A 58,564-nucleotide genomic window follows, 5' to 3' on the forward strand; every position below is an offset into this window, starting at 1 on the left:
TACACCATGCAACCAACATTTTAAAAACCAAGAGCTTTGGTGAGCTGTGGATAATTTTATGTAGCATTAGTAGACATTTAATTCCTTCATAGCAGTAAAGTGCAGGAGTCAAAGGATTCTGTCTCCATGTAATTAACAACCTATGCTAAAAAAATCCTGCCCTGCTCATTAGGAATGTCACCTTCACTCTTCATTTCAGACTTTTCCTGGGGATTCAACTCAAACTTCAAGTTTCCCTGGCTAAATTACTCTTTAGTAGCAGTAGGCTGGCAGATTGGTAAAAAAAAAACAAACAAAAAACAAAAAACAAAACAACATGCAGCACTTCCATCACAAAATAAAAAGATGGAAGGGATGCAATCCCACCTCTGGTTGTGATGGGTTAAAAATGGTTTCCATACTTGTTGAAAGCATTTTTTTCTTCCTCTGGTTCTGCTCCGTAGTTTATCCTATCCCAAAGTAATCAAGCATTTTGCTGCCACTGCCAATCACAGCTGCCTGCTGCTGACAAGAGGAGCTTGCTGCTAGAGCTGGAGCACCACAGGATGCTCCAGGCAATGCCCCTGCTGGGATGCAGCAGAGCTCAGTCCAGACTGGAGCTGTTTTATGCTCCTGTCACTCAGTCCAGGGCTCCTACAGTTCACCAGGACCGGGCTGACCTTGCCAGACCTGAACAGGGAACAGGGATGCTCTCAGCCATTATCAGCCTTCCATCCAGGAGGGCTGTGCCCACTTCTCTATTCCAGCACCCACACTGGCTGGACATTCCCATCTGGGATCCAGCATCTGCACACGTGGCTTTGGAGCACAGGAAAAGGAGTGTTACCCACTGCCATTCAGGACACAGGCACATGTTCCAGTCCCCCTCTGCCATCAGTTCCTTTGATGTGAGTGTGTCTGTTGTGGCAGGGATGGCCAGGACCGTGGCCTCAGGGGCTGTTTTCCTACCTGTGAGGCTGGGATCAGTCTGCAGACACAGTTACAACCTGGGCAGGCAACAACATAGGGCTCAGGCATGCAATGAATGCACTGTGAGACACTGAATGAGTGCCTGGGAAATAGCAGGTGAGGGTTCTGAAAGGTGGTGGGGAAAGGGCACGGCAGGAGCACAATCTGCAATGCAGAAGAGAGCACTGCATCACCTCTCGTGTGAGGTGGCAGATTAATCAGGAGTCACTGAGTGCATTTGTAACCTGCCTGGCAACCCAGCAGCGCTTCTCAACCCTACCCAGCTCTCTCTCCACACCTGAAAAACCAGCATAACTTTACATGTCACTCGTTAGAAACAGGTCCTGCTCTGGGAGGAGAAAATACTGGAGTAAGGACGTGGTGAGGGGCAGGCAGCAGAGCCCCTCCTGGGTGTGTCTGTAGGGAATGAGGACTGGCATCTGGGGAGGTCTCTGCTCCTGTACCTCTGCCTGCAATGAGGGGGATATTTCAGGGAAGGAGGTAAGTTTTCCTGTTTGCCTTGCTCAATTCCTTCATTTCTTCCTTTCTTCTATCATTGCTGACACCTAAAGTTTCCTCCTGAAGCCCAGATATCAGCAGGTAGACAGGCACCTCAGTCCTGCCCTTTCAAGCTCTCTGAAAATTCCAACAGGTTTGCATCCATACAGTTTTTCCTCAATTTTTCATGAAAGAAACAGCAGGTGAGGGTTTTTTTTTTTGGATCTACATATCCAGCTTAGATGGCAGAGAAGATAGAAAATGTAGAGACTGCCAGCTTCTCCCTCCAGATCCCTTTGAGAGGCTTTGGGAGGTGTCAGATGCACACAGCCTGGCTCCCCTTCTCACTGGATTTCAGGACAGCAAAGCTGTGAGTGGAAATAGATGTTGAAAAACAGTACTTTCCTACCTGTTCGGATGAGGCCTTCCTGTTCTGCTTTTGTCACACTTACCCAGATAATCCCTACAAATGCTTTTCAGCTATTTTTACTTATTTTCTGGCCAAGCAGCACTTTCTAGAGATGCAAACAAAACATGCAATTCATTCTTCCCACCTCAGCTCCACTGCAACTACTCCTGTTGCCCTGGGTTTGTTTATTTGGGAGATGTTCCCTTTTCTTTCATGAAGCAAGCTTTTCATGCTGGATAATTTTGTGCTTGCCCTCAGCCTCTCAAGTCCTTTGAATGAACCAAGCTGTCCATGAGATGGTGCCACACGCAGAGTTAAAACCCTACTTTGCTTACCAGAGACAGCAGACAGGGAACAGTCTTCCTAGGCACTGCATTTAATAGGGCATATTTATTATGTCTATTATTATTATAATCTGGACTTCTTCAGCTTTGGGTACATGAATAATACAGCATCAAAAAAGAAGGTTTTAAAAAGGTGCTTTTATATATAGATAGATAAAGATAGCTCGCTCTGATTCATCTGCTAAAAATTGCTGCTGCTCCTTGTTTGTTTGTTTTGTTCAAGCAGAAATCGCTGGGCAAGATGAATGCCAGGAATGGGAATACAGGATAAGCCTAAATTTCACAACTTCTTGTCATGCTGGAAGGTTGCTGTCAAAACTTTGGTGCAGGTCTGGAATTCGCTTAGAAATGAAGTCGCAGCTCCGGGGTGTAGTGCAGCAGCCGAGCACAGCCAGGCAGGGAGGCAGGGAAGAGCATCTGGCCCATGCAGGGATGAATGAAGGTCAGCTTGCCTCCTCAGGGGAAGGCTGCAGGGACTGGAGCAGGAGCTGTGCAGCCCCCACGAGCCAGCATCTGGATAGGAATGTCCCCCTGCACAGCTAAAATTTGAGTGGTTTGAAGGAGTCCTGTGATGAGTGTTTTACCTTGTGCCATATGAGGGTGTAAATTGTTGTGCTTGTTCTTCTGGACAGGTGCAGAGGTTTCTCTGGTGGGGATCAGGGTTTGGAGTCTGCAGCCAGCACAGAAAAGAGGCACAAAAAGCCCTTCAGGCTGTAAAAATGACCCTTGGGCAGACAAATGTCTCACTCAGAAGTACAGATGGAGGTATTGCTGCTGCAGCTGCACCTCCTGACCACATTTTCAGCCAACTTCTGCATAGCTCTGAGCCAGGGAGAGACACAAAGCCTTCCCAAGACACGGCACAGCGCACAGCAATAAACTCCAGCTCTGCTCTCCACCCCTACAGCTCTGTTTGCACCTGACAGGTGTTGCCACATCCTCAGCCTGTGGCCTCCTGGTCCCTCCTCACATGTCACAACGGAGGACATGCAGCCAGCAGTGGAGCTGGGAGCAGCATCAGATCTCCAGATCTGGGCTTCACCTTCTGGTCCCAGTCACAGAGAGGAGTCCAGACTGTCTGCTCTGGGCATTGCTGGTGATGTGTCAGAGTGGTTTTTTCAGCTCTGCATGGTCACAACCATTATCAAAGTCACGTCCCAGAAGTCAGTTGGATCCTGCCTTGGTGGAAATAAAACACCAGTGCTTTGACTGTAGCTTCACAAGAGGATAAGCCATAAAATAAAAATACTAAGGAAATAGCTGTAACAAACACTTGACATCCATCATGAGGGACAAGATCTGTCTTAACCCACTAAAACATTATTTGTTCTTTTTCCCAGGGGCCAAAACACCACTCTTCTGCATGAGATATATGTGTCATTAGATATGTGTGTATCCCTAAATTTAATTTGTCCAATTGCATTAGGACAAGCAGCTAATTCCGAAATTCATTTTGTTTCCATAATCAACCTCTCTGCCAAATGGCATTTGGGTGGAATTGTGGAGATTGTGATTTTTATTTAAAGTGATTTATTGAAATCATTAGCAATGTTCCCTAAGTGGAATCCATGGCGATCCTTTTAATCTTCCCCCCATCACAGTAAAATGCAAACATTTTTTTTTTAATAATAGAGAGATTGAAATATCAGGTTATTAAAATCCACACTTGTGTATCTCTCCATGCTCTCTCCCTCTGTAACGGGCAGGAAACCATAACTGTGGAAATAAAGGCTCCCTTTCAGACCGGAGATGCAGAGAGTGTATAATGAACAGTTAAGCATCTATTTAGTCACTTGGAATTGATAAGGGTGTTAATGAAAATGAAAGGAGCCAACTTTATTTCCGCTGCAGAGAAATACAAATGGTGGGGGAGTATTTTTTTTGGTATTGCCCTAAGCCCCTTTAATGGAGTCAGTGCCTGCAGCAGAACTCAGAGCTTCCCCGAGTGCTTTTCCAGCCTCTTCCCACAAGTACTCGATGGAAGTCTAGGAAACTGAGGGGGCTTGCCCTGTGTCCCACTGGAGCAAGGTCTGAGCTGTTGTCACCAACTGTCCCCAGGCACACAGAGAGCTGCGCTGTTGCCCTCAGCTCTGATTATCTCCCCAGGTACACACACCTTTGCAAACCGTTTGCCTCCAGTCACTCATCTCCATCCCCTCCTGGGAATAAAGGGGTACAACACGGTGGGAGCCTGCCCGGGACAGTCACAGCTGAAGCCAGGCACAGGGGTGGGTCAGCTGGACCAGATGCTCTCCTGTTCCCTCTGGTTGATGCACTGGTGCCATGGCAACTGCTAGCACCAAACTGCTGTGCTGAAAGGACAGATCTGGAGCAGCTTCGGTCCCCAATGACCAGTGGCCATGTCCTGGGGGTTGTTCTTTCCTCCTAAGAACCCCAGGCTTCTAGGGGGTTAGGCTAGGATGTGCCTCTGAGCAGAGCAAAGCCAGACTGCACTGTACCACTCCTGCACAGAGCCCAGAATTCACTTCACATTGAAAAGTTCTTATAAAAAAAAAATTGTTGCCATATTTTCCATCTTGGAAGGATAAAATCTGGTGCGGAAGGACTGAGAATCTGACAGAGGAGCCATTTGCCCTTAGCCCCTGACTCCTGCCCTGGCCCTGAAAGCACCTCTGCTGCTTCATGCTCTGGAGCCAGAGTAGCAGCTCCAGCTCTGGACATCAAGCTGCTGGGGCAGGGGGACATCAGGACCTATCCCATTGCAGGACATGTATCCATGTAGCTGCCCAGATATTCTTCTGTAACCAGTCACAGCTCTGTCACTTTTGAGAAGAAATTTTAGGATGTTGTTCAATGGTCCTGGGCACCAGAATTGACTGTGACATGGTCCATGCACATTCCAGGGAGGGCAGAAAAGCTTTTTCCTCCACATTTCCTTTGCTCCTGGGCTGGTACAATCTGTCCATCACCAACCCAAGCCCTGGTGATATTATTGTACCGGAGATGTTGTCATTTTATTCTACACTCTTCCAACTCCCAGGCAGCTGGCAGGATTGCTGCTGGCTGGTAACACACACACACACAAAGTTAATCTTTTATCTTTTGCTGTTATTTCTCAAAAGCTCCATTTGGCTGCTTTCAGGCTTATTGTGGTGATTTTCTTGCCCCCGTGACAGCTGTTTCTTACATGGGGAAGCAGCACCAAAAAAAAAAAAAAGGGGGGGGGGGGGGGGCTGTGATTTATTTTCACCTCCAAATATAGAAAGACAATTTCCCCCTCTCTAAGATTTCCTCTTCCTCCTCTTTAAATATGTCCCACTGCCTTTAAACCAAGTCAGCAACTCAGTGACTGCAGAGATCCCACCACTAAGGCGGATGAGATGTATTTGTAGGGAACATGAACCAGTTTAAGACCATTATCAAGGTGACCAAGGAGGCTGCCTCTTACCAGTTGGCACAGACAGCTTAGCAGGGAGGGGAGACGGTGAGGAAGCTCGGCCTCAAACCCTCCGTGCTTTCTGCAAACCAGCCATCCCTCCGATGCCCAAACTTTGCAGGGCGGCGGCTGCCGGGGAGGGAGCGGGGCTGTGGGGGGCATCACTCCTGCGGGATGCTGGCGGTGGGAGCGATGATGTCCTCCCCGCTCCCGGCAGCGCCCGCGATGTGATTCCTCCCTGCCGGCGGCTCCGCTCCCAGACAAAGGCTGAGCTCAGCGCCCGCGGGCGGCTGGACCTGGGCTACCCACGCGAGCGCTCCGGCTGCTCCCCACCTTCCCCTGCACCTCCCCGGCAGCATCCAGCAGACGGATCAAAGCTCATCTTTTGTCATCGAAAGGATTAACTCCCCGGGGAGCAGCGGCGGAGGCTGAGCCTACGCTCCCAGCACGCATCGCCTGCTTCCCCGCACGCTCAGGAGTTTTGGAGCCAAGCTCCCGGCAGCTAATCCCCCTCGCTGCCGGAGCCGGGGAGGCTGGGAAGAGCCGGCAGGTGAAGGGACAGGAGGGAAGAGAGCGGGGAGGAGTGTCACACGCGCACGCACAGGCGGGCAGCCCGCGCACGGCATCGGGCAGCGGCAGCGGATCGGCGGCTGCGTGCGGGCAGCTCCGCAGGGACCCGGCCCGGAATGAAACGAGCCGGAGCACCGGGCGAGAGGATCTGTTCGCTTGGAAAAGTCTTTAAGGTAAAACCCGAGACCGACCGCTTCTGGACTGAGCTGGGGAGCGGGTGCTGAGCTCTCTGCCGGCATGCTCGTTGTCTCTGACTTGGTTTTGTTTTTAAAGGAATCGATCGGGAGATGCCGGTAGGAGAAGTTGCTGAAAGCCAGGCTGGAATGGCCAGGAGCTGCGCGCCGCCGGCCCCGTCGCACACCGGAGCAGCTGAACTTTGTGGGGTCTGAGCATCTGCGTGCTCTGCGAACGCTCTGGCAGCGCTGACGGGAGAGCCGGCACCGCACCGCACACCTCGAGCCTGACCGAGCCCGGGGCAGAGCCAAGGGGGGATTTCTGTCTCTCCAAGGACCATCGCCTCTGAAAAAAAAATAAAAAATAAAAAGCTGGAGAAGGGCAATTTATCTTTCTTTTCCAGATGACTGAAAATATCGACAGGATCCCGTCTCTCCGGTTTTCATCGGTGAGTAGCATAAGGGACAGGCGGCTGAGGAACAAAAATGATATCGGTCAAAATCATTCCGACACCTACTTTTTCCTAAGGAACTTCATGCCTGTAAGGGTTTTCTGCGGGCATTTCCAGGAGTGAGACGAGGTACCACAGATGCATCCCCACCGGATCATGTAAGAATTTGCAAATGAGAAACGCACCCCATCCAGACCTTCTCTGCCCGCTTTGCAGTACATGGTTTGGTGTAAGCACAGCAATTCTCACCTCTTTCTCTCCCTTTTAAGTCTCTTGAGCTTGGAGACCTCTTTCCTCATTGCAATTATGATTATTTGCAACATCAGTGCCATCAAAGATTGGAGCACTTTCCTTTCCCAAATCCTCCCCAGCGTTAACAAGACTCTGAACTTGGTACAGCAAGTGGAAGCCACCACCAGCTCGGTGGTAAGTGTCCTCCAGGACCCCGAACAGGACAATTACCTGTCCAACAGCCAGTCCATGAACTCCAGCAACTTCACAGCTGGCCTGGACCACTTGTTCCAGTACTCATACTCGGACAATGACCAGCTCTACAAGGAGTACAAACCCCCTCCTCGAGACGCCATTCCTCTGCCCAAGGCTGTCCTCTACCTCCTCATGGCAGCCCTGGTGGTGGTGGCAGTGGCATACGCCATCGTCGGGCATCTCATCAAGGACCTCATTTACGACTTTGTAGGTGAGTGTGGGCTTCATCCGTTGTGTGCTTTGTGGCCAAAAAGAGCCTGGTGCCAAGGCTGGACGTGCTGCCTTGCATGTCTCCTTTGATTTGGGTGGGTTTTAGACCAAGCTTTGACCCTTTCACATTTTCAAGAGTGTTGGTTTATTTAATGTGCTGGGTTCTCCAAATTGAGTTCTGTGTTGACCGTCTTCCCCGAGAAAATCCTTAGGTTTAGCCCCCTTCCTCAAGGAGCAGATCTTGTGCCTGTGTGCGTGTGCATAAATGTGTGTGTGTGAGTCTGGGTTGCCAAATGACTGTAAAATCTCTTGGCCAGTTCCAACTGAGCTTGGATTAGAGGTCTCCAATACGAAAAGTTTCATGGCAACAGATATCTGAGCATAGGATAACAACCCACTAGTGCATAGTGAAAGAAAATCTGCCATATGAGCTTAACCCCTTATTAGACACCAGTGAGTCTACAAACTCCTAGGAAACCCAGCTCAGCAGTCTGGTTGCCTTAGAACAGCCATCACAGCCCCTGCAACAAATCCACGCAATGACAGCCCAAAGAGGGAACATTTTCATGAGATTTGCCCTCCTCCTCTTTTCATCCTGTTGCTGATCAATGCTGTCCCTCGCCATTGGGGCTGAAAGCACAAACACTGCTGGCTGCTGTAGTCAGGCAGAGGTGCTTGGCTGCTTGTGACAAGCCTTCAATGATACTCTTGCTCTTTGCCCCATAATTTGTAAGGCTGGTCATGCTGGGGAGTGCAAATGTGCCCAATTCCTATCTGAATCCCTGGTACTTTTGGCACCTACATCCTGACAGCCATCGTGTACTTTTGAGGGTCAGGGCATTGCTTCAGCATGCTGGTTACAGTTTTCCAGCTTGGATAGGGATCCAGAAGGGATCTCCAGAGGGATTTAAGCTCCTGGCTCCTGCAGATGCGCACAATCCCCAAAAGCTCTGGGAACAATGCCCTGCACAGGGAAACAAGGCTGAAATCCCTTTGCACAGCCTTGCTCTGAGCCTGACCCTCAATCAGGGTTGAAGCCCTGCAGGCTCCATCTCTGCAGGGACAGGGACATCACACTCATCTGGAACAAAATCCACGTGTTCATTCATGATTCCGCTTTATCTCCCTGCTCCTGGGACACAGGAGACACACAGCAGCCAAAACTCCAACCAGTGCCTGTGGGTTGGCAGCACCCCTGCCTTGCTGAGGGGAGGGCAAGCCAAGCCCTTTGGGCACAGGGTCATGACCAGGCAAGGGCCAGCAGATCCAGGACCCAGGGATTTGGAGGGCAGTTATTTGGGACAAGGAAGGTCAAACCTCCTGGCAGGGAGCAGTACTTGGGGTCTCACACGAGGCTGAGCCTAGGAAACAGCAAGGAGCTGCTGCTGAAGAGTTTTTCTTCACTCCAGACGGAAGGAAATGGATATATAGTCTTAAAGTGTTAAATTTAACACTTAATCAGCAGCTTGCTGGGGCTGTAACGTCACCTGCCTCTGCCACTCGCCTGATTTAGTGCTGCCTTCCCCACTAAGGTAGGCAGTGGGGACAGCACCTAAAAATATACCCACTCCTGCCCCGAGAAGGTCAAAGGACCAGGTCAGGCCAGGTTAGAAACTCCCCCGAGGCAGGGGCCAGTCCAGTCCCAGTGTCCCCAGACAGACACCCCTGCCCCCATTGCTGTGGCCCCTGCTGCAGGAGAGCACAGATGTGGGTGCGCAAACCACCCTTGGGTGGGTACTGCGAAGCAGGGCAATATCCACAGAAATGCCCTGTCCCTCCAGGCACAAAGGGGGGCTGCAGCTGCAGTCAGGGTGCACCTGGGCCCCAGGTGTGCTGCTTCCAACTCGGCACCAATGTTCCCTGGTGACCTTTAACTTGAGCCTCTGCGTGGGATGGGGTCAGCCCAGGGTGCCCCTTCTCTGGCAAAGCCCTTTGCAAAGGGACTGCCACTGCCTTTCACAGCACTACGGCCATCCCAGGGGCTGGACAAGCACAGGGACAGCACTGGGCTCTGCCCGCTTCCTGCCCCTTTGGAAGAAGCCTTTTCCTAGTTTAACACCCCTTGCTGAGGGCAAAGCATCCTCCCTGCCCCGGGGTGAGGTAATATCTCTCCAAGTTAGGGTCAGAAATCCATATGTGAGCTTCTTCCCTCTCCAGGCAGAGAGGAGAAGGCATTTCCCAAACTCCAGCAGTGCTGAAGGCTGCCTCCAGCTCATCCTAGTTAGCACTCCAGGCCCATCTTCCCACAGTTTTTACACTTAAAATGAGCCAGTCCTCGGAGGAGAGAGGATGAGACCATGTTTGTTAACTCTGCCAAGGAACAGCCTTTAAAGAGAAGGGGTTTAATTTGAATGAGTTTGCATAAAATTACTCTAGGGACTGGACAGAGAGAGCAAGGGACAGTAAATAAGAATCTGCTCTATTAGCTGCCTTAACACAATGCCTGGATTTATATACTCGGCAGCAGCTCCAGCCTCTGCTATCAGCGTTTCTGCACTAATCATGTTCAGAAATACACAGGGAGAGATGGAAATAAGATGCCAAAGGGCTGGAGCCTGTTTCAGGGAGATTAAAGTGGGAATAGTTAATCGCTGCTTTAAACAGTCACTTGGAGGCAGCGGGGATGATTATGACTCCTCAATAACAGCTTGTTGGACATGGCTTGGGAAAGTCAAAGCATCAGCCAGGCCCCTGCTCTCACAGGAGCAACGAGAAGCAGGTGCTGGGCTCAGTTTCGGATGGTGAAGGGGTTCTCGGGATGCTGCCAAGGTTTTCTCCCTGTGAAATCTGAGGGGGTATTTGAGATACCGACACCTCTCTTGCAGATGCTTCTTAAAAAATCAATTAGAGCTTGCCCAGGCATCCCCAGGGGGATGTGAACACTGCCGTGATGCCCAGCAGGCTGGGGAGGAGTGGAAAATGGGAGGCTGCATAGGAGACGGAGGAAATATGCCTTGTTGGAGAGTAGGAAGGCAGAGCACCTGGATACGGATAAGAGGGCTCTGAAAGAGCCCCTCTTCAGCTCTTCCTGGAGAGACCTGGCCAAGAAGAGCCCCAAACCCCTTCATTTCTCTCCAGTCCCTCCTGCTTGCTCTGAGCTGACCAAATCTCACGTTTGGCTTTCCCAAAACTCATCAGATGTCCCTGCTTGGGGTTGGACACGAGCCCCCCGAGGAGGGAGGGAGGGAGGCTCCTGCGTGAGCCCAGCTCAGACCCCACCAGCAGTTCAGGCAAATTGGGTCGAAGCGTTTGGAAAGCTGCTTAACTCTGAAGCGCTGGAGAGCTGCCAGAGCCGGCGCTGCGGCGAGGAGCGGGCTTGGCAAATGACAAGGCTGTCACCAACGTAGAGGCGCCTAATTACTGCAATCCTGGGAATCAGCCCGCCCGCCCTCCCTCCTCCGTGCCCAGCAGCTCGCTGAATATCGCTCCTGTTTAAAATTAAAAAAAAAAAAAAAAAAAAAAAAAAAAAGAGGAAAAGGGGGAAAAAATAAAAAGTTTGACTGGAAACAAAGCTGTCGCCATGGAGACCGCACGCGTGTGGTCGCCGGGAAAGGGGAAAGCATCTCGCTCCTGCACGGGAACCACACGGGAAGGCTCTGCTGCTCTGCGTGGGAGCAATGCCTTGCGGGGAGACCTTGCCTGCTGCCACCCGGTTCAGCCAAGGTCTCCTCCGGGCTGCTGATCTCCACAGGAGACCTTGGAGGAAACTTTTCCCTCGGGAATGGGCCCAAGGCAGATGCCCAGCTGGGCCGAGGCAGGGCAGGTTCATTGGCACTGCCAGGACTGCGCTGGTCGATGGCTTTGGGACTGCTCAAAACCCTACGCCATCCTTGGAGCAGGGTCTTTCTTTTCTTTGCCCTTTTGACCCACCAGCCATATTTTTGTTTTTCAGCCTTATCTCCAACCACCACATTTCAGGCTTCTTTAGGAAACGGTCTCCTTGAACAAAGAAACTGTGCGTGAACGTGGCATTGCTGAAAATAGCTGCTGGGTGATCCTGCAGGGACACGGGATCCACTTTTAATTGCTCCACACAGAACCACAGGGCTCGGAGGATAATTCAGCCCACGGCAGGGATTGCAGACAGCATCTTAGGTCCATCAGAGAGGACTTATACCTCTTTTTTTCAAGCTCTGTTTTGAGGATAATTCCTTTGCCTCCCAAAGTAGTGGGAAGAAATCACGTCAGGTTCCCTTCTGCTTTTCTATCTTGGTTCTAACCCACCTCTCACAGTGATCCCCTGCCTGTTTCCCGTCTGGTGCATGGGGGTGCATCAGGAGTTCCTGAGCTGCTGTTTAGGGAAGCAGTGGCTGCTGTAGAATAATTCACCACTCCCCCTCGCAGGCTGGGGCTGTTGGCTGGACAATGAGCCACAGTGGTCTGACCCTGCAAAAAGGGCCAACGCCAGGACAGCTGCATTTGAGGCCAAACCCTTGGAGCTCAGAGCTGGAGGAGAGGAATGGCTTCCAGCACACACTGACAGGCATTGACCAAGGCCTCAGGGATGCACCATCCCACAGCAGCCTTCCCATTCCTGCCACCATGTGGTCCAGGGATGGGCTGTGTCAGGTCCAGGGGCGAGGGCTGTGTTTGTCTGCTGCCCTGCAAGCACTGGTCTCCCTTGAGCTGAGACCGAGCAGGGCTCCTCACACTCTGGTCACCTTCTCTCTGCCTCTGGAAGATATGGATGGCAAATATCCACCCCCAGGACCATGCCTGCCTCCCACCTACCACGCCTGAGTCACCACCTCTCAGAGACCCGTTCTCTGGAGCTGCAATGCTGCCTGATGGATGGGACTGGGATCAAATGCAGGCGTGGTCCAGGGTTGCTCTGGTGCATGCAGAGAAGCTGTTTTTAAGAAAATTTCATAATTAATTGATTGCCTTTTCCATGTCACCCCTTTTCCCACGAGATGCTTCATGCTGGTGACAGCTCTGCAGAGGAGCAGTGTCCTTACCTGTCCATCAGCAAAGCAGAGTGCTCATGCTGTTTGGGGTCCAGGACAATTTTGACTCAGCCAGCACAGCAAAGCTGAGAAATTTCTGCAAAACAGGGAAGGAAGAACAAACCCCAACATCAAATTCATTTAGAAAAAAAGTGAATCTGAGGGGAAAAGGGGAGTTTCTAACAAATTACTGTTGTCAGGGGCAGACACAGATTTTCCATCAGAACAAACTGGGAGTTATCTGTTGATTTTGCTAATGAATAGGTAGAATCTGGCCAGCAAAAGAGACAGCTACAATGTCCAGCTGTGACTGCTGCACCATGTCAAAGACATGAGGGATACCCTTGAACTCGTGTCCATGGGGAATGCTCCGGCCAGAGCTGGCCCTGCCTTGCCGCAGAGCACAATGTGATTGCTGGGTCAGGACTTGTTCCAAAGAAAGAGGTGCTTCTGCTCCTGCTGATGGGAAAAGAGCTTTTTTAGCAGCTGCTTTCACACCCAGCTCCATTTAAAGCAAAACTAGAGCACGAGTTTGATTGTTCATCGAACATGTCGCCCCTTCCTTTCCTGTTTCCATCTCTACAGGGACTGTGAATGTCTCACTCACCAGGCTGCATTTAAATTTCAGCCCTTTCTCCCACCCCCTTCTGCTCTTCTGCCTGGGATGTCTCTTTTTCAGCAGCTGAAATGCCTCATAGTCATCCTACCCTGCCACCAATGAATGCAGGGGACCGGGCCACCCCCTCGGGGTGACACTGGGCACACAGCAACCCTGTGCCCCTCTGCACCCAGACACCAGGAGGCTGCTCCCTGCTGCCTGCACTGTCAGGGGTTTCTGGGCAGGGACCAGCCCTCATGCTGCTGGTACAAGAAGGGCACGCTGTGACATCTGGGCAACCCCAGGGTTTTTGTGTCCCCAAAAATACAGCATATCCCAGGGGTCCTGCTTCCAGGGGTGCTGTCAAAGACTGGGACAGAGCCAGGGAGGTGCAGGGGCATTTTGTGCCACATCATTCTGCTACTTGGGGATAACAATAATAACAGAGATGCTATTCCACAGCTCCTGATTTGCCCAGTCTGCTCTATCTCCTCTCTCCAGCTGCTTTGGATCAATCTCTCCATATCAATCTTGCCCCACCTCAGCACTTCCCACCTCTCCACTGGCCCTGCAGACCCCAGCAGGCACACTGAGCCTTGGCAGCACCTGACCAGCAGGAAGAGGTGTCTCTGGGTTAGATGCTGCTCCCCAGCCTGGCTAAGAAACTCACTTTGTTCCTCTCTTTTATCCAAGACATTCACATACACACCCATGAGCATGCCCTGGATTTTGCAGCATGTGTTACAAGCTCCTTCCAGTGGCTGGGTAGGGACAGGCAATGCTTATTCTTATCTCCAAAGTGTGACTGTCCTGGGTGTGGATGTGCCATTGCCCCAGGAGCACACTGTGTGATCCCTTCTCACCCCAGCTCTGCCTGTAGCTGTCCCAGATCCATTAGGTGTCGTTAGGTTCAGCCTAACTTTGCTCACCTTCTGGCTGGAGATTGTGTGAACCCATACGTGCACTTAGATCCAAAAGAGGATTTTGTTTTCCTCTGTGTGTCTATTTTTCGTGGTTCATGCATCCCCCCTGCCACCTGTAAGGGATGGAGAGACAAATACCTGACATGGTGCTGAGGGCTGCAGGTTCCTTTGGCCGGTCACCACCATCCCTGGGCTCCCAGCCCTTGGCCACCCCCCTTTATTGTAAAGGCAGGGCCACTGACAGGGGGGAGAGAATATGCACCTGACTCCATCTTATTAGAAGGTCAATTAATTACTTTATTATATTATATTAATTTATATTACATTAGATTTAAACTGAATTTGCTAAGCACTTAACTGCACAGCATTTTGTGACTGTCAGCTGACAGTCCTGACACACACACACATGGATTTAATTGGTTAATGAATTAAAATACTCATGCTAGAATTTAATTATTAATTTCTTTTAGGTAAACAATTTTTTACAATGCATTTCACTTGTCAACAACACAGGAGCAGTAAATGAGATAAGAAGTGTTTGTTCTTTCTCTGAGGTTTAGAGAATGATGTGAATTTCAGAAATATCTTTGGGAAGTTGTGCCTTATTTTTCTCTGTGAAGAGAAATGCAGCTACACTCCTTACCTGATTACACCCCTGTGCAGGGTTCATTAGCCAAGGCTTCCAGCCTGTGTTGGCCCATGACGTGAGGTTGTGCCTCCCATCCCCTGCAAAGTTCCTTCCGCATCAGGGCGAGGTTTAATCCCATTGACGCCAAAGATGTGCAGGTCTCCTCTCTCTTCTCCCTCATCCCTCCCCAGACATGCCACGGGTGACCCCGGGAGACCTTGGCTCCTCACCCTCAAGCTGAGAGGAGCGAGAAGGAGAAGCTGGGGAGGATGGAGCCTGGCTGGGACGGAGCTGGCGGTGCCTGGAAGGGGACATGAGGGCGCTGACATTTTTATGGTTGTTTCTCCAGGGTCCTGCTGGCAGGAGATCCTCTGCCAGCTCCACGGGGCCTCGCTCCCCTCTTCCACACATGGCAACACGCTGAAGTTACAGGCCATAAATGGCCACAAATAACATGTAATTGTGTAATTACTTCACTCCTTACTTACACAGTCAAATCATAAAGGCATCGCAGTAAATACCCTCTAATGACAGCCTAATTACATCTTCCTGCAGATTACTGGGTAATTAGATCCAGCAGGCTCCAGAAATAATTCCCAGGGAAGCAGTGGTTCGGATTAGCACGCACAATCCAGCCTGCTCTCACCCAGGAGCTGGACTGTGGCAGCCCCGCACAGCCACCTTCCTCGGGCAGCCACATCCCCTTTGGTGACAACGCACTGTGACACTTCTCCCGCGCAAATGGATTTTGTTGGTGCCCTTGGTGCTCTCCCAACACACCCATCCCCTGCATTTCTCTGCCTTTACCACAGTGCCTCATCCAGCTCTTGCTTCTTCTTCTGCCCACAAATGTCACCAGGGGTTCATCATCTGGCCACCAGATGCCACTTACCCCTGCTCACCGGCATGCAACGCTCTTTGCTTCTCGCTGCACATAGCAATCCTTATCCAGTGGCTCCCGGGATATTTGAGGACCCATCACCCCTTTTTCTACAGATTATTCCCCTTCCTCCCTGCTGCTCCGCTGGAGTTTTACGGCTGACGTCAAGGAAAGCAAGCTGAGAACTTTAATAGTATTTGTAGGAGGCAATCTTGTTACTGCCTTCGGCTTCTCCTCACGGCAGGCAAGCAGCTGTGTGGGGGCTGCAGGAGCCTGCAAGGTCTCGGGGGCAGGAGGCTCTGTCTGGGATGGACCAGATCACAAAGCAGGTGGTGGAGTGTTTGGCCTTTAGTCTAAACCCAGTAAAGCCAAGCAAAATCAAAGCTATAAAGGAAAAAAGCCCTAAATGAGCCTTCTGGGCTTGGCTGATTTTCCTTGGGGAAGGGTTGTGAAGGAGCCCAGCCTCAGGTGGGTTATGCAAGTGAAAGCTAAATGTCCTGGCTGGGACTCAGGGTACACACAGGGCTCCCCAAAAACCTTTGGACCACTTCTTTGCTGAGTTTCCCAATCCCTCTTGCCAGCACTGTGGTGGCTGAGGGAGCTGTGGTTGTTCTTCTCCTGCCTTTCCTGTTGGACAGCCAGCAAACCCTGCTAGCACAGTGATGAAGGTGAAGAAAATAGGAAAACCAAGGAAAAACTGTCACTCTCTGGACATGTTGCCTGTGCCCAGGGTGGTGGAGCTCTACCCTCCTTGGAGACAGCCCCCCTCCTCCAGCCAGCCCATGCTGGCAGTGGGGCACAACCCCCTCCACTCCCTGTCCAATTCCCCTGGCAGGGTGGTCACCTACCCTGGCTCCAGAGCATGAGCATCATCCTGAAAGTCATGTTCTGCTCTCTTGGGGATGCTGTGGCCAAATGGCTTCAGGCTGGGGAAAAAATTCAAATATTGCATTGCAAAAACAACAAAATGTTTGGCTTTTCTTAAAAGAAAAAAAAAAATAGAGAAGCTTTGTGTCTCTCAAAAAAAGCCCAAAATTTGACTTACAGTGCACACACTGAGCACAGGGAGGCCCACAAGTCATTCCTGTCTCTCTGCTCACACCTGAAGAAATGTCTGGCCACCACTGGTGAACTGAGAAATGAGATCTTCCATTCACTTCACACCTGGCATCCCACCCTGACATTTGCCATTATTCAATCCTAGTTTTGCTGCAAAACTTTCTTCCACAGCCCATGAGAAAGAGATCATCTCACTGGGATGGCATTTCTGTGCCCCTGCTCCTCGAGGAAGCCTGTGTCCTCTACTGAAGAGTCATAACTGGAATGTCCTGTGGGGACAGAAAAGACCCCACACCACAAAGGAGATAAATTGTATTCTGTGAGGTCCAGTGGCAAATAAGCAGAGTTCCCCAGGAGCAACAAAACCAGGCTGGTCCTTTTGTCTGCCTCCTGGTAGCCACCTCTGCTTTATTTTGGTAGCAGAGCTAAAGCAGAGGAGTGCTGGTGCTCCACTGCCCACAGCCACAATTTCTTGGGGCTGCTCTCCCCTCGCCTGGGTTTACCCACCTTTGGTATCCTCATTGCTGGTGCCTCCCATCTCAGTGGACTATGGCCTCTCACTGCCCAAAGAGCCAAATGTTTTAAAAGATAGCTGTTTGGGAAGCAGCAACGCCTGCTTTCCCTCAGCTGCCATCCCTTGTGCTGCAGGGGCTGTTTCAGTCACACCGGCATCCAGCAGTGACTCTGTATTTTGGAGGGGCATCAGTCACCCCCAGGGTCGTGGCAGTGCCTGGATCAGCTCAGAGCCAGGTCCTGGTGCTCTGGTGACCAGCAAGAAGCACAGCCCCAAAACTGCCATGGAGGGTTTGAGGCCCTGGCATGGCTGTAATATACTCTCAAGGCAGAAAAGCCATGTCCCAGCCAAGTCTCCAGCCCCATTTGGATGACACATAGTTATTTAATCACTTACGCTGTCTGACAGCAAAATCCCACTTTAGGAAATAGATTGCTAGAGACCCCAGATGCACACTTCACTTTGGAGGCACTTCACTCTCATTTTTGGGATTAACAGGGTGATTTTATCTGCCTAAGCCGGGAGGGCTTCCAGAAACCAGCAGCCTGAAAACCAGCCCAGAGCTGGGAAGAGCAGAGATCCCAGCACCAGGGGAGTGGAGGGAGCTGAAGGGGCAGGGGTGGGCAAGGGACACTCCTGGAGGGGGAAGCACCAGAGCTAGAGGTAGGGTGTAGCTGGAGAGAGAAATTTTCAAGCCATTTCAGAGCCTTCAGGTCTGGGCAAACAGCTGGAGGTAACCAGGGGCTTGTTTTTGTGCTTTTCCCTCCTCCAGAGTGGATCTTTGGCCCCAACCCGGATGACAACAGCAACAAGAGCGACATCAACTGCATCAGCAACAGCGTCAACGAGATGAGCGAGATGCCCGAGGCGCCGCGGCACCGGGAGAGGCAGTCCCAGGATGTGGTCATCGCCATCAGCGAGACTTGCCACTTGCCACAGCAGACGTGACCGGTGCCACGTCCGAGCCAGGCGGGATGGAGCAGCGGGATGGAGAGGAGGGATGGAGCAGAAGGATGGAGCAGTGAAACAGCGCAGCAGCCGCCTCGCAGGGCCGGCCAGGGAGAGGAAGGGACGGGCAGAGCCGGCACCGTGGAGCAAAGCCCTTCTCCCCCTGGTTTTACCAGCCTCTAAGGACCTTGTGGGGGTGGGTGGCATCACCCCTTCTCCCAGGCTTGTCAGCCCTGTCCTGACGTCCGCCCTTGGGTTTGTGACCCCCTCTTTGTTCCCTGTGAATAGCAAAAAAGAAAAGGCAAATGCAAAATACACCCACCAGACAAAGCTTGCAAGAGAAATGAGCTGCAGAGAGGCCGGGCGGTCCTTTGGCGTGTGGCTGTCCAGTGGCATGGGAATGGGGTGGGGAGAAGGGCAAGGGAGACAAGGAGGCTGCAGAGAAATGTGGCTGTCTGCATTTCTGGGGACAGGCCCAGGGCACAGCAGGGAGCTGGGAGCTGCAGAAAGGTCAGTAGGGGCCAAATCCCCCAGTACATTGGTGATCTGCCTGGGCCATCACTCCTGCCCGTAGTTTTGCAGCTCCAGCTCGCAGCCCTTTTCAGCAGGTGTGTCCTGTGGCTCTGGGACAGCAGGGTGACAGCCCAAGCTTCCCAGGGAGCCTTATTCCTCTAGGCCTGTAGCAAGCCAGGGCCATCACATTCCCTCCACTGCATCTATGCTTGAACCCAGCATCCCCTGACAGGGAGCAGCCCTGTTGGGACCAGGTACAATCCCTTTTTCTGAGGAATGTTGCTGGAGAGGAGGACAGGGACCCATCTGCATGAAATCCAAACTCTTCATGGGGGAAAATAGCCCTTGTATGTCTGCATCCTTCAGACTCATCCCAGTGTGACCTCCTCCTACATCACCCCCAGACTTCCTGCCGCCCCAAGGGGTGCTGGCTCTGTACTGGGGTCAGCCCCACGTGCATTGATGGAGCAGGGACACCTCCCTCTTCTCCCTGGGCACCTTCCTCTTCCCAGCCAGAGCACCGCCAACCAAAGCTGCCCTTCTCTGTGCCCAAAGACATCACTTCCCTTTTGTAACTCCAGGCAGATCCCTGCTCCTCGCTGTTTAAGGGGCTCAGGGAAAGCCAGCAACAGCAAATGTGTGGGGCAAGCTACAAAACCATGTGGGAAAAGGAGCATCCCGATGGCTTCATGGCTGTTTTAAGATCAGCTCTTTAAAACCTCAATGCAGGTTTTAAACCAGATCCATAATTTCTTTGTGTAGCAGAGTGGAGGCACTGGGACCAAGTTCATTCCTCGTGCCTCTCCTTTATGAAGATCCCTTTACTCTCCACATCTTCCCTGAACTTAAAAGAAAGGTTATGCTGATGTGACACTGAGCCAGTCCTGAGAAAAGGCCGTGGTCCAGACTTGTGCCTCTGCAGTCAGGGAGACAAGTCCTGCCTTTCCCCAGCCTGCAGTACCCAGCACACCACAAATAGCAGGGCCAGAACAGCATTTTCCCCCTCTGAAAGTGGTTCAGGAAAATGGATGTGGTTTCAAACTCCTGCTCCAAGGGCTTTAATGAGAGCCAATACCAGCAGTCTCACACTGGGGCTTTGTGGGCTTTTCAGCAAGCAAGGGCGAGGGCAGTACCTCGGACCTCCCCCCGTAATTAACCATTTCCAATCAGACAGGGATCTGCCACCATCATTTTTCTCCGTTTTTTTTGAATCCTGGGTTTGTAGCATGGCTGCTCTGGGTTTGAATCCTGGGTTTGAAGCCTGGCACCTGCCAGGCTTCCCCTGCGCTGCTGGGGCTGCGAGGGGAGCTGGACAGGGATGGAGAGCTGGACATGCTGGGGCATGATCCCCTGTGACTGTCAACCCCTGGGGACAGCCCCTTGCAGCAGCAGAGCTGGCTGTGCGCTGGGGAAACCGGGAAGCTCCAGAAGTACAGGGAGGGGCTGGTTCGCTTGCTCCCCTGCTCTCTCAGCATCAGCAGGCTGGACATCGGGGTCACCCAGGTGCCTCTGGCCACCGCCCGGAGGGACAGTGACACACTGTCTCACTGTGGCGCCGCTCAGCATGGGGACATGCCACTCCCTGGGCACAACCGGTGCCCCCCGGCTGCAGCATCAGCCCAGGGACTCCTCTGCACTGCAGCCCCATCGCCCATCAGCTGCTGGGAACAAGGTGCAGGCTTCCCTCAGCATGGAGGCAGCCCTCTCCATTCCAGCCGGGCTCCCGCTCCCTTCCTGAGACCTTTGGGGTCCCACAAGGCGGGGTTTGACCCCAGGAGATGCTCCTGCGCCAAGCAGCGACTCGCAGCCAGGGCTGGCGCGGCTGTCGCCCGCCCGAGGCCACTGTCCCCGAGCAGGAGCAGAAGGAAGGAGCCCAGCTCCCTCCTGTGGCCGCCGGAGCCGGGGCCCGCCCGGGGAGGGCTGGAGAGGGCAGCCTGAGCCCCTCCGCTCAGCCTCTCTGAAATCCCTCATTTGCAGGGGTTCCAGGGGGATCCTGGGGCTGTGTCCACCTCCAGGACTGACCAAGCGCTGGGTGATGTCGCGGCAGCGTCTGCAGTGAGGGGAAACACCAGCCGCGTCCCTGAGCTGCGGGGTCACACCTGGGCCACACCAGGAGCCAGGGCTGGCACCAGAGCTCGGCAGGACCCCGGGGCTGCTTTTGGAACTGACCCCACTGGAACCTGCCACGAACGGGGGAATGCCACAGAGGACAGCTGTTCCCCACACCACCTTCCTCACATCCCCCCATCCCTGCATCACTGCCACCGTCTGGCACCTGCCTTCCCCCTGCTTTGTCCCCAAACATGTCACCAGACCCACACTACAGCTGAGCTCTGAGGCTGACTGTGAGCCTGTCAGAGTCCCAGGACCACGGAGCCTTTTTGCCTCCAGACGCTGGAAGGGAGACAGAGCATGGCTTTGGGCTGCAGCAACCCCCGTCCCTCCAATAGTTCAGTGTACTTCTGTCCAGACATGCACCCATGCAGCTGACTGCATTTTGGAGGACATCAGCAGTACCCTCAGAGTACCTTTGAAGAGGGGTGGCAGGACAGGACCAGGCAGATGAGTGAGGAGTGTTCTCCACGATTTTTTGGGGGGCATGCAAATGGTACAGCATCCTCGTGTGCTCCTCTCACCCACCAGGACCCCCTCTCCAGGCTCAGCTGTCCTCCTCAGCCCTCTCCTTGCCCCCCACAACCTCTGAGCAGGGGACAAGTTTCTGGTGATCCAACAGCAGGGACTCAGGAAGAGCATGGAGGGGCTTCTTTGCCCAGGGGAGGATTTTTGGGGATGCTGAGGAGGAGGGGGTCTCACGAGTGTGCCAGGCTATTCTGGCTGCTCCCATCCCTGCACCTCTTTAGTGCAGGAGGCTGCTCTTTAATTCCCTCCTTCCTCCCCTAAGCGCCTTAGGGAGCAGAGAGGAGAGATGCTGGTGCTTTTTATAGCAGCCATAATCTCTGCTGCTGCTCACACTGCCTGCACCTCCTGCCCCAAGACACAGGGCTGAGCCTCCAAAACGGGGGCTGCTGCCCAAAAACTACCTCAAAACCCTTTGGCTGCCAGCATTGCCCCTCTCCCAGGGCACGGACCCCAGCTGGAGTGGGTTCTGCACTCAAGACCCCTTTTCAGGAGGGGTGGGACAGCCACAGGTGCTGCACTCTGACAAGGAGGGACAGGCAGACACATGCAGAGACACATGGTAGAGCACCAGAACAACTGCCTGGTCTCCTTGCTCTCCTCCAAGACTCGTGGAACAGGAACCAACCCCACAGCACAGCCACAAGTCCTCAGGCACAAGAGGAGACTGGGGGTTTCTTTCCTTTCTATCTCCCCCAACTTTCCAAAAGGGAAGCTGAGGCAGGGAGGGAGCAGGGTTAACCCTAACCCTGGCCCTTCAGCCCAGGAGCAGAGTCCTTCACAGGGCAGCTGATGAGCTTTAAAGGTAGATGAAGCCTTTCCTTGGATGTGGAACCCCCAGGATGTGAGCTTCAGCATTTTGTCAGGATCATTTTGGTGTTGGGCTGCCTGGTTTCCCTCACCCAGCCTGTGCCTGTCAAGCCACAGATGGTATTTGAGCCATCCAGGGCATGAAGGGACTGAGGAAAAGGGATTTGAAGTGGGGCAGTGGAAGGTTTGGTGTGGGGCAGGAGCAGGCTCTGGGAGAGGCATATTTCACCTCCTCTCCCTGTCCTGGTGGTCAGTGCTATCCTTCTACCCAGCCCCAGTCCCTGTGACCACCCCAGGACCACAGCCACTGAGGGAGAGCAGGAGAACTACAGCTGCTTTGTTCCCATTGCCATTTCTCTCTCCAGCAGCTCCGCTTTTACTTCTCTCCAGCCAAAAGTCCCCCTGACTTTGCAGCATGCCAGGAGGAACCCCACACAGCTCTTGACCTTTCACTGTTTCTGTTCTACTGCCCAGGCTTGGGCAGATGAAATTTTCTGTCCACCCACCCCAGCTCGGAGGGGCTCAGGAGAGGGCAGCCTGGCAAATCCTGTCTGAAACCACTTTGTCCTGCTGGAGGTCTGGCCCCTGTCTCCCACAGTTTCTTTGCAACACATTTGCTGTAATTTTCCCTTTAAACACCCCACAAGGGAAAAAAAAAAAAAAAAAACAAAAAACAACTCGAGGGGGGGCAGGGGGTGGGCATGGTTCTTCTAGGTCAGGCTGAGCTAAGACAGGGAAAGGAGATTAATTTCTCAGCAGAGCAATTCGGATTTTTCTGCTGCTCCCTGCTGGGCTGGGGACCAAGGCAGAGCTGGTGGCAGGAGCACACTCATCCCCTGGGCACACATGTGCTTTGGTTGTCACCCCTGGGGTGGCACTGAGCAGGACGTCCCCAGATCCATGTCCTCCGTAGGAGGTGTAGTGGGATTCTCACCCAGCAATGGGTGATGGAAGTGGGAAGAAGATGGCATATCAGGGATGCTGATGGGCCAGGGGTGTGCCCAGCACCCAGCGAGGAGGAAGGGGACAGCTGTGCCTCCAGCTGGGCTGGAACAGGCAGGGAATGAAGTCCTGAGCCTGTCCTTGTCACCCACCCATGCCCACACACCCACGAGGCCCTGAGCAGTCACACTTGTTTTTCACTCCTAATGAGTGCTGGGAAGTTCTAAAGCCAGCGGATTATTCTCCAAAGCAAAGGCCTGGCCTGCTGCCAGCCCCTGGCCGGGAACAAACAGCCTGGGGAGGCATTTCCCAAAGGCTCAGCTCGTTCCTGGTTCACACTCTGACTTTGTACCCCGTTCAGCAGCCTCACGCTCACTGAGCTGCAGACACCAGGAATTTCAGGAGGGGGTTCCCAAAGGTGGAGAGGAGGCAGGAGGTTACCAGGAGACCCCACTTGGTCTCTGAGCTTTCCTGGGCAGAGCATCCCCTGTCCAGTGTGGCTTCTCCAGGGGGTTGTAGAGGTTCAGCAGAAGACAGGCACAGGGAGGAGGATGTCTCTTGTTCTCCTCTTTGCACAAAACCTGTAGAAGGTTCTTTGGAGACCTGTGAACCTGGGGCAGTGGGAAGGAAAAGCTGGAAGCTAGCTGGAAACTCAGGACACAAGAATCCTACACTGGGCTGATTTAACCCAGCACTGGGGGTTCCTGGGCACTGTGGGGTGCTGCCTGGAGGAGAGCTGGCTGATGGGGCCAGCCTGGGTACCATGCCCCAAAGGAGCGGACTGAATTCAATTGTCCTAAAATGGAGGCAGCTTTGGCATCATGGAGCTCTTCCTGGGGATCTGAGGATCACCACTTTGCTGCAACCAGCACCAACACTTCAGCCTTGCCTGGGACACCATCAGAACATCCCCACTGCCAAAACAGGGCAGGCTGAGAGCAGGGCTTGGGGGCTACACTTAGCCTTTACTGTCCCATTTGTTGCCTCTCCTGCCCCACACTGTCTGCAATGGGTCAGGCAGCAGAAAACCAGAGCTCTGCTCACAGCGCTGCTCCCCAGAAAGGGTTACAGATAACCACCCCAGGAGGGTGGGGGCACTGTGTTCCAGCCCCACAGGCTGTGCTTGCACCCACACACCCCCTGCACCCACCCCCAGGGTCACCCCTCAGTGATGCTCCCCGTGCCAGCGAGCCCACAGGGTGGTGCAGGGCCACAGAGCCACCAGACCAAAGGCCACCGAGTCCAGCCACCTCCCTTCCGACCATGGGGACCATGCTCTCGTTCCCCTGAGAAAAGGATATTTTCATGCTTCCTCCCCACAGGAACTAACAGAAATCGTTTAAATGGCTGCATTGCTCTGGGGACAGGCCCTTTCGGAGCTGAGCCGCACGCAGGCAAGGGAAAGCCCAGGGGACATTTTAATAACAAGCAAGGAGAGCTATTGAAGTGTTTTACTGCCTCGTTAAGGCACTCTAATCTCTGTGTATATCTGGAAAAAAAAAATTGGCTGGCTGGTGTTTTTGTTGTAACAGAGGTGGGTGTTTTCTGGCACGGCTGGGATCCCGCCTGCTTTATCTGCTTGTTTTCTTACCTGATACCGGCACTGAACAGCCCAAGAGCAGCTCAAGGGCAGCAGCAGGCAGGGTCATGGCCAGGCAGGCCAGGAGGAAGGCTGTGGATCCGTGCTGTGCGCTGTTTCCCTGCCGTAGGTGCTCTGCACCCCATTGCTGCACCCACCTTTCAGCCAGATGCAGGTCCCCGCTGGCTCTGCACCTGCCTGGGATCCCTCATCCAGAGACAGAGCAGGGAGACAACCACGAGGTCCCATCCACCCCTCCAGCTCCAAGGGCTGGGATTTGAGGGATACACAGATTGTGTGACTATTGGGGTAAGCCAGGCTGAAGAGTCCATGGCCAGGGAAGCCCCAGCAAAAGCTCTTCTGCAGCAATACAGGGTTATCCAGCTGCCGAGGTCTGGGTCTGTAAGAACAGGCTGGGCATTTTATGTCTAAGGTATTCTTCATGATTCTATCTTTTACCTCAGCCCAGCAGAAACTGGGGAAATCCTGCTGAGTCCTGCTGGCTCCAGCCTCCAGTTCCCCACTTGCAAATGCTCACAGTGTCAAGGCCGTGAGCAGGAAGGGATGCTGAGCCTGGGATGGCAGGGCTGCATAAGCCAATTGCATTTGCTTTGGAAAAGCTGATGTTTGCATGAGCACTGGCTCTAGGGGTTTTAAATGGATCCACCCAGGAGCAAATCCCAACAGTCTGATATCAGAGCTGTGCTGGAGAAGTCTCTGCTCTACACCCAGATCCACGCTGCACCTCCTGGGTGGAGGAAGCCATGGGAGCCAAAGCTGCCACCGCAGAACACAGGAAGCAAAGACTCCAGCACAGCTAACAGGGCTGGCAAACACCCAAAATGTTCTTCCTTGGAAATACGGGCAGGAAGGGTGAAGGTGCTGTTTGACACACAGTCCAGCCAAGATCAATACAGTCACCCTTGCTCCCAGCAGATGTGCCCTGGTACCCGGCTGCTTCAGGAAAAGTGACTTTTAGCACTGATGTGAGAAGGGACAAATGCCCAGACACTTGGACCGTGCCTGTTTCAGGGCTGGGGCTAAACCTGCCCTTCTGCAGGGCTGCCAGAGGCTCCAAGGCGTTCCACCCCACAGCCTCTCCCCTTTCCCTAGAAACACTGGTGAGCTCAGCAAAGCACTGACAGCGTGGCCTGGGAGAAACACAAACATTTATTAAGCCAGCTATGTTCTGCTGAGAATTATTTTAACAGTGCCAAAGGACTTACCCTGTCTCCCCCAGGGACCCTCAGCTAATTCATTGCATGCAAGGTTAGCAGGAAAGCAGGGGACAGCCAGCCTTGGGGACACGGTGGCTCAGTGGCAGCAGGGAGCCACAAGCTACTCACAGGCAATGGCAAGGCAAGCACAGCTGCTCCAGGGCAGGCAGATGGATGCTTGTTGCATAAGGGAACCCACTCCCAGTTTGCTGGGATTCACCCAAGTCCTCAGCAGGTACCATCTCTGAGAATTTTGGGTATTGTCCTGCTCTCCACATCCATCCAGGGAGGTTCTGAGGATCTGCAGGGGAAGGGATGGTGCTTGGGGCTCTCAGAACAGAGGGTAATTTCCACTGAAGGTGCTGCTTCAGAGACACCAATCCGAACCTGTTGTGCACCCAACCACCTTCCTAACCACAGCCAGCTCACATCTCTCATCTGGAAAGTCACAGCCAGTCACCTCCCTCTCTCTTAGCTTCCCACTGACACACCGAGACAATGTTCTCACTCCTGCCATCCCAGCACAGACAGATCCAAGCTGTGACCCACGCAGGCAAGGGAACAACAGCACGAGGGTGAGAGCAAAGCTGTCACAGCACTTGGCTGGGGACAGACGTACCCATGGGTTCTGAAGTCAGGACACTCCAGGCTTATCCACAAATGTGGAAGAGCTTGGGTCCTTGAATCAGGATGCTCAGGTCCTTTCCTGCATCATCTGGTGAAGGGAGAAGCTCCTGCCCCAGCTCTCACACAGCTCCAGCTGCAAGCCATGCTCTACAAGCCAGCGAGGGGTGTGCTGGGAGGCGTGCTGGGGACGGCAAAAGGCACAGGCAGAAGCCAAGGCTAAGAAGACAGAGATGTCTCCAGGGCAGAGTCACTGCAAATCCACCCCAACACAGCAGCCTCATGTTTCTGGTTGGTGGTAGAAGGCAGAGACCTGGCACCATTCATCCCACAGACAGAGAAACCCAGCCTTCCCCACCATCACACCGTGTCAGGGGAGAGCAGGAGCCCCTCTGAGTCTGAGCCCTGCAGGCTCTGCCAGGCTGCCCATATGCTGCCACATCCTGGGGATTCGGCAGGACTGCTCCCAAGGTGGAAGACAGTCCAACAAACTGGGAGAACTGGATTTCCATTTCTCACCCAGTGTTTTGTCATTCTCATGTCATCACACTGGGAAGTCTGCACTATCATCCTTCCTCTGCAGAGCATGGACAGAGGCTCCCCAGCCCCACCTCAGCTTGGCTTCACAGAGGCCTCTAAACCAGGCAGGGCTTCACCTGCAGGGAAGGGTTTTTAGCACCCACCACGTGCTGGGGCCAAACCCCAGGTCTGCTCTGCCCTGGATGGACATTGGCCTTGAAGACAATGATGGAAATGAGCAGATCCAACAGGGATGCCCTGCTGATGGTCCTGCCCCACACTGAGCATGCTGGTGCCACCAAGCTGTGGCTGCATGGCAGTGTCTCCTGTCCTCTCAGAGTAGTCATTTTGGGGGAAGGGTCCCCAGTTTTTGCACAAACAAAGCGGAAGATTAGAGAGAGAGATCCCAGGAACACCACTGTTCCAGGTTTCCCCACCACCACCACCACCAAGGACAACAGAGGGGCATCCAGCCACCTGCAAGCAACACCCTAGAGCAAAGGATTAAATCTACCAGGATCTGCTTCATCCCTCCTCTCCCAGGAAAGTGCTGCAGGGCAGGCACCCAGTCCCTTATGGCTGCATCACCAAATGCTGTTTGGGCCGTCAGAGGAACAGTGCAACCCACCAAGCCAGCCTGGCCCCCCTTTCCAGCCACCCCAACTCTCCCAAGCACAGAGAAGTGAAGCAGAGTGGGCAGCTGGGAGAGCTGGACCGGGAAGGCAAAGCCACGGGCTATAAGAATGTCACATCATCCTGTGACTGGAGCCAGCGCCAGTGGGCATCGTACTCCAGGTGCAGTTTGCTGTTGAGTTTGCAGTTCTCAAGGTCAGCCTCAGGTTTCCAAGCCTTCCCATCTGGATTTCCCTTCCCCAGCCTCTCCCTGGCCCCTGGTGGTGATTTGGTGTCTCTGTCTGGTTCCAGAGAGGGGGACTGCTGGCCCAAATACCCATTGGCCACCTGGGGCTCCTTAGCAAACCGGTGATCCTGGGGCAACCCAGGTGGGGAGAGGTCCACGTGGGGCCACTCGTGCTCCTCTGTGTCCTTCTCTTGCTTTGCGTGACCCCTCTCGAGGTCGATCCGGACCCAATCCTGCTCTGCCCTGGCCAGGGCTCTGCCCGACGTGGACGCGGCGGCGGTTTCAGCAGCGTTGTGGGAGTACTCATCCATGTCGTCGGCCAAGGTGTCCAGGTAGCTGCCGACGGAGATGCTGTCCAGCCTGTCGTTGGGGTCCTGCAGGCTGTCCCAGCTGCCCCGCCGCGAGGCCTCCTGGCTCTCCACCAGGCTGTACTGGCTGCTGGCCAGGCTGCTGCAGCGGCTGGTCAGGGTGCTCCGCTCCTCCAGCAGCCACTTGACCGCCTCGATGCCCTCGTTCACCACCACCAGCTGCTGCAGGATCTTCACGTCCACCGCTCGCAGGTAAGCCTGAGGGGGAGACACAGAGCACAGGGGGGCTGAGGTGACCCAGGGGCCTCATGTCCCAGCCCGACAGCTGTCACTGTGGTGGCCACAGGTCTCCTAAGCTGCTTGATGAAAAGCATGATATGGGAGAACATCCTGCAGGGAACCATCCCAGGGGGCCTGTCCAAAACCTGGGGACATGGCCATCAGCGACCAACAACTTATGGCTCCCACCAGCCACCAACCCCCTCAGGGAGATAAATCCAGGGCACTTGTGTTGCTATCTTCTATGGGAACAAGGAGTAAGTAAGGAACTGGAGGTATTGGATGCAGATCTGATCCCAGAGCATCCTCCAAGACCTGTGAGGCTGCTGTCAGGGCAACAGGATCAGGCATTGCTCAGTGCAAGTACCTGGCTGGACCACCAGCACTTCCCCAGGCTGGTCCCTTCATGCCTTTACAGACCTTGGTTCTAGGTCTGAACCAAGCCTGGTGACAATATCACATGGCAGGATCTGGACACCCAAATCACTCCCAAAATGGGAGGACAGGGAAGACAGGCATTGCTGATCACACCACTCGCCTCACTGACTCCTGCCCCTCCGAGCCTGGGGAAGCTCTTTGCAAACCTCAGTTGCTGCAGAAACATCTGTTTTCCTAATGGAAAGCCCCGTGTGCCAAGACATTCCTGTCTGTATGATACTGGCCGCCAAAAGCCACTGGATTTCCCCTACACAGGACGCAAATATTTTGCCAGGAAAGGAAATAAGGCCACGATGGGGGAAAAGGGAGAAATCCCACTGCAGGGCACGTACAGGCAGCCTGCAGGCTGCAGATGCCCACAGACTCCTTCACAAACACATCCTGTGCCCAGCATCAGCAAGCTGGGACAGAAATCCATGCGCTCCCCAGGGATCATCTTTAAGCACAGCGCTCGATCCTCAGCATCCGGTGCCCTGGGAGTCATTTGCCCGCCCACGGGTGACCCCACAGTCTCCTGAGACCCCTGTCTCCGGTCCCACAGCCAGAGCAGCCATAGAAGCATCCGAGGAAGGAGCCTGGGAAAACTCCAGCCAGGATTTCAGCACGTGACATCTCTCACTTCAGACGAAAGAAAAAAAAGGGTCAAAGATCTGTAAAGACCCAACACCAGCCCTCCCACCCCCTCCTCATCCAGCTCCTCAGGCTGGATTTAAATAAAAAATAGCAGGGATGTGCCCGGATTGGGGCAGGAGCCAGCTTCCAAGTACAGAAATTTCCTTTCTAGGCAAGTTATTTAAAAAACTGCCTACAATGGACTTTTCTGCACGCACTGCTAAAGCATCTGGCCTTGGCAGGGAGACGACGGAGGAGGAGGAGAGCTGGAAACCCCTGGTGGGGGGTTCCCCATTTTTCTCTGCCTCATGCAGAACTGCAGCTGTCAGAGATGCCCGGGGAGCCAACCCAAAAGCAGAGGGTGGGATAACACTCCCTGCTTTCCATACTGCTTGCTGGAAGGAGTTAGCCATCAATTTGCTGCTAGTTCACGCCAGCCTGACCTCCCCATAGCACTCCAAGAAACCCCCTCTCCAGCAAGGCATGGTTATTGTGGGAGGAGACCCAGCACAGGCTGCTCTCTGTACTCCTCCAGATGCACTGAAGTTCACTGCACGACCTCACACCAAGGACAGCTGTACAGGGGACTGTCACAGTCCTCCTCACGCTCTCCATGGGCAGACACAGCCCTGCTCCCCTCCCCAGCACACAAAAAACCTCAGGCACCTTCTCCTTTCAAGACATCTAGCCCTAAGGATAAATCTTCCTCCTCAGATCAGGAGGCGAGAGTGGGAATTTGCTAAATTCTCCTCCCACCGCCCACTCCCAGGCCAGCTTATCCTCTGAGCATTGGGTTTGCTGGTTTCCTGCTGCTCGGGGCGGGGGCGGGGGGGAATTCTGGTCCCTGTTCATTGGGATGGGGCGATGAGGACAGCCCTGTACTGGGTTTTGGCACCTGGGTTCCAACCCTAAGCCGCCGATGTGGGTGTGAAGTGTCCCCACTTCCTCACCGGCCAGCAAGAAGAGCCAGGGCAGGGCAAGGAAATGCCTTTGCGAGCCAAGGTGAATAATGCCCGGCCCAAGCCAGGCATTGCCGGCCATGGGCTGAGGCTGACTGCACCCGGGCAGGGCAGACACCGCACTGCCCCAGAGACCTTTCTCCCCCGGTCAAGGTGCAGCCTCCGGTGCGGAGAGAGGATGAAAGCAGAGGGAGGATGAAAGCTCTTGCCCCGATGGGAATATTGAATCAGCCAAAGCGGAGGGCTCAGGCTGGGTGGTGCTCCAGCCCCCCGGGGGCACGCAGGGATGCGGGCGTATTTAGCCGGTTTCCCTACGGAAACAATGCTCATTCCCACCCGCTCGGCATGTTCATGCGTGGGAGAGTCCCTTCCCCCAGCTGCACTTGAACCCATTGCCCAACCTCGCCACGTTTCCCGGAGGCGCAGGCATCGCCGCTCTTTGCTCCCTCCACGAAAGAGGGAGGCGAGGACGCTGCCATCGGCACTCCCCCGCTCCCCGGGAAAGGCTGCGGCGCAACCCTTTACGAGGCACCCGAGCAGCCCCCGCAGGAGCCGAAGCCCGGGAAAGCTCCCGGCGATGCCTGTGCCTTGTCACCCCGGGGTTCACACCCGGGGGAGACGAGATCCGCCACCATGCCCTTGGCGAAGTCCCTGCCCTAAATTCTGACCCCGGACACCGCGATCCCCGACGGAGCCGGCGTCTGGGGCTGCGATGGGGGCAGGACGGAGGTGGCCGAGGGGACCCCGGGGGGTGGATGCTGCGTGGGCCGGGGACAGAGAGCGGCCGGGGAAGGGGTACGAGCTGGGGGCTGTTAACGCGAGGAGCAAGGGGGGTTCCCCAAAATGCAGGCAGAGCGCGGCCACCATTCGGGACGGTCACCGGGGGCGGCAAGCGGCTGCCCGAGGCGGCCGCGGTGACGGCAGGTCGGGACGGTCAGTTACCGGGGGGGCGGCCGGCAGCGCTCCCGGCCCCGCGGCACTCACCAGCTCGAGGCGGAGCGTCCGGAGGCGTTCGGCGAGCGGCTGCTGGGCACCGCGGGCCGGCGCGGGCGTCGCGGGCGGCGCGGGCGGCGCGGGGGCGGTGTCGGCCCGCAGCCCCCGCAGCAGCACGGCGGGCGGGCGCCGTCCCACCTTGCCCGCCAGGTCCCGCAGGTCCGCGGGCAGCGCCTCCCCGCCACCCTCCATGCGGGTGGGGCAGCGGCGGCCGCGCTGTCACCGCGGCCCGCGCCCGGCCCCGCCCCCGCCGCGGCCCCGCCCCCGGCCCCGCCCCCGCCGCCACCTGCCCGCGCACCAGCGAGGTCCGCCGGGGCGCGCGGAGCGGCGGCGGGGCGGGGCCGGGGGCGGGGCCAGCGCCGGCCGCGCCCCCGCGGTGTCGCTGCGGCGCCGGAAGCGGCGCGGAGGGAGCTCGGGGCGGCGGCGGCACCGCCGAGCCGGGACCGGCCCTGCCCAGCCCAGCCCCGCCTCAGCCTCCCCGTGAGTAGCGCGGCCGGCACACGCCCTCCGGCCCTCCCCGGCCTCCCCGCGGTCCCCAAGCGCCTGGGTCTTCCTCTCCCCGCCGCCGCTCCTTGCCGCCCTCAGACAGCCGGCTCTCCCGCCCCGCCCGGAGCGCCTGCGTGCCCTTCGCCACCTCCGCCCCCCGAGTGCCCCTGAGCGCCGCTCTCCCCGCCCTGCCTGGCCGTGCCGGGCGCGCTGTGCTCCAGGCGGGTCCGTGGCCCTGCCGGGGCTCCACATCCCGCCCAGGCCCAGCGGCTTGCTCCCCGCAGGGCGCCCGGCCTCCCGCTGGCACTGCTCCCATGCCCAGGGGTGCTGGAAGCTCCAGCGGGACGCTGGGCCGGTGTTGCTCCCCGTGCCCGGCTGGCTGCGCCCCGATAGCGGGCATGGTGGTGGGGAGGGTGTCTCTCCACCAGGGACCCCTGGCACATATGGCCACTGAGGCCCATTCCATAACAACTGATGGATATATTGTCTGCTTGTGACTTTGGGCTGCTTCTCTTTCCCAGAGCGTGGGAGTGGGCCCATGGCACTGCAGCAGCCTCGCTGAGGGTTTGGCCTGGAGCAGAGGCAGCCACTGGCCGATGAGTTCGGGGGCTTCCCCTCACCCTGTAGCAAAGCCTGGCCTCCTGCATTGCTCCCTGCAGGAGCTCTGGCAGGCAGGGAGGCTCCAAAGGGCTTTTGCTCAGTGTGCTCCACAGCCACTGCTTGTGCCAGGCTCTGTCTTTGCTGGGGAGGGGGTTTGAAGGCAGCTCTCTCATCCCGGCAGGGAGCCCCGATGGACATGAGAGGAGAGCAGCACACATCCTGACCCCTGTCCCACACGGCTGCCCCCGTGCCGGCCCCCGGGACTATGGACGAGTGGAAGCCCAACCCCCCTGTGAAGCCCCACAAGAAGCGGAGCTGGTACCTTGCCTGGAAGTACAAGCTGACGAACCAGCGCGCGCTGCGGAAGCTGTGCCAGGTGAGTCACCCGCGGCCCTGCAGTAGATTAGCAAGGATAATCTACAGGATTTACAAGTTTATGGAGCAGCTGCATGGGTGGAAGTGCGTCTGCTGGCAGTCTGGGTGACCTGACGTGCTGAGGAAGCACAACTTGTTCCCCAAGAAGCTGCCTCCCAAGTGCCTGTGTGTGGAAGGGTCTGCCATGTGTAGCAGCTCCTTTCAGCTGCCAGCAGACCTGTTGAGACCTGGCTGTGGGAGGAGATACAATTATCCAGGAGGCCTTGGGAAGCCTTCAGCTAGAAACCTGGCTCTGGAGCCATGCTGATTGCTGCAGGGCTCAGCCTTTAGCTGTTAGATTTGCAAACCAAGCCTGGTATAAGGCACAACAGGTGGACAGAGAAAATAGGGCTTGGTAATAGGATCTCATGCCCCAGAGGCAGCTGGTGTCTGGGAAAGCCTCAGGCTTGGTTGCTTGTGCTGTAAAACAGCTAATCCTTGGTGGAGACGGTGTCCTGGTGGGAGTCTGGGGCTGTAAGGACAGGAAGGTTTAGCCCCATGGCAGCAAAACACAGAAAAGGGGCCTTTCCTGAGACGAGCTCATGAGATCTGGCAGTTGGTTGCTGTGGGAGGGAGCAGGGGAGGGTTTTACATGTACCTGGGAGGACAAAGGCTCATGAGGACTCCCTGGGCAAGAAGACTTGTATCAGTTCTGTGTCTGATAGGGCGTTGAAGGCTTGGGAATGGGTCTGATCATTCAGGCAGGCATTACTCACCATGCTGGGACAACAGGCTAGAGTCTGCACACATCTCTGTACTTTGTGGCACTGCTTAAAACACAGATTAACATTTGGCTTAAAATAGGTAGACCAGAGCTGCAGGTATAGAGTAGCCCAGTCTACGGCAGCCAAGCATTCATTAGTTAGCTTTGACCAAGCCAGCTCTGCTAGACCTGGCTGCTGGTCTTGCTTAATTCTTATTCCTTATTGCCTTATTCACTCTGGTCACCAGGGCTGTTCCCTCATGTTGATCAGGGCAGAAGGTCTGGGCAGGTTGGTGGGGTGGCCTTGCTGCCTGTCCATGAGCCCACGGCTCTGTTCATGCTTAATTAAAAGCTTTCTGTGCACAGATCCCAAAAGGTGCTCACAGTCCTGAGTCAACAGCAAATTAACAAGCCAGAATGCCACAGTGACATTTGTACCATCGTGTTCTCTTATTGCTGGTTTTCCATTTTCCTCAGTTACTCCTTGGACCTGCTTGGCAAGGCTAGCAGCAACACAGAGCTTTGAGGCAGTAGCTGGACAGATAGGGCATAAATCCTTCTAGTGCCTCTCGCCAAGGGCAGGCCAGTGTGTGATTCCAGCCCCATTAATGACCTCAGAGAATCGAGGATCTGTTCCACAGCCCCTGGACCTTCCCATGCCCTCTGTGTCAGCATCCGCAAGGGTTGCAATTGAAGTTTGCTGCAGACTGTAAGGCTGCAGGCTGGTCTCTGCAGCCTGTGGTACAGTGCAGTTTCCTGAAATCAGACCTCAGCTTCTTCTCTTTGTTTGATTCAGCTGCACAGCGTCTCTTCTCCTCTGAACACCCTGAGTGCATCCTCTGGTTCCAGAGGGACGGACGAGAGTAGTGATGCTGCAGCAGAGGCAGAAGTTAAGGTTATCCTGGGAGCTGTAACTCTGAATTACCAAACTCTTTGCCTGCAGGGACCCTCAACCTTGATGCAATAATTCAGCAGGAATCTGCTCACAGATCTGGAAGCAGGGATACATTGGAAGTGGGTTAATTCTCACATATCAAGGAGTCAGTGCTCTCCAGCTGATGAATGCATTTCATCATGGAACTCGGTCACCTGTATTTCTTTCTCTTTGCTTTCCTCAGAAAAAATCAGGGGAAATGTCAGATGCTTGTGATCCCGTGCAGGATCTCTTTGGGATGCCCTGCAGCCCCTGTCAAGGTGGCCTGGTTTTCGGGTTGTTACTTAGAAATTTCTAACACAAAACATCTTGCATTGCAGACAGGTGCTGTCCTCTTCCTGCTTGTGACCGTAATTGTGAACATCAAGCTGATCTTGGACACCAGGAGAGCTGCTTATGAGGAGGAAGAGGAGTCTGCACAGGACTATGGTGAGGGGCAGCATCCTGTTGTGCTTTGAAAGCAAGAAAACTGGAGGGTTTCTTTAAGTCAGGCTAACTTGTGACCAGCTACATCACAGGGGAAAAACAGGTCTGTGCATGTGAGTTTAACAAAAACTAATTGAAAATGCTACTCCCTTCCCTGTCTGTCTACTGAAGGCTTTAGCACATTTGGCTGCAGAGATCTCTGCGGGGTCAGAGCTGTTGTCATTTGGTATTTCCCCTTACCTACCATCACTGTAAATTCCCACCCATGACTCCTTGGGCTGGCGTGCCTGCTGGGCACACCCTTCTGGATGGGTTAGCACACAGCAGGGACAACCTAGAGGTGCCTTGGCTGGTTGAAACCGGGAATTTCTCTGCTGTAGATGACGAGATGCTGAACGTGGAGGTCCCCAGGCACCCTGTCAACAACAAGAAGGTCCTGGATGTGGAGGTGTACTCCAGCCGGTCGAAGGTCTACGTGGCCGTGGATGGGACGACGGTGAGTGACAGGTGCTGGCTGTCCTGTGAGCAGAGGGTGGGCAGAGCTGAACGGGTGAAACCACAAACAACAGTGGTCACAGCACTTCAGGGACTGGCAAGAAGTTCTGCTTCCAGGACTTCTGCTCTGGCACCCATCACCTGCCATCAGCAAAGCCAAAGAGATTTGCCTGTTTGAGGGCTCTGCTGTGCAGATTGGGCAGGGAATAAGAAGAGGTCTTGGCGTATGATTCTCATCATTTATCCATTTGCAGGTCCTGGAAGATGAGGCTCGGGAGCAGGGAAGAGGGATCCATGTCATCGTCTTAAATCAGGCCACGGTAAAACATCCCTGTGTCTTTCTAAGCTGGGCAGTTTGTCCTTGCTCTTGAACTGTTGAGTGCCTGAGGCCAGGGGCAGCCAGGAGGGAAGGCCCTGAGTGCTTTTTGTCTGCAGTTTGCAGAGCATGGCACGGTCATCCAGAAAGTCCCTGCTTGCTGCCTGCTGTCCTTGGGGAGCGGGCAGGAGAGGAGTTGTGAGGCTGGGTGATGCTTCCCATGGACCTCCGTGCAGGAAGGCCTGAGGGCTGAGCTTGCCTGGGGACTAACTCCCTGGCATACCGGAAAAGCCACTCCCTGTGTTGCTCAGGGAGTGAGGCTTCCAGGGCAGATTTCCATTATTCTGTGTGTCCATACCATGTAGTATTTAAGATCCATCTGACATATGAATACCAACAGGGACACGTGATGGCCAAGAGGGTCTTTGACACCTATTCCCCTCACGAAGATGAAGCCATGGTACTTTTCCTCAACATGGTTGCACGGGGCCGGATCCTAATCTTCACCATTAAGGTATGTGTGACCCTAATAGAAAAAAAAAAGTCTTCTTGAGTCAGGATGTCCTGAAGCTCATCCGGGCAGTAGCCTTCTAAATGTCATCAGGCATTCCCAGGACTAAATGTCACATCCCCATGGAGCTGTGACTCCCTGTCTGGATCACCTCCCTTGTCCTCTTGCTCTCCCTTCTTGCTGCAGGTACTGCTGTGCCCAGCAAAGCAAGAGAGCAAAAAGCAGATGTGTCAGAGCCCACAGCAATAGGCAAGGGGTTAGGTGGAGAATGAATCTGAGGAACTATAAAGATGTGGTGGGATCCTTCTGGCTCCCAGTTCCAGGCTTTACAGAGGCCCTGTGGACTGTGGTAGGTCCGGGCTGCTGTGCAAGCAGCACTGTGCTGCTTCAAGGTTTTTGTGTTTAGCTGTGTGAAGTGTTGCTTAACACATGGCCCTGCTTGAGAACAATTTGGTCTCAAGGAAACAGGAGTTCATGATTCCTCTGACCTGCCTGTGGGCCATTATGAAGCCACCAACAGCTTTAGTGGCACCGAGATCCTGAAGGTTTCTGGCTCAGCTGGTTCAAGAGTGAGAGTGGGCCCTGTACTCCTTTGGTATTGATGGGAGACTTCCCTGTCAGGATCCAGACCTCAGCTGCAGGGTTGTGTTTTGTTCCAGGATGAAGGCTCCTTTCACCTCAAGGAGACAGCCAAGAATGTCCTGAAGAGCCTGGGGAGCCAAGTTGCACCTTTCCTGAGCTGGAGAGACATGTGGACATTTGTGGGGAAGAAGGGAGGTGAGTCTTGCACAGGGCTGGGAGAGGCTTTGTGGCTCCTTTCTTTGGGAGAAGCCAGGTGAAGAGAAACCCAGCCCATCCCCAAGAGGCTGTATGAGCAGGGAACGAGTCCCAGAGAGTGGCAGCTCCATTCCTAGGGGTGAGGAGGGTATACCTGGGGGTATGGAGGCAGAACATGTTCCTTCAGCAGTTTGCCAGAGGCCAGTGGGAGAAGGTGCCAAGCTGTCCCCCAGGCTGACAGCCCCTTGTCATGCCGTGACAAAAAGGGGCATGGGCCCCTTCCAGGCAGTCCTGACCCTGTGTTCCTGCTCCAGGAGAAGTGTATGGGGAGAAGCACGCCAAGTCACCTGCCCTCTCAACGTGGGGTGATCCCGTTCTGCTGAAGACAGAAGTTCACTTGACATCTGTGGAAGGTAAGTACAGTCTGCTCTGTGGTGTGTCTGGGAGACATCTCCCTGTCGCCTGGTTTTAAGTCAAAGCCATTTAAGGCTTTTTGAGATGATAATGGTAACTTTTAAAATGGGCTTAGCTCCCTTTCTTCCTACTTCCATGGCAATTCCAGGCATGGTTGTTGAGAAAGGTGAGAAAGGAGAAGAGGAAACCCAGCCAGTTGTCGCCTCTCCTAACCAAACCTGGTCTGGTCAGTTTTCTGACTGTTGGCCTTGAACGACCTGCTGCTGCTCAGAGAGGCCAGAGATGAGGTTGGGCTCTGAATGGCTCCTGGGGTTGTATCTGGCATCCAAAGTGTTGCTTGTTCACTGCCAAGGACTGGCTTGCTGGCTGAGCCCAGGGAGAGCCATGTGTGTGGTTTCCCAGCCTGGAGCACCCAGGGTGAGCGTGTGAGGGTGACAGGTGTGTTTTTCCTCCTTGGTGCCTCCAGATGCCGAGTGCCATTGGCCCGACACGGAGCTGAACCGGCGCCGCAAGCGGTTCTGCAGCAAGGTGGAAGGATACGGCAGCGTCTGCAGCTGCAAGGACCCCACTCCCATCGAGTTCAACCCTGATCCCGTGAGTGCAGGGGCACGTGGTCAGGAAGGCTCCAGGAGGGAGGGCTGGGCTGGACCAGGTGTGTTTTGCAGCTGATGCAGAGCACTGTCCTTAAGCACTAGCTGAGTGATGCAAACTGCCCCTGGGCAAGCCCTTAGCCCCAGCAAAGGTGGGGTGAATACCTGGGGGCAGGTCATGCTGGGGCAGGGAAATTCCTTTGCTCTGAGTTGCCAGGAATAGTTACCCTGTTCTAGGGATATCAGTGTAAGCAGCAGAGCCTGAAGATCTACAGACAGAGCAGCTGTTGTGACTTTTGGGCTGTCTTTGGCATGGTGCTGGAGGGTTCAGACATAGGTCTCTGAGTGGATGCAAACTGGGATTTTGGATTTGGGTCAGAGGTCAGGTGAAGAAGGGAAGTTGGTAGGGTTTTCAGCTGTGCTGAGGGCATCCTGGTTGGTTGGCGTGACCCTGAGCTAAGAGGCAGGAGTGTGCAGCTCTGCTGTCTAAACAATGGGTCCCTCCCCCTTGGAACCTGCTCTCAGTGGCATAGAATCATTTTGGTTTGCATGGCCTCTCCCACCCCCACTCACACACATTGTTCTCTTCCAGCTCAAAGACAATAAAGTCTTTGATGTGCCAGTAGCTGTCATTGCAGGGAACCGCCCCAACTACCTGTACAGGTAAGCACTCCCAGAGGGCACAGCTCCTCTGCTCCATGCCACAAGACCAGGCATGGCCTCGGCCCGTCCCTTTCTCCTGCTGGCAGGATCCAGCCTCCTCCTGGGGTTGCATGAGCACCAAGGGCAGACCTTGGGGGAGGGGTAGGGAAGGCATAGGTAGGTCCTGTTCTCTAATGGTGCACACTTTGCCCCATCCCAAGAGATCCACACCCCTGTGCTGAAGGGCTGTGCCCACTGGGGCTGTGCTGTGCTCAGGCCCCTCCATCTCTCCACAGGATGCTGCGTTCCTTGCTGTCAGCTCAGGGTGTCAATCCACAGATGATCACAGTCTTCATCGATGGCTACTACGAGGTGAGAGCATTGCCAGAGATCCCTGAGGTCAGCTCTGTGCTCCCCCAGCCCAGTGCTGGCCCAGTCCTTGGAGGGTGGCAAGCTGAGAGCCTTGTCATCTTCCTCCTGCTGTGTGTCATGCTGCTCCTCACCTGCTCCTACACAAAGTCAGCCAAAGCTAGCCAAGCCATGGGTGTGGATAAAGCTGCCTTGGCCTTTCCCAAAGCCCAGGACTGACATCCCCATGTCAGGAGGGAGTTGCTGTGCAGGAATGGCATGTGGTGGTCATGCTGAGCTCTCCCCGTCCCCTTTTTTCACTTGATGAGCATTGCCAGCCCCTTGAGCAGGCTCTGGGTGTAACACCACCTGTCCAGCTGCTTCACATGGAGAGGAACAAACCAGTCCAGCTGTGCCTGTCCAGCTCCGTTCTCAGTAAGAGATGAAGAGACACAAAACAGTGTTTTCCCAAGGCTCAAAGCTTGAGGTTCATGAAAGCTGGGGCCAGGTGGAGGAGAACTGGCCCTTTATAGGCAAAGGCCTTCCTCTCACTCAACCCTGTGTAGCCCTGGAGAGTCCCACTCAAAGCCATGTCTCTCTGGCAGTGGAATGTACTCTGGGGCAGGCACGTGGGATCTTAGTAGATCTCAGAAGCTTGCTAGGCCTCACCTCTGCAGCATCCAGTGAGGCACTGCCTGGCTGCCCTGGGATGGAGGTAGTTGTTCCCTTGCAGGTTTCCCACCACTGCCACGTTGTGGGGCTGGGAGTTGTTTATGCAGGCTCTTGCTGCACCACATGAGAGCCGTTAAAGATAGCAGCATCCATTGCCATGGCAACTGGAGCAGCATCCCTTAGCTACGAGGGGGCAGCCTGGATGCTCGAGCTGCCATGGTGGATACCTGGGAAAGAGGGAAGGGTTGGTACAATGGGAGCTTCTTCTCTCTTTTGTGGCCAGGAGCTGGGATGCACAGTAAGGGGATGGAGAAGGCCTTGGTGGCTCCTTCTTGGGGCAGAGATACGTCAGCCCAAATTTGGATTACTTCTGACCCCAGTCCTTGGTCAGAAAGGTCCTTTTCTTGGCAACTGTGAGAGAAAGTTGGGTTGATTGTGGTCTTGCCATTAAGCAGCTGTTAGGAGGTCCTGGCTATACCTGTTTGCTTTCTGCACTGTCAGTGGGGGGACTGGAATTGGGACCTCCCAGATACTCTTGGATACACCTTTGGGTCTGCAAAAAGGGCTAACAAAGTCATGGTGATACTGAAGGGCCACAAGGGTTTGGCAAGTTCTGTGTGCAGGGTCTGTATTGACCCTCACTAATCTCCAAGAAGACAGCCACAGCCACAGGCAGGGAATGTTCCTGTTGTCCTGGGGAGCTGACACTGGCAGGGGAGGGGACAATGACCCACACATTTGACGAGCTTTGTACTTTTCCTTTGCAGGAACCAATGGATGTTGTGGAGCTGTTTGGCCTCTCAGGAATACAGCACACTCCCATCAGCATTAAAAACGCCAGAGTTTCCCAGGTGAGAGAGCTTTCAAATCCTGGGACAGTTATTTCCAGGGACCTGGAATAGCATTTGAGGGAGGCAGGCTCAGCCCCAGATCTGTGCCAGGTTGATGCTAACACAGACAATGATTGTCTTTTGTTGTAGCACTACAAAGCCAGTCTGACTGCAACCTTCAACCTGTTCCCGGTGAGTGAGACTGCTGCAGCACAGCCTTCCCCTGGTATTTGTGATCCCTGTCCCACAGCAGCTGGGATCAGTCCTCCAGGGCAAGGAATCTCACAGACACAGCACACTGCTTGTGTCTGTGCTCTGTCCTGTTCATCTCCGTCCTTCTGATGTTCTTGCCCTGCAGGATGCTAAATTTGCTGTAGTTCTGGAGGAAGATCTGGACATTTCTGTTGACTTCTTTAGGTAAAGTTGGGGGTTCCTGTGTGGGATCATTTCCTGGAAGCTCTCTGGATGCTCAGGAGAGGCCAGATCCCTGCCAGCTGTAGCTCACTTATCTGAGGCTGAGCAGACTCCAGGCAAAAGCAATAACTCTGCCTTCAGAGTCTGAGGCCACTGTCCTGACAATCAGTGCAAGGTGACTTCAGGGTTGGGGATTTCTTCCTGGTTGGCTTTTTGGGGACACTGATCCATTCACAGGGTTGAAACTGCCCCATAGCCAGACGACAGGGACTAATGAGCCTCTAATGAGGCTCCTGTTTCTTCTTAAGGAGGAGAGAAAGATGGGCAGGAGACAATGCTGTCCTTTCCCTGTAGTGAGATGCAGCTTAGCTTGTTTGGGTGCTCCTCCCCTTGTCTCCCACCAGCATCAGCTATCTCAGGCCAAAAATTGGGATAAGCAGTTCCAGTAGTTGGGGGTGGCTCATCTCTTGGTGGAGGGTTTGCCTTGGCTTGCATGGTAGCAGGTTGTTTGACATGGGTCAACTCTTTCCTCAGCTTTCTGAGCCAGTCAATACACCTTCTGGAGGAGGATGAGAGCCTGTACTGCATCTCTGCTTGGAATGACCAGGTGGGCCAGGGCAGGATGGTGGAGCACGGCCACCTCTGCCCTGTGTTGTTTCCGTGTCAGACTGGGGTCCAGGTTCCATCTTTAAAGCAGGGTGTGTGTCCCCACTGTCATCCTGAGGGGGTCTGTCTCCCCAGCCCTGGACTCTTCAGAAGTGCTCCTGCAGATCACCCTCCTGTCCCTGCCATGTGCTTCCCAGTGGCTGTACCCTGCTTTACACAATGAGGAACTCAATGGAGCACGATGCCTTCCGGGACAGTGCATTCAGGGTGCTGAACACTGCCCATAACATTGTAGGGCTATGAGCACACAGCTGAGGATCCATCACTCCTGTACCGTGTGGAAACCATGCCAGGCCTGGGATGGGTGCTCCGGAAGAGCCTGTACAAGGATGAGCTGGAGCCAAAGTGGCCAACCCCAGAGAAGGTGAGTACCTTGGAATGACCCTTTCTTCTACACCCCCATCTCTGCCCACCATCAGGCCCTGATCTTCACCCAGTCCCTGGGTGCACAGCTCCTGGAGGGGCTATCCCTGTGCTTCTACTGGGAAGGGTGCCCAAGCAGAATGGATTTGGGACAGGCAGTGACTTGAGAAGGCACATAACCATCCACAGCGCCGGGGCCAAAGGGGCTGGACCTGGTGTGGGCACCCAGAAAGCTCCCTGGATGGCCACACTACCAAAGGCTGTCCCCAGAGTTGAGTGTGAGTAGCAGTTTCCCCTCCCCAGCTCTGGGACTGGGACATGTGGATGCGGATGCCTGAGCAGCGGAAGGGCCGGGAGTGCATCATCCCGGACATCTCGCGCTCCTACCACTTCGGCATCGTGGGGCTCAACATGAACGGCTACTTCCACGTGAGTGACCTCCCGCTGCCCCCAGGCCCTGTCCTGGTGCTGAGCTCTGACTTGGACACCTCCCCAAGTAGTGGGGATGCTTGAGGTCATCTCCAGGTGTTGCTGACCGTGATCAAACCTGGTTTGCCTTCCCTACCCTGTCTCTTTGTCCCAGGAAGCCTATTTCAAGAAGCACAAGTTCAACACAGTTCCAAATGTCCAGCTTAAAAATGTGGAGAGGTGAGTACTGGTCTCAATGACACCTTGATGAAACAGTTGCTTGGTCTGACCATTTTCTCCTTGTGCTGGAGTCATCTCCCATCTGGAGTGGCCATAACCTCCTGCATCAGCACACTGGCCTCTGCTGGGGAGTCCTGGCAGTGGTTTTTGCAAGGTTGAGTTTGGTACCCTGTGCTCCAGGTGGACATGCTCAAGGGTCGTGGTTTTGCTGCCACTTCTCAAGAATCTGTGGCAGTCCCTGCTCTCCATTTATTGGTTCCAGCTGCCTTTAGTGTTACACTGGGGCAGTCTTAAATTTGCATCAAACTATCTGACTCTGTCCTGATCTCCGTGTTCTCTCCCCCTCCAACAGCTTGAGGAAGGATAACTATGAGACTGAAATTCATCGGCTCCTGGGGTGAGTGCCTGCTGGAAGGTGGAGAAAACCATAAGACACGCTGGGTGAACCAACCAGAACAGAAGGAAGGGTGGAGGAGGCCCTGGTGGCCCTAGCCATGTCTTGCATGTCTGAAGTGGGAATGGGGAGAAGGTGGGGTCCCCTCTCACTCCTTGTTCTATTTCCACAGTGAGGCTGAGGTCTTGGACCACAGCAAGAACCCCTGTGAGGACTCCTTCGTGCCCGACACTGAGGGCAGGGTCTACGTCATGTTCATCAGGATGGAGCAGGAAGCAGATTTCACCACCTGGACTCAACTTGCCAAGGTGAGGGCCCTGACATCGCCTGTCCTTAGCCCTGTACCGGTCTCTGCATCGCTGGGAAATGCCTGGCTGTTGTTCTTGGGTTTTCCCATGGCATTGACACAGCTCACAAAATGGCTTCTTGCTATTCCTGGGTGATGTTGAAGCTCTTGGTGTGGCTGGAGGGATGCAGCCCTGTGCCACCCCAGTGCTGGGGTACAGTCCTCTCTGCTGTGTCTCAGTGAGGGCAGGGATTGTGGTTCTTCCCATGCCAGGGGACACTGGCCCTCGTGTCCATCCCCAGGCTCTGATTCCTTTTCCTCCCTCCTCACCATCCTAGTGCCTCCACATCTGGGACCTGGACGTCCGCGGGAACCACAAGGGGCTGTGGCGGCTCTTCCGCAAGAAAAACCACTTCCTTGTGGTGGGGGTCCCTGCCTCCCCCTACTCGTGAGTATCAGGGACACGAAGGGCTCAGGAATGCCCCATCCTTATGGCACTGTCCCCTGCCCAGCACACACCATCATGCACTTCTGTCCCAGCCCAATCCTCAGGGGATACCACCTTCACTCCTTAATCAGTGTGGTGGGAGGGGGGACAGGATACATTTCTAGGATTGGAGGATGTCTCAGTGGGAAGGAGATCATGCCAGGCAGTGCTGTTGGAAATTGGGGTCCTGAGGGGACCCATCAGCTATGCCTGCTCCCACCCAGCCCCCTCACCTGCAGGTCCAAGAAGCCCTCGTCGGTGACACCAATCTACATGGAGCCCCCTGCCAAGGAGGAGGGGGCGGTGGCAGTGCCAGCGGTGGCAGCAGCAGAGCAGACGTGAGGCTGGCAGCTGGAAGCAGAGGGGACCGGGGGAGCACAGAGACCCCCACGGTGCAGAGACACAGCTGGCAGCAGCTCTTGGAGCCTGGTGACTGGATACAGACTCCTCCTGGTCTGGGCTGCAAAAGCAGATGTCGGGCTCCCTCCAGCCCCCTGTTGTGCTCTCCCTTTCCCTTGCACAGGACAGGGTCCATCCCTGTAGATATGCCACTCCAGTCCCAGGAACTTGGTTTTTTTAACACAGACACTCTACTAACGCTGCTCCTTTTGCCCCCTGGCTGGGCAAGGCTGGAGGAAGGAGATGCTCAATTGGAGCCTAGAGGGGGCCTCAAAAAACACCTCTGCTCTCCTTCTTGGCCCTGAAGTCCTGAGAAGGCAGCATGGTGCAAGTGCTGCAGCCTGCCAGCTGGGTTATTTATTAACTCTTGCCTGCTGGCTTTGTGCCCCATGGTGAACACAGGGCTGAAGAGGGGATATTCCAGCATTTCTCCTGCTGCCTGCACAATGGATGCACCTTGAAGACTGTGTGCTGGGTTGGACATCTTCCTGCACGCTGGTTTTGCTGCGTGGGCTGCAGGCACTGGTGCAGCCCAGCTCACAGAAAAGGGAATGCTGGAGAGGAGCTGGACTTGCTGCGGACACGGAGGGGACACCCCACAGCCAGCACGAGAGCAGTCAGTTCTGGAAGCTGGAGGTGATTGTAGGTGGAACTGTCCTCACCTACCTTCTCTGTGGGGAGCAGCTCTGCCCCTGGGTCCTGGGAGAGGGGGTGAAAGTGCCTTGCAGAGTGAGAAGGGAGCAGCCAGCAGGCATCATCCCCTGGCTGCAGGAGCAGGGTGGGCCAGGGTCATCTGGAGCAAGAGATGCTGCACTATGGTCCTTGCCTGTGGTACTGTACCCCACCTCTCCATGCTCCCTGTCCTGGTATTCCCTGCTTTTGCTGAAGGCAGAGGGAGTTTCTTCTCCTGAATTCCCACCCTTACTGTGGTAAGATGTTGGCAGGGAAGCTATGCTGGTCTGGCATGGGCAGCCTGGCCCTCCCACTGTGGTACACCCCTCGTGCAGAGGGAGAGGGAGGGGGTTCCGTGCCTTAGGAAGGATCCCAGGGCCCCCTCCCATCCCCAGCCATTTGGTACTAATGTCCCTGCACCCCGGGGGGACAGTCCTGTCCCCTTGCACAGTGCAGCTCCTCCTCTCATCTGTGCAGCAGGAGATGCATTCTGCGCCCACCCCCTGGCCACGAGCAGGGATGCAGTGCACTGGCTTGCTTTTGGAAGAAGAAGTTGCTGCTCAGCCCTTTCTGGGGTAACAGGGGCTCTTCCCCTTCGTTTTCTCACTGTGAACTGAGCATTGGGGTCTACACTACACTAACTTATTTATTTATTGCTCCTGAGAAGAGGCGGATAACAGGGAGCAGCATGGAGAGCTGGCAGCCCCCAGCCTGCACAGGTGCAGTCATGGGAGGTTTGTCTCTTGTCCCCCTGGCTCCACCCTCTGTTCCCTGCTTTTCTCCCTTGCCTAGAGTAGGAATGAAAACTTGTGAACCAGGGAACTCCTGTTGGCCAGGATGATCCCAGTGTGGATGCAGCACAGCTCTAGCGTGACTGCAGGGACTCTGACCCTCACAGTCCCTTGCACGCCTGCCCCAGCAGCAGGGATGGGATGGGATGGGATGGGATGGATGCAGGAGGGAACAAGAGCGTGCAGAGTGGCACCCTTGAGGCTGCAGTACTGGTCTGGGGCTCAGCCCTGCCCTCCCCAGCCACCCGCAGTGCTGCCCCTCTGTGGGACTCTGCTCTGGCAGCCAGTGGGCAGGTGGCCCCTGTGCTAGCCCTCAGGGTAAGGCAGGTCTTTTGCGAGGATGGAAAAGGGATTTGACTTCTTTCTGAGGAAAAGTAGTTTGCTCCCATGCCCTGCTTTGGAAGAACTTCCGAACGGTTCTCCATCGCCCTTCCTTGGCACCTCTGTTCCCAAGGCTCAGTTTCTCTTCCCCTTGAAACTAAATGCATCCTCTTGCCCTTCTCGGGTAGGGCTCAGGCTTGGCTTCTTCCCAGCTCCTCTTGGGGCTGGGGAAGGTGGTCCTAGGGATAGGGAATGGCTGAACACGAGTTCCCCTCTCCTCTCCTGCCAAACAGGGCTCTGTGGCTCCCTGCTCTCAGTGACAGCAGGACTCAGCTGGTGGGCTTTAGGCTCCCCCTTCTCCACACACCAGGCCAGGCCCACAGGGTGCTGTTCTCTGTCCCCCCAGCAAGGCTCTGGAGTGGCAGCCGTGGCAGGGCTGGGTATGTGGCATCACCAGGGTTTGACGCTTTCTGAATGGAATTATTTTTTCAAGAGTAAACATTGCAAAGCTGTTGAGCCTCGTGTGTTTCATAGCTGGCCCTGTGCAGGGTACAAGGGCCCGGGGTCCCTGGCTCTGGGTCCTGCCTGGAAAGGACAGACTCCTGTCCTCTGGTGCCCTGCGCTGCCCAGGGCTGCGCAGCCTGGCCATGTGCTGATGGTGGCCCCAGGCCTGTGCCAGCAGAGGTCCCCTGTGTGGTGCCATGCAGTGCCAGCAGGGCTGGCACAGGTTTGTGAGCTGTTTCCTCCTCAAGCTTTATCACTTTTATCTTCAGTTCAGCAACTGATGGAAACTCTGACGAACTGCCTGGTGACTGGTCCCCGTCTTCCTCCTGGCACCTCCAGGTGCTGTGTCCTGAGAACTACAGGCTTGTCACACTCTTGACCACTCCAAATGTCTGCCCCTATGGGGCAGGGAACCCTGAGGGCTGGGGATGCACCCGTTTCTGGGGCAGAGACCACAGGACTGAAATAAAGTGGTAGTGGGAGAGTGTCAGCCACCAGCATGGGCTAGCTGACATCCTGCACCCCCGACCTGCTGCCTCCTGCTCCCCTGCCTGATCCCTGCAGCCAGGCCGGGCTGACAGCCCCTCCCCAGGACCAAGCACAGTTTTCTGGCGGGGCAGCCCCTTAGCACAAGTTTTTTACTCAGTCCCCGAGCCTCGGTGAGGGGCTCTCACCTCCACATCCGCCTCCTGCCGAGCCAAGCCCTGCGGCACCAAGACTCTGCCAGGGCACCGTGGGCAGAGGCGGATCCAGCTGAGTGCCCGGGGCACGGCGACCTGGGCTCAGGTCTGACACCCTCCGTGTGGTGGCCACCTCAGGGAGCCCGTCCGTGCAAACCCCTGCGTTTGTAGGAGCCTCCTCTCCTGGAACAGAGGGATGGCAGCAGAAGCACTTAACCCTTTGAAGGGAAGAACCTGTGGAGGCTGATGGAGAGCCTCGGCTCATCACCCCCCGGTGCTGGTGATGCCAGGGTTCATTATCCCAGGGTGCTTTTTAGCTGAGCCGGGTCGCTCATCATCCTGCCCTCTTTGGGGGGTCTCGCTCACTTCCTGCTGCATCCTGCTGGTGCTGGAGCATTCCCGGCTGTCCCGGGAGCTGGCTGTGCCACTGTCCCCTCGCCTGCCCGCCCCGAAGTCCGAGCCGGTGGCTGCCACAGCTCAGCCCCATGCAGCAGCAGCTGCAGCACATGCTGCCCGAGCTGCAGTTCTCACCCAGCCCCTGCAGCCCCCCGGCCCGGCCTCCCTGGCTTTGTGCAGCCCTACAAAGGAAAACCTGTCCGGGCTGCTCCACCTCCCAGGAGCTGGCTGGTAATTAAACAAAAGCAAAATAGTGTTGGCATGAAACATGACCTTTCCAGAGCTTGTGGGGGGTGGGAAATTTTGCATAGTTTCCAGTGGTGTTTATTTTTATGCATCATGGTTTTTTGTTGGAGATCTCTGTGCCGAGGAAGCAGGAAGTCCCTGTGCTCCGGTGACGGGCTGGTATGTGGGAGACAAGGTCTAGGCTGACGCTTCCCATGGCATAGGGGTTCCTCTGTGCCCCACAGATGGAGGGAAGAGCCTTCCAGCCAGAGTCCTCTGGGATAACACACCCAGTCCTCTTGAATGGAGAGATGTCATCACTGGAAGGATGCTCTGTGCTGGCCCCATCTCCTCCCTGCGTGGGAGGCAGTCAGTGGTGCTGTGCCCAGCCACTTGCATCCCACCCAGCCCAGGGAACTAATCCTAAATTTTCAGCACCCTCTACCTCATAAAAAGCCACAAATGTCAAAAGCATTTATGAAAAAAAGGAGTCCCAAATGCCAAGGTGCCCAAACTGCTCCCAGGAAGGGGCTCTGCTTGGCTTCTCCCTTTGTTCCGAGCTTTGAGGGGGGTCCTTTCCCTGCACCCAGCCCATTCCTGTCCATGTTCCCTGCTGTGCCTGCAGACACAGGGCTGCCACCTCCTGTGCCCACATTTAAGGTAGGTGGCAAATTAATCTTCAACTGGGTATCCAGGATTGCTGTGACGGTTATTGTGCCGTCCCTGGCCGGTGCAGCATTAATGATTAACACACCCGGTTCAATGGCAGCTCCTGCCTGCTGCCTTTTGCATAACCCTTGCATTGCCTCCTCTGATATCCCCACAAAATAATTAGGGCAGGGAGCTGCCTAGGAAGCACTGTTGGGGTTAGGCTGGCGCTCAGGATGGTTTATCTGTGAAGAGAAGGAGAAGGGGAGTCCAGCAGGCAGTCTATGCCAGGGAAAGTGTGCATTGCCTCACTTCTTCCCCTGGACCAGCCTGTGCCCTTCAAGGATATCCTCTTCCCCCCAGTCTGAGAACAGCCTGTCCAGCTTTTACAGCAGGCAGGGGAAATTCCGCACAGTAGGCACTCCTTGGGCAACTAATGCTGGATGAGTTTGCTTTTGCTTCTTATTACCCCCTTTATTACCACAAACCCAAAGAGGCGCAGCTCCTCCTTCTTTTCATGTACCTGTTCCCGTCGATGCTAATTCCCAGGAAGGAGGGGGCGGCTCCTTTCCTAAATTACCGATCACTGCCCACTCCCTGCCAGCACAGGCGCCTGCACCACGCAGGGTTTGGCCTGCTGTGCCCTGGGGCAAGCGATGCCGGTGGAGAGTGCACCCTGCAAATCTCCAGGAATTCTGGTCTCTGTGCTGCTCCCATCACGGCACTGGCTGTTTGCCCAACATCCCTGCAGGGAGACCTTGCCCTCCTGCCTTCCCTCACCCTGTATCCCAGGTGGAAAAGAACCCCCGCTTTGGCACACACCCAAATGTGCCAGGTTCTCGAGCCATCTCCTGCCATCTTCCGGGGGCAATAAGGAAGTTTCTGTTTGACACCAAAAGCCCTCAAGGACCTTTCGGCCTTGTGCTGACAGTTTCTGATTGCCCCAGGGTGCCAGTCTGGGAGAACTGGGCAACTCTAAGGGATATAAGGTGCAGAGGTGCCTGGAGGCACCCACATGAGCTGCTGGGGGTGGGTGGTGGGCTGGGATGAGACACGGGGCTTGTGGGGGAGCAGCTGGAACGGGATGTCCTTGGAGAGCCTAAAGGCTGTGGCAGTGCTTGGGCAGTGGAAGTGGAGGGCAGGGGCACGGGGAGGCTGTGCCAGTCCAGTTTACCCCCCACTGCTCTGATTTTGGCTGCCAGGGCAGCCAAGAGCCGCGGAGGGCAATTGGGAGGAATCGCATCCGCATCCGTGAGGAGAAACTGGTTCTGCAAGTTTTCCCGGCCGGTGGAGGGGAGGGACCAAGCCAGCGGTTGCAGAGTTATTTACAAAACTCAGTGCCACAGAAACGGCCTGTTCTGACCCATGGAAAGCCCATGGCCAGGAGGAGTTGCAAAGGTGGAAGCCAGCAGCTTCAGCCCTGAGCCCGCTCCGCCCCACGGGGGTGATGGTGAGAGGCTGTGTGCCAGGAGCCAGCTCTGCAAGGCATCCCGAGAACGGGGCAGAAGAGGACACGGCCAGGTGTGCCCGGCTCTGTGCTAACTGCTTCCTGGGCACCACAACCGCTCCAGAAAGGGCTTCCTGGCAGCTCCTGCGTCCTTGGAGAGGGATTAGAGGCATAAAAGCCCTGACGCCACCCGTGAGGTGACGCCAGTTTATGGTAGAACTGGGACCTACTTATTCACCTGTCCAGGAAAGACAAGGCTATTTTCTGGCATTTCCCCCACACCTTGCCATGGGGCAGGGCCAAACGCCATGTCCTCGGCGCTAAGTAACCCAGTGTGGGGAGTGGGTGCCCGTGTCTGGCTCACTGTTCCCTGCCTGCTCCTGCCCGTGTGGCAGGAACTGGATGGCACCAGGAATGCCAGAGCATGGCCGTGCCTCGGTGCAGCCTCGTACCGGGCAGGAGCCGATAAGGGGGAGCCACAGCAGGCACAGAGCGAGGCAGGGCTGGGGAGGCTGTTTGCACGCTGGCCTCCTGCCACCACCCCTGTCCTTCCCCACAGCCCTCGCGCTCTGCCCCACTGCCATGGCAAAAACAGGGTGAAGGAGCCCGGGGGAGCACCCACCCTGGCTGTGCTTCTGCAAGGGAGAAACTGAGGCAGAGTGAGTGTGTCCTCAAGAGCAGAGAGGGAGGAGTAGTAGAGGTGTTTGGAAACCCCTCAGGCCCACCCATCCCTTCCACATCCCCACAGGCAGAGGAAGGGCAGGTGCATCAGACACAGGCAGTGTGGGACAGTGCTGTGTGGAGATGTTGAGGTGAGGGTGGCAGGATCTATCCCTCTCCACCATTCCATTCAAGATTTCTGCAGCTGATGGGGACACAGGAAGCCCCCAGCCAGTGCTGCCTTTCAAGCCAAGCTGCTGCTCAGTCCCTGGCTGGGTGGTGCGAGCAAGCAGTGGCTGTTGCAGAGGGCAGGGGCTGTAAGGGTGGTGTCCTCCCGCACCCCATCTGTTGTGCAAACACGGGGCTGCTCTGTTTCCAAGCACCCGAACAGGTGAGGAGCCACGGGCAAGGAGGGCAGGGAGGCAGTGGGCAGGGCTGTGCTGCCTGCAAGGACGTGGAAGGGAAAGGGGGAGGGAGGTGAGGCAGCCCCCACCCCTGCACCCCCAACCTGGCAGAGGGCATTTATTAAAGGCAGCACCACGATCAAATCCAGAAAATAATTTGTATCCAAGATGAAAAATTTATTTGCATTTCTTTACAGCATGGAGAGGGGCTCAGGCACAAAATGGCAAGGGGTACAGGGCAGCCTCAACCCCTGCAGGGCCAGGGACCTCCAGGGCTGTCTCCCTGCCAGGGAAGGGGCAGAGAGCAGCCAGCACCCAGCCAGCCCCTCTTTCAGGGGACCACATGGCAACAAGGCCAGGGCTGGCAGAGGATGGGTGCAGGAGTAGATACATCCCCAGTGAGGGTGTAGTTACCCCCTCAAAGTGATGCAGGGGGGCATGGCAGGGACAGCGTGAGTGCAGTGCAGCACCCACCTGCAGGGGTTTATCAAGGCATCACTGTGCCATTGCCAGATCAGCAGCCCTGAACAGCCCCTGTGCTGCTTTATCTCCTGCTGGCATCAGCCAAACAGACCAAGCAGCTTCCCCCAACACCCCCCCCAATCAAAAAACACCCCAAATCTCTATGTACAGGCTCCGTTTGCCATATCAGTACAAAAATATACACAAACTCTACAGATCCCAGCTCAGTAGATCAAAATACAGCTACAAATCACAGTGCACAGGAGAGCATCAGACCCGGGGAGGGATGGGGTCCCCCTGAGAGCATGGCAGGCCACGGGTGCACCCCAGCATGGGGGGGGTGGCAGGTCATCCTCCTGCCTCAGGGGGTCACTTCTCATCCAGACGACAGTACAAGTACATGGAAACTGCCATGGCTGCAATCTGGGGGTGGCAAGGTGCAAATCAGCCCCCTTAAATGAGCAGCCTCCCTCCCCTTCCCAGCAGGGCTTTGGGTCACCGCCCACCATCCCCAGGGCACCAGGGGGAGAGCCAGATGTGCCCAGGGAAGAAGGCTCAGTGGCCTAGAGGCACAGGTGGTCCCTGGAGCTGCACCAGCCCCCCGGCTCCCCCAGGCTGGTCCAGCCCCACCTCCAGGCACAAGGAGGAGGCAGCACAGCCCCCAGGCACTCACCTCCAAGGCAGCGATGCCGGCTGCCACGCCGCCCGCCACTCCTGCGTTGGTCCTGATTTCTTCCAAGATCTGTTTGAAACAGCCCTGCACGAGGCGACCACACGGGTGAGGATGGCAAGAGGTGGCGATACCCCAACTGCCAGGGCACAGCACCCCCAGGAAGGGAGGTACTGCTTCTCCAACCCAGAGCACGCACCCATGGAGAAGGTCTGAGGCTTCAGGGGCAACTCAGCCACTTCTCAGAACAAATATTGAGTGGGGAGTGAGGAAAGGAAGAAGCAGGAAAATCACCCACAAAGGCAGAGTGGTGCCTGGGTTCATGCCCAGCACCAGACATGCTACCCCATTCCCTTTAGGACCAGAACAACACAACAGCTTTACTTGCTTCTACCAGGGACAAGCCAAGGCCACCACAGCCTCCCCCCAGAACTTAAAGCCCGTGGGACCACCATGGGATGGGGCTGGAGCTACAGGAGAGGTCTCCCTCCCCGTGCCCAGGCACGCCCCAAGTCAGGCTCTGCAGCAGCCAAGAGCCAGCAGCACACCATACCTGGACAGCCATTTCTGCGGCCACTGTGCTGTTGCAGGTGTCCTGCATGTCACAGCACTGCCTGGGGTAGCCGTGGTGTGTCTCATAAAAGTAGGAGTTGTTGAAGTCTGTGTAGTTATTCAGGCCACAGCAGTGAACCTAAGAGGGAGAGAGAGGAAGGGATGGGAAGAGCATCCTTCAGGTCTCCCTCCAGGATCTGACACCATCTGGACCCCACTGGCTGATGGAGGGGGTCACCCAGCTCAATCCTGCTCCAGAGGGCTGCTCAGGAGTCACCTCGGGACCAGGGTTTTGCCCCACACACCATCACATACAGCTCTCACCCCACTAGGTCCCAGGCAGGTAGTTCCCAGGAACCTGCGAAATTGAGGAGGTGGTGACAGCTCAGCACATCCAGGACTGTGACGTGTCCCCACTTCCATCTCCCCGTCCCACCCAGACGTGCACCACCTAAGCCCATGTTGGGAGGATCCTGACCCACAGGGCTCAGCACACCTCTGTCATGGTGACATTCCAGATGTGTGTGAACGTGTCATCCACCCCATACTTCTCCTTCAGCAGCGGGGTCACCAGACTCGTCAGTAGCGTCTCTGCCTGGAAGAAAGGGCAGGAAAACACCATCAGAGAACACCACAGAGCTGAGCACCCCCATACTGGTCTCAGCCTATGGAGAGGAGACCAAAAAGACCCAGCACGGCCAGAAGTCACACCGTGTCTGTTCGGCCCACAGGGAGTTTTCCTCTTCCCCACTAACCAGAGCTTTATGGCACAAGGTCACTCATTCCCAGTGAGTCATCTGATAAGCAGCGTTAAGTGAGGGAGCCAGGAATGAGATTGCCCTGCGGTTGACTTCCCCAGTGCCTAATGAGGCAGCCACCTTTCTCCCCAGGTGGTTTCTCAGGTGCCTAATAATGGGGTGAGTTTGCTCAGCATGAGGCAATAGGGAATTCCTCCCCCAGTGGCTCCTACCCTCAGAGGCGGGGAGCTGTCAAGCCTAAGCTAGTTTGGGACGGAGGGGCTTGACAGAAAGAAGTGGGCAAAACTTGTCCTAAAAATATGATGGTTCTGATATCACAGGAACTCCCGTTCCCACCACCCTCAGGCTACTCCAGCCTGCCCACGTAGCTGGTGCCAGCAGTGTCCAACATCCCTTCCTCCTGCAGCACTGACCACAGCACAGCCACACCCATGGGCAGCACTGCCAGCCCATGGCTCCTGTTTTCCCAAGGGGTAGGACATGTCCCACAGCAGCCCAGCCCAGGATTGCACTCACAAGACCTGTGAAGACCAGAGCCACCACGGCAGCAGCAACTTCAGCGATGAAGATGATCAGCACCACTGAGAAGAACTAGGACACAGCAAGGGGAGGGAGGTCAAACGACAGCCAGAATCCTCAGGGGCCCCTGGAACTCATCTGCTTCCCCAGGGCCCCAGCCCTGCTGCCTCACTGCCTTCAGCTCTGCTCCTGGGCAGGAGCAGCACAACCCTGGGGTCCTCCAGCCCTCCAACTGCACGGGGCTGAGCTCTCTGGACACGCTCTGAGAGAGAGACCTCAACTCAGCACGCCCTCCTGCCTCCTCTCACCCTTTCTGGGGCAGACTGACTCCAGCCCTGCTTTTCCAAGGGTCACCCAGACTGCCACCACATGGAAACATCCACAGAGAAATCTGCCCTCAGGTCTCCCCCACCACAGACCCAGCTCAAATGAGGCTCGATAAGGAGGTCAGTCAGGTCCGTACCATCATCAGGAGACATTTGCTCTCCTTCTGGGCACCATAGCACCCGAGGAAGCCGATCACCAGCAGGATGGCCCCAATGACGATGAGGAGATAGGCCACGTTCACAACCTGCAGGATGCTAGTGGACAGCGTCCCAAATATTTTCAGGAATGACTCTCCATCCACTTTGACCCAGATGCCAACTCCCAGGAGGGTCCCACCACTGAGCTGGGAGGAGAAAGGCAATGTCAGCTTCCAGGTAGGCACGGGATTTGATACTCGGGCAAGGCCCTGGCACAGGTGTTTCTCCCCTCGGCAGCTTTTCACCACACCAAAGCAAGACTTTGAGGCACTGCAGGCAGCTCAGGGCACTGCCAGACGGGTCAGTACCCTGAAACACACGCCACATCCCCTGGGCAGCGTCACAGCTGCCCCCCTCCCCAGCCCGAGGGGTTTCAGTGCCAGCAGCGGAGCAGCCAAGCCAGCAGTGCCACCACGCTGCCCCCGATCCCAGTTCAGGCACTGGCCACCATCACACTGCCACAAGCTCCTCCAAACAGGGCAGCTGCCTGCCCACCCAGAGGAGAAGCTGAGCAGCCCCTGGCCCCAGACAGTCATGTACTCCTGAGCAAGGTCAGCTCTGGGCTGCCTGCAGTCTGTGTCAGCCCTCCCCTCTGCCCACTCGACCTTCCCCATCACGCTTAAATCCTGGCAGGGGCTTTACAGAGCGGGTGTTTCAGCAGGGCGAGCCGGGAGGCTCTGCACCCCCTCCTTCCCAAGGCTGTATCCTACCACAGCCCCTTCCAGGTGGCTCCTGCAGAGCCAGGGCACCTCCTGCCAGCTCTACTCCCTTTGCCCCGAGGGAATAAAGCTGCATGTGCTCCGAATTCCTGACCTCCAGGAACCCCAAAGCCACGGTCACACACGGGGCTGCTCTCCTACAGAGGCAGGACCCCCAGGCAGGGACGCAGCAAACCCACTGTTGTGGGCCATCAGCAGCTAGCCAAGCTTCAGCACGGCGAGGGACAGGGGCAGCTGATGCAACAGCCACTGTCCCCAGAGCGCGGCACAGCTCTCTGAGCTTTGCGAGTCCCACCTACACCCACCTGCCCACACTCTACACCCCATGGCCAACAGAAAGGAGTCCGGAGGGGCAGGGGAGAGCAGCCAGACCCAGAGCCACCCCACACCCGGCTCCGCGGGCTCCCCGGGACCCCCTCCCGCAGACCCCAGCCCCCGGGGCGCACTTACGAAGATGGCCAGGTTGAAGAGGATCATCATGACCTTGATAAAGGTAAAGCACCCCATCTTTGCACCTGGGGAGAGTAGAGAGGTTACCGGGGGAGCCCCCACCCGGCACAGCTGCTGCCGTCCCGAGAGCTCAGCGCCCCTCCAGGGGACACCAGGGGGTCCCCACGGGCGGGGAGGGACAAACCCAACTTACCTGAAGGGAGAGCAGATCCCAGCGTCCCGTCCCGTCCCGTCCCAGCCCGCTGTGCCTCCACCGCCCCGCCGGTGCCGCCTTTTAACCGGGCGCGGCCCGGGGCCGCCCCCGCCGCCGGAGCCCCCCGCCCCGCCCGGCCCCGCCGGGGCCACCCCCGGAGCCGCGGGCAGCCCGGAGCCCTGCTGCCCTCTGCTGCTGGCTGGAGCGCTCCCGGCTCCCTGCCCGTGTCCCCGCGGGGTCCCTGCTGCCGTGGGGACACGGCGGCACCAGCCCCGGCGGTGCTGCAGCCCCTGCCCGTCACCCTGTCACAGCTGTCGGGTGCCACCGCGCCGCCCTGCTCCGCATGCCGGGCACCGCGCTCGGGGATTCCCGCTGCGGGCACCGCAGCACTCAGAGCCCCGGGCCACGGCCTCCCTCTGCCAGCCGAGGCTGGGGCACCCCATCTTCGCAGGCTGGTTCTGTGGGTGAAGGCTGGGGCACCCCATCTTCGCAGGCTGGTTCGGTGGGTGAAGGCTGGGGCACCCCATCTTCGCAGGCTGGTTCGGTGGGTGACCCGCTGCTCCCCCTTCTCGGCGCCACTCAGGCAGGGGTCTCTCCAAACCCCAAATTTCCAATATCCTGGGCCAAAAGAGAAGCTGGCCAAGGAGGGTGCTGGGGAACGGCTGCGCGAGCCGCTCTGCAAAGGAAAAGCCAAAGCTGCACCGGCCGGCCCCGACTGCTGCACAGGGAGGTGGATTATTGCTGGCAGGGACACAACAGGGTGATGGCAGGAGAGGACAGTGACAGCCATGACAGATGCCAGCACTGGAGCAGTCAGCGGAGACCTGCCATTGCCTAAGGGCTGCCAAAAGTGATTTTCTTTGGAAAGACGCTTTGAAACAGGGCTGGTTTCCCACAGAGGAGGACTGCAAGAGCCACACCGCACAGAGGGGGATGCTGCCTTCCCAGGCCTGACCCTGGCAGTGGTCCTTGTCCCCAAAGGGCTCCTTTGGGGCAGGAGCTTGTGCTGGTCCCCTCACCAGCACCCACAGCATGTCCCTTCAACTTGTCATCAAACCACAGAGCGATGCAGGAGGCAGGGGAGCCCTCATCCTGCAGGAAACCAGGCTCTGTGTGCTCAGCACACTCCACCCCACACCCAGCTCCCCCAAAACCCCACAGCACATTCCCTGCCTGGCTGTAATGATACATTTCAGCAGGATGAAGTCAGCCCCATTGGCTCCAGCCAAATCACAGTGGTATTTGGGGGAAGCCTCTAACCCTCCCAGGCACCCTGGGTATGAGCACAACCCGTGCTGCAGCTGGGGGCCGTGGCCCTCGCCCCCTCACTGCCTGTAGCCTCGGCCCTTTGCTGCAGCAGCTGCCAGGAAGCTGCTCAGAGTCGGGGCCAAGCCTTCATTTCTCTCCCAAAGGGGCGCAGCTGCTCCTAAACCCCCTCTCATATTGCTCCTCTCCCAAAAGTTGCCCCATCCCAGCCTGGCCCTGTTTGCTGCACACAATCCCCCACCCCAAAAATAATTTTGGGCAAATACGTGAATACTTGCTCTCCTGCCCAATCATTGCCAGCCACAGGGGAAAAATGAGGACAAGCTCTGGACTGTTCCCCTCACCTCCTCCAGTGCCTGGTGCCACAGCCTGGGGTTCAGCTGCTCCCCAGCATCCCCTACCTGCGCCCCATTAGGGAGCCAGGGCTGGATTTTCTGGTTCTCTGGGAAGGCCTGACATGACCACAGAAGGACGAGTCCAGTGACATTCCCATGTCCCTGCTGCCCAGCAAGGCCATCTCCTGCTGTCCCCATCCTCTCCCACAGGCCAGCTGGATCCTCAGCATCCCCTTCCCTGGAGCATGGGGATGCCTCTCACCAGGGCAGGGGCAGCCCAGCTCCTCCAAGCAGCCTGTTCCTGGGACACTGAGAGGAGGGAAGTGGCCTCAGTTTCCCTCCTGGTAAAGCGCTGGCTGAGAAGCTCCAGGCATCACCAGCCTTGGAGACCAGCCAAGTCTGTGACTGACAGGATTTTGGGATATCCCCAGCCAGGTGAGTCCCTTGCAAAGGGCTTTCGCGTGCCTGTTTTGGGCTGGCAGCATCTACCCAGCCGTCTGTCCAGCACCCGGACACCTGGGCAGTCAGGATGGATGGACACACTGCAATGTGCCAGCGAGGAACCTGACTTTGGGTTTGCAGATGGAAGTTACTGAATGTTGCAGATTTGTGCTGAATTCATCACTTCCCACCTCCTGATGTGGAGAAATAAATATCTGCATCAGCCAAAAGTTTTTGATGTCTTGAAAGCTGACTCCTTTCAGCTCCCAGCTTCGAAAGGAGTCAAAGCATTTTGGCTGGAGAGCTGGGGAAATCCCAATTCCCCCACCCTGGGAGGGACCGGGCAGCGGGACCACACCGATTTCCCTGCGGCTGCAGCTCCCGCTTCCGGGGGAGCCCTCCTCATGGCTGTGGCTATGTGAAAAACCACGAGCTGAGTCCCAAGAGCAGCAGCTGCCCCAATCTGGTGCTGCGACCTCTGCCGTGCGGGGCCCGGGGTGTAAATCCCGGGGTGAAAAGGGGCACTGCCGGTGTGTGCCAGCGTGTGTCCCTCAGGGGGGATCTGTCCCTGTGCCTCACGAAGCCGATGTTAATCGCGGTGCTGTCCCAGCTGTGTGATAATAACGCAACCAGCGAGGGACTCGGTGAAAACATCCCTCCTTTGCGGCGGGCTGCGCTTCCTCCCGGGCACGTCGCCCCCAGCCAGCGCCCAGCCTGCCCTGCCGCTGCCTGCCCACCCCTCCGGATCGCGTTTCCTTGTTCCTCACGCCTGTCCAGGCCGGCGGATCCCTCTCGCATGAGCTGCCAGGGGCCGCGCCGAGGCGGCGGCTGCGGTGCGGC

At 55.9% G+C, this 58,564-nt stretch overlaps 4 protein-coding genes across 4 annotated transcripts; 2 read left to right on the forward strand and 2 right to left on the reverse strand.

The window, feature by feature from the left end:
• The first annotated feature begins 5,509 nt into the window (after positions 1-5,509).
• On the forward strand, positions 5,510-18,327 carry LOC119703995. Its single transcript, XM_038144561.1, has 3 exons — positions 5,510-6,339; positions 6,440-7,488; positions 17,808-18,327. Exons 2-3 carry the CDS (start codon positions 7,011-7,013, stop codon positions 17,981-17,983), a joined length of 654 nt encoding a protein of 217 aa, XP_038000489.1. The 5' UTR covers positions 5,510-6,339; positions 6,440-7,010; the 3' UTR covers positions 17,984-18,327.
• A 7,285-nt stretch (positions 18,328-25,612) lies between these two features.
• On the reverse strand, positions 25,613-31,546 carry LURAP1 (leucine rich adaptor protein 1). Its single transcript, XM_038144560.1, has 2 exons — positions 31,264-31,546; positions 25,613-28,249 (listed from the first exon to the last, which is right to left on the reverse strand). The coding sequence occupies exons 1-2, from the start codon at positions 31,462-31,464 to the stop codon at positions 27,560-27,562; spliced, it is 891 nt and encodes a 296-aa protein (XP_038000488.1). The 5' UTR covers positions 31,465-31,546; the 3' UTR covers positions 25,613-27,559.
• Positions 31,547-31,631: 85 nt separating this feature from the next.
• On the forward strand, positions 31,632-46,384 carry POMGNT1 (protein O-linked mannose N-acetylglucosaminyltransferase 1 (beta 1,2-)). The gene is made up of 22 exons (XM_038143976.1): positions 31,632-31,752; positions 32,540-32,734; positions 34,730-34,838; positions 35,216-35,331; positions 35,585-35,650; positions 36,047-36,160; positions 36,817-36,934; positions 37,249-37,347; positions 37,815-37,942; positions 38,531-38,601; positions 38,877-38,952; positions 40,368-40,451; positions 40,581-40,622; positions 40,789-40,847; positions 41,379-41,451; positions 41,746-41,874; positions 42,177-42,302; positions 42,457-42,521; positions 42,874-42,918; positions 43,088-43,223; positions 43,540-43,649; positions 43,928-46,384. Exons 2-22 carry the CDS (start codon positions 32,624-32,626, stop codon positions 44,028-44,030), a joined length of 1,980 nt encoding a protein of 659 aa, XP_037999904.1. The 5' UTR covers positions 31,632-31,752; positions 32,540-32,623; the 3' UTR covers positions 44,031-46,384.
• A 5,255-nt stretch (positions 46,385-51,639) lies between these two features.
• TSPAN1 (tetraspanin 1) lies at positions 51,640-55,763 on the reverse strand. The gene is made up of 8 exons (XM_038143977.1): positions 55,683-55,763; positions 55,490-55,554; positions 54,260-54,466; positions 53,794-53,868; positions 53,016-53,114; positions 52,521-52,658; positions 51,971-52,054; positions 51,640-51,720 (listed from the first exon to the last, which is right to left on the reverse strand). The coding sequence occupies exons 2-8, from the start codon at positions 55,544-55,546 to the stop codon at positions 51,667-51,669; spliced, it is 714 nt and encodes a 237-aa protein (XP_037999905.1). The 5' UTR covers positions 55,547-55,554; positions 55,683-55,763; the 3' UTR covers positions 51,640-51,666.
• Positions 55,764-58,564: the final 2,801 nt, after the last annotated feature.

This window comes from Motacilla alba, chromosome 8 (assembly GCF_015832195.1).
Source record: "Motacilla alba alba isolate MOTALB_02 chromosome 8, Motacilla_alba_V1.0_pri, whole genome shotgun sequence".
In the NCBI taxonomy this organism is placed as follows: Eukaryota; Metazoa; Chordata; class Aves; order Passeriformes; family Motacillidae; genus Motacilla; species Motacilla alba.

Bases quoted from the DNA above. Each gene is read 5' to 3' on its own strand.
- TSPAN1 (XM_038143977.1), bottom strand. From the start codon at position 55,546: ATGGGGTGCTTTACCTTTATCAAGGTCATGATGATCCTCTTCAACCTG. The intron at 53,115-53,793 runs GTGAGTGCAATC...CCTTTCTTCCAG, and splicing joins CTCTGGTCTTCACAGGTCTT to GCAGAGACGCTACTGACGAG. The intron at 52,659-53,015 runs GTGTGCTGAGCC...TCTCCCTCTTAG, and splicing joins GGAATGTCACCATGACAGAG to GTTCACTGCTGTGGCCTGAA.
- LOC119703995 (XM_038144561.1), top strand. From the start codon at position 7,011: ATGGTTTGGTGTAAGCACAGCAATTCTCACCTCTTTCTCTCCCTTTTA. The intron at 7,489-17,807 runs GTGAGTGTGGGC...TCCCTCCTCCAG, and splicing joins CCTCATTTACGACTTTGTAG to AGTGGATCTTTGGCCCCAAC.
- POMGNT1 (XM_038143976.1), top strand. From the start codon at position 32,624: ATGGACGAGTGGAAGCCCAACCCCCCTGTGAAGCCCCACAAGAAGCGG. The intron at 32,735-34,729 runs GTGAGTCACCCG...CTTGCATTGCAG, and splicing joins CGCTGCGGAAGCTGTGCCAG to ACAGGTGCTGTCCTCTTCCT. The intron at 35,651-36,046 runs GTAAAACATCCC...GAATACCAACAG, and splicing joins TCGTCTTAAATCAGGCCACG to GGACACGTGATGGCCAAGAG.
- LURAP1 (XM_038144560.1), bottom strand. From the start codon at position 31,464: ATGGAGGGTGGCGGGGAGGCGCTGCCCGCGGACCTGCGGGACCTGGCG. The intron at 28,250-31,263 runs GTGAGTGCCGCG...TCTCCCCCTCAG, and splicing joins GGACGCTCCGCCTCGAGCTG to GCTTACCTGCGAGCGGTGGA.